Genomic DNA, 72089 nt, shown 5'->3' on the forward strand with positions numbered 1-72089 from the left:
CCATTGCATCAATTGATTCTATTAGATAGTGTAAAAACAGTTGGGTGTGAGTTATAATCTAGCTGACACTAATGATGAAACAAGACACTGGCTGAGAGCAGCCATTAGCTATAAGCCAGAAATTAATGCTTCTAATATTTTTGAACAAATTAACCTTAATGAACTGGCCATGTATATACTGTAGTATATACTGATAAGTCAATTAGTAGAGAATAGAGGTTATGTATATATAGATATATAGAAAAAAACTATGGTTATAAAGAGTTCCATGCACATAATGCTATAACAGCAATTCTACAGTAAAATCAGCTCTTTTTTACATTTAGATACATTCTAACTCTAATGTGCAAAGGTCCAGTCTTGTGCATTTCAGTGAAATTTTGTATGCAGGAACATCAGTAAGTAAATATAAAATTCAGTGCATCACCATGCTGATAGATCAGACACAGCATTGATGTGTTCATATAAATGTCTTAATTTCACCAATATTTAACTGTAACTAAGCTGGCACCCAGTGGTCCAGATTTCTAGCTGAATTCATCATGTACTGACCAAAATTTACAGTACATTTCCTTTCTGTTCATTACTATTTGTGAACATTCTCTGACTCAGATTCTTAAATGCTCTAAATCCAGTCACTGTCTGAAAGGATGCATTAGCATTTTAAAATAATATAGCTAAACGTGGGACCCTAAATTCTAGGAATTCCATTTACAAGCAACCTAGAAAACACAAGTGGGTAATTTATAAGGAAGCACAGAACAAAGGTAAGGCACTTGCCAACAATAGTTTGTTGGTTTAACTTTGACTTGCTTTCCTGGGAAAGAAGAAAACAGAATTTTCAATGTGAACTGTCAGCCCCAGTTATGACAGGGCTTCACTAGTTAGAAATTCAGAGTTCCTCCTCCATTGGCAGAATGATGTAAAGAAAACCACCAAACAGAATTCTTTCAAGTTTCAACTACAACTCTACTTAAATAATTTACTTTTTAGTTTTACTCAGACTATTCTTTTTAAACTTGGTTGACATTTTCGTTGACAAGCACATTTTATTGCACAAGATCAGTAGTGAAATTGGCAGCAAAAAAGAGAGAGAGGAGAAAAAAGCTGGCTCTACTCAATGAGAGAACTACTATCTTGCCTTTGGGAAAAACAATGCTGGCAGTGACCCTTTCTGAAGCCAACAATAACTGGTAAGTTATATATATATATATATATATATGAGTAAAATATTTGGTCACTTTGAATGTTTCCTTTCCCTACAAGAAGTAAACCAGGGGCTGTTTAACTAACGCATTTAAATCAAGCCAGCAATAAAAATGTTGGATGTGAACATCAAGCCTTTAAATTAATCCATTAAAAACTAATAAATAAAATTATGAAATCATTGAAAACATAAACATTAAAACATTCCCTTATGAACTACTGATAGCTGCAGTTAAAACTAGTGGAAACAAACAAAAATCCAAAACGCAGGAAAAAAAAAAGTGGAAATAACATCTTAGGTGTAGCCAAGATCTCATATGCCAAATGTATGATGATATCTAGTGATCAAAAAGGAAGGCAGAATAAACAAATATACCATAGGCATCTTCAAGAAATTCATATCTGTTTGGATTACATACTGAATGAGTGACCCATGCTTCTTAAGTACCTTTTGGAGGACACAAACTAGAAAGTGCTACAGTAACATCCCAACCATCCCTTCAAAGGGATCCATTCCAATAAAGCCACACATCAAGGTCGCTCTTGGAGCCCTAGGCTGTTATCAATGTTACACTCATTTGGGGACAGTGTCTTAAAGAACTTTGTGTAATACGAAAGTGGGAACATAGATGAACATGTTTTGTGCCTCGTGTCCAGCAATTTAAATGAAGGCAAATTTATCAGTTTTCCAAGCCAGTTTAATCAGAAGTTGTTTTGGTTTCATTTCCAAAATTTACAAGAGACATTTCAGGAGCCAATGCCAAATACCGATGCCAGTGATCTGCACGCAAAAGTCACTTTGGTTTGATTTTTGGCCAAGCTGAGGTCTTAGGTCTTAAGCCAGACAATTCTCCCTGTTCTGCTATGTTTTTCCTGTTAACCCTCTTTTCTCATTTCTATAATGTGGGTAAACACCACCATCACCACCACTGCTTTACTAAAGGTGTTGGGAAGCGATGAACTCCTCAGATGAGACAGCCATCTCTAAGGAATGTGTTTGGGGGCCTGGTAGACATGAAATTGGATATGGCATGAAGGCTCCCAGGTGGACCACTCAAAACCATCTCACCCCATATGGCTGAAATCCTGGCATTGTTTAAATCAGTGGGAGTTTCACAATGGCGCTCTAGAATAAACACAGCAAACAATAATGAAGGACAATATGTTTTGCCTGGGAAGCTAATTTCTGAAAATTATGTGAGTAATTAGATGTAACAAATGTACAGTTCTCACTACAGATGTTCTTAGATGCTTCTTCCAGTATATCTTTCACCATGATACAGATGTTGCTACATCTATACTAGGAAAAAGGCACAGGGCACAGGTTCAAGCACTGTCCCGTCATTAGACCGCCCACTTAACTGTTAGCACTCTCCCTGGCGTTGTTTTGCCATATGCTGATTAGCACTGTACCAAGTAAGGCCTGGGTATTGCTCAAGAGACAGAAAGCACTACAGACCCTTCCCAAAAGAAGGCTTGAAGATGGCCTCCCTGTTTTGTTGGAGAGAAAGTTTAAATAGGTAGATACAAGTCTTGCCATGCTGCTTGGCCTCAGAGAGGGAACAGTTCCTGACCTGCGTTATTTAGCAGTGTAGGTGCTAAATTTATTTAGCCTCTGTAGCCATTTCTGATAAATTCTGCTCATGACCGTTGCAGTGCACATAGCTGTAGGAGTTATACAGAGGTTAGGAGCACAAAAGCATGACCAATATGAACTTGAGATCCTAGTCTAGCATAAAAGAATACAAATGTTGAATTGTAGACACCTCGTTTCTTTTCAGTCTTTTAGGAGGGATTTAAAGGTGTCTCAAAATTCCGTGCCATGTATTTTCCTGTTTCTGAAATTTCCCCCTTTTCATAGAATCATAGAATCATAGAATGGTTTGGGTTGGAAGGGACCTCAAAGATCATCTAGTTCCAACCCCCCTGCCATGGGCAGGGACACCCTCCACTAGACCACATTGCCCAAAGCCTCATCCAACCTGGTCTTAAACACTTCCAGGGATGGGGCACCCACAACCTCTCTGGGCAACCTGTTCCAGTGCCTCACCACTCTAATGGTAAAGTTTTTCCTTTCTAAAATTTCCATAGAACTTAGAGTACATACACTTCACAGGATAGAAGGAAAGTTTTGTCTATAAAAGATCTCCACTTAATTTTCCTAGTGCCAACCTAGCCTATGAGCGTGCTGTAAAACTTCCCAAAGCTCGTTAGCCTAATTGGATCAAGAAGGTTGTGTGGTGCAGGTGGTTTAACTTTCCATTTTCTGTGCTCTAAGCCCTGTACCTAGTTCCTGATAATCATTTCAAAGTCCTTACTGAGGAAAATAACCTGGTGAGGTAAAAGCAAGGCTTTTCTAAGGAAAACGCCCAGCTTTCTGAGCATCATGGTTTGGTACCTACTATCAGTAATTTCTTTCCTCTGTGCACCTTTCTTATAAAAGAACCACAGAGAAAAATGTAGCTTTAAAGATCCTTGCATGAGAATGGCACGCAATAGACAGTCTTCTTTCAGTATTCCTGCTTGTTGCTTTTTCTTCTCTCTCAGCATGGCATTGATAGAAATTACATGGAAGTTAAACTCCTCCATGAAGTGGTTTGAACCATGGATCACAATTCTCCTCTCAGCCTGCCATTCAGACCATCACATGTCTTTACTTCAAAAGTCAACTAGGGCCAAAGAGTACTGCAGTCAAGCTCTGGACCCCTCAGCAGCAAAGATCCACAGGCCACAGGAGATGAACAAATTCCTACCACGTTGAACCTGACCCAGCTTCTTCCAGTGGTCTGGAAAAAGAAGTGAGGACTCTCACCATTCATACCCATCTTCCACAGAAGATAAGAGTAGTTCTGGGCTGGAGTCTCAGCACATTGTGCAGACAGATAAGGGATGCTGCTGGGCAGGCAGAGAGGAGCACTTATGGAATTGCCTCCTCTCAGTTTTGTTCATTAGGATTTTACCATGAAAGCAGTCAGAAAAAAAGATTTTGTGATATTTTAGGTAAGGTTTGATCCTATAGGCTTTGCTAACTTCATTAAGACCTACATAAAAAGCCATAGCTCTAATGGTCAGTCTTCAGTGCTTCAGAAGGCAGCGAACACTCTGTCTGTCCCTAAGACAAATTATGGAGCAAAGAAGAAAAAATCTTTCTGGCCCACTGTCAACCAGTGAAGAACTGTCATTACTGCAGTCTGAATAGAGTATTAATGTAGATAACCTTCCTTTTACGAACCCCCAAATGCCCCCAAACTTATCTTGGAAGCTGTGAAGTTCAGCAGCAGAATTCTGATTGCCAGATGACGTCAGGTCATAGCCTGACAGCAGTTGTTCCTGTGTGGTAGGCAACATCCCTACTAATTCTAAGGAATATGTCTACACAGATCATTCAAGGTAACATCTGTCAGCCTTAGGAGATACTTGATGCTCCAAACTCTCCCTGGTGTCAGCGGGTGCTGAAGCCACTCAGCTACAGGCTTGATTCTTCTGGGAGGACATTTGGCTGAAATTCCTTGTTAATGCCACTTTAAAAAAAGAGATATGTGTTTTTTCCACTCTTAAATCTTTGCCCAGTAGCTTCCCATCTTCAGTTCATGTCCTTATCCCTTGTTTGCTATTTCTTAAATAAATACAAAACCCAATTTTACTAAAAGAATGCATTTTCATATAACTGAGTAATGGCATATGCTGTATAAATGTAATTTAATCTCTCCTTGGGAATGATTCTGGAATTTTACCACAGATTGGGTTGGATTTGTCCAACACCCTCAGTTAGGCAGATGCATGGAGTCTTGGCAATCAATTACATGAGGCTTTATTGGTAAAATAATATCTCTATATGAGCCAGGGCTAAACCCTGTATTTGGGGTGTAGTCCCTTGTGTCCATTTGTCACTCTTGTCCATTTCTGATCTGGTAACAGCATAAAGAGTTTACAAAGAGCCTGTGCTTTGGTGAGAGTCAGTCTATCTCCCACTTCATTAATGCGTGGGAAGAGAATACACACTACATTAAGACCTGTTTATGTGCATCCCAGACCTACTGAACCTATTTAATTTTGCTCTCCCAGGAATGTGCTCTGGGTCAACAAGCACTTTCACCTGCTAGATACAAATTAGACCACTAAGAACATGTATCCAGAGAGAAGATTGGGGGATGGGAGGAAAAGGTGTCCCCAGGCTCCAAACTTAGAAAAAGGCAGAGGGAGCAGCTGGGATTTTGCAGAAATACACACAAGCTTAAAGTGAGAGAAGCAAGTGTAAGAGTAGGAAAGGGAGGAAAACTGCTTAAATATCTTCAGATCTCTATCCTCCAAAAGCTGGGGTCATTAACTAGGCTGGGGATCATCTCATTACTAGGCTCTACCCCCACAAATTAATGCTGTAGGTGTCTTACTTATCATATCACCTAGTGGAACAAGAAGTAATTATAACCATAACACTAACCCTTTCTCGAACACTTCTTTGTGGTGTGCAGTTCTTTCCACCAAACCGTGCTATATGCAGTATGCCACTGCTATTTGTATTTTTAAGCATTTCAGAATCTATGCTGAGGTAACATCTCCTGGAGGCAATGTGTGGACCACAGCGGTGGAAAAAGAGGGACTGTCTTTTCTTCTATAGTTTGCGATATAACTACGGCAAGGACCAGAAACTCGGGCTTCAGGTTTCACTCAGGACGCAATAGGAATTTAAATAAATAAGGACCTCAGGAGTTCTATGTGTGTGGTTAGGTATGTCTAAAAGTGATCCTACTGCTTTGTTGTTTGCTTAGGCAAAACTTTCATCCACTTTAATTGGAGTTTTGTCTGCACAAAGTACAAGACTTAAACAATAGATATGGCATATGCTATGATTTAAAGAACCTACTTCTGACTGAGAGTTGCATATCTCACTCCTGCATCATACATTAAGGTTGTAAAAGTCCAGGTCAGGAATCAAAAGTTCTTGCCATAACCAAAGCACAAACAGCTGTGGTCCTAAACATAGCAAACTTCCAAACATCAGCTGAAATTTTGCCTAAGATCTGAATACAAACTAAGAAAACTACAGGCTTTAGCTCCATGTGGACAAGGGGGGGAAGACTGTTGTTTTCATGTAGGCGTGACTGAATCGTGCTTCAGAAGCATATTTCATCATACTCATGCAGAAACACTGCCTTTTCAGACCTATGAAGCTTGCATTCTAGTAAACATTCCATTCACCAAGGAGAAAAATGCAAGCCAAGTAAATCATTTGGGGGAAAAAAACCCCACAACAACAAAAAGAAGGAAAGAAAAAAAAAAAACCAAAGAATGTTGCATTTTTTCATATAATCACTAGAAGAATCATTTTATAGTGTTTCCCATGTAATTACTGCCAGACCTGTTTAGCAAATGTGAAATACTCATTAGCAATTACTTAACTATACATATATTAAAGCTTAATTAGTAAATAAATTAAGCATATAATTAATTGCTTTAATCAAGAAGCTTTTAATATTGTAATTATCACTTGATACATTAAGGGCATGTTAAGAATACTTTTCTCCAAAAAATACATTGTTAATTAATCATTAAAACTTATCTTACTACATGCTCGTTAATGATTTATTACAGATGCTGGACCAAATTCTTCTCTCAATTACAGCAGAGCTAACCCTGTTGAAGCCAACAGAGCTTCACTCACATAAATTAAAGGAGAGTTTGGTCCTGTTAATTAAACGTAAAGTGTTTGTCAGAACATATCACCATAGATGGAAACCTGCAGTGCCTTGCTCGCTTTAACCTAATAGGAGCAATATGCCTCTCTCTTATACTCCTTTGCTATAGCTGAACATTGTCCTTCTGTAGCCTGAGTTCAGTGAGTTGTAATAGCTGGGCAATGAGATGGGATTGGAGAGATCCAGTTCCATTTCTAGCCCTGCCACTATCGGGTCAGTTGCCTGGATGCTCTTTAAAGAGACAAATGATTGCTTCTGGGGACCAGCTCTCTTACTTTCTCAATATTAACATCTAAAAGGAGTCTAAAGAGTCAGGGTCTAAGGGTGTGTGTTGGTTTTGCGTGGCAAGGTTTTGGTAGCGGGGGGGCTACAGGGGTGACTTCTGTGAGAAGCTGCTAGAAGCTTCCCCTGTGTCTGACAGAGCCAATGCCAGCCGGCTCCAAGACGGACCCGCCGCTGGCCAAGGCCGAGCCAATCAGCGCCTCTGTGATAACATATTTAAGAAAGAAAAAAAAACAGTTAGAGAGAGCTTTTGCAGCCAGAGAGAGGAGTGAGAAGATGTAAGAAACTCTGCAGACACCAAGGTCAGTGAAGAAGGAGGGGCAGGAGGTGCTCCAGGCGCCGGAGCAGAGATCCCCCTGCAGCCCGTGGTGAAGACCATGGTGAAGCAGGCTGTCCCCATGCAGCCCATGGAGGGAGGATGAGGGGGTGTAGAGATTCCACCTGCAGCCCGTGGAGGACCCCACACCAGAGCAGGTAGAGGCACCTGAAGGAGGCTGTGACCCCGTGGGAAGCCCAGGCTGGAGCAAGCTCCTGGCAGGACCTGTGGACCCGTGGAGAGAGGAGCCCACGCCAGAGCAGGTTTGCTGACAGGACTTGTGACCCCGTGGGGGACCCACGCTGGAGCAGTTTGCTCCTGAAGGTCTGCACCCCGTGGAGGAGACCCACGCTGGAGAAGGTCGTGAAGGACTGTCTCCCGTGAGATGGACCCCACGCTGGAGCGGGGGAACGATGAGAGGAGTCCTCCCCCTGAGGATGAAGAAGCGGCAGAAACACCGCGTGATGAACTGACCGTAACCCCCACTCCCCGTCCCCCTGTGCCGCTGAGGGGGGGCGGAGGTTGAAGCCGGGAGTGAAGTTGAGCCCGGGAAGATGGGAGGGGTGGGGGGAGGTGTTTTTAAGATTTGGTTTTATTTCTTATTCCTCTACTCTGTTTTGCTTAGTAATAAATAAGATGAATTCCCTCTCTAAGTTCGGTCTGTTTTGCTCGTGATGATAATTAGAGAATGATCTCTCCCTGTCCTTATCTCGACCCGTAAGTTTTTTTTTCATTGTACCTTTTCTCCCCTGTCTAATGAAAGAGGGGAGTGATAGAGCGGCTCTGGTGGGCACCTGGCCCTCAGCCAGGGTCAACCCACCACAGGGTGTTAATTTGAAAGATGACTATCAGACCCAGAAGTCAAAGGACAGGTAAGATGAAACCCAAACACAAACTTTCTGTGGCTATTTTTTTCTTATCCTGGATATGGCTTGTCTATCTGGACCGTATAATCTCCTCGGGAAAGGAATTTTTTCTTGGGATTTTGTACAAATAAGGTATTTGCCATAATGGTCCAAACAGGTCTTAGTTAAGCTTTCTTGAGGGAGCCAGAGTAATAATATTGTTTGCAGAAGGTCTTCATACATAATCAGTCATATTATGAATTGTTGCAGAGAAGGCAGGATGGGGAGTGGAAAGAGCAACTAATTTTTGAGCAAGGGATATCTATTCATAGATATCGAGCACAGTTTTGGTGCAGAAGCCTTTGAAATGTCAATGTGAAGCCTTCTATGGGTTTCCCTTCACAATCCAAATGGGACTTTCCCATGTACAAACTATTTGCACAGATCCAAAGTTTTGGTTGCATAAATGTAAATGAGGAAACCAAGGTTTAATGTCAGCGAGCTTTGGAATCTGAATGGGGCAGTATATTATTTGCACATATCTCACATATCTCCTGGTTTCAAACCTTGACAAAAGCAGGCCACCTTCTGCTTTGGGGAAAGGAACACCTGGTTTTAGTAGGTAGAAGTTAAACAGCACTTAGTACTTGCTAGGAGGTATTGCACAGGACCTGCCCAAGATTTGTATTCAAAACCTGATATTCTCAATTCTCTCATATTATTTCTATGTTTTGGGAGGATTCCCAAAAGAACTTTCATAAGAAAGTAAAAGACAGCAAAGACTTTCATAAGACAGCAAAGAACTTAATGAACTAATGCATACATGCACATATTCAATCTTGGTCTTTAAGTGACTGTTCCAGATAGAAGAACAGAAAGAAAATATATAAATTAAAATGTGTTGGGATGAAGCAGATATTTCTTAATATTAATTTACCACAGAGTGTTTCAGTGCTTTAACAACAGTGTGAACTGATACTTAGCATTGCAAATAAAAGAAAATTGCTACCCTAGAATCATCCATGAGTTCTGAAATTGTGGTCAGTCCTAAGAAAATTGTCTCTCCTTTAGTCACTTTTCAACTGAAAGACAAGTAACGTAGAAAAAGAACAGGTTATTGGTCCAGCATAATGTAGCTTCAATCTGTGACACTAACAGGTACTGTAGTCTTGTAGACTCGCTATATACCTCTAAACATTTGTGTTGTGGTGAACATTTGCCAAGCAGAAAAGTCAATGAGCATGGTGAATCTTGCTTAGATACTCTTCCCCAAGTTTAGTGGCCAAATCTAAACAAGGTCACTATGTAATCTTGACATCCACTAAGGGAATTCTCGGGCAGCTGGAGCTCATAGGGCTTTTGACAATGAAAAGTGTGTTACCCAAGGGGTGAAGTGGAGGCTTCTCACTTAGGTAATGCTCTCCATAGGTTTTTGAGAATTCAACTCCAATGGCAAAATGGCTAAAACTTTCTAGTTCTCCTACCATAATGGGGAATTATCAAAGTCAGAAGGAAAACCCTCTTCAATTTCCCTGGATTAAATCCTTTAAACAAAAACTAAAGATAGGTGCCTGATGAAAATAAGTTTATGAAAAGTTCTGGTGTACACTTAAGATAAAAAAAAATCTGAGATTCTTGCTGGTAAAGAATTCCATTCTTAGTGCTTCTGTGACAACTTCTGCTGTAACATTTTGTCCTATCCTGAAGGCACCACTGTTTACTATTTGACATAGTAAACAAGACAATGTAGGTACAAATGCTTTGGTAATATGAGCCTCATGTGCCTCACCATTGTTTTTCAAGGGGATTCTAATGATGTAGAGAAAACGTTCCTGTAAGAAATTGAATTTGACTGTTCTGATAGTATTTCTTCACACTGATTATGAGTCTGAAGGTAGACATCATTCACCATAGAAATCATGTATTCTTAAAAACAAAATAAATTTCATAAGAAAGTGCTGGCAATTTCCTTAAAACAAATAAGCAAGATCGGTTTGTGTCCTGCCAGAGAAAGGTGGCAATTATTTTCATGTTATAACCTAAAATTTTTTAATAAATTCATGTCCATGCCCTGAGGAAAGGTTACACTGGTTTAAATGAATTTAGCTAATCTGATTCAGATTCTTAATATAGACTTGTTTAAGCTGGATTCATACATATTCAAATATGTGTGAATGTATTTATTATTTAACGTAAAGCAGTAAATTACCAGGAAACAAAATCAAAGTAGGCAAGAGTTAAATCAGTGTTAAATGGTCCAGATTAGGGATCTACTTCAGTTAAATTTTATAGTGGAAGTAATTTAAATTAAACAAATGCAGCTTTTTTTTTTCCAATGCTCAAAACGTCTATAGTGCTACTAAAGTAAATCAATATTTTCTGAGTTATTGTATAAATTATAATTTACATTAAAAAGCAGCTACGCTGGCTGTCATGCACAATTAGGACAGTTTAACAGTATCATCTGCTTTGTGTGGAAAAAAACAATACACTGGAACAGTGGGCTTGGTTTCTCCTTTTCCTGATTATTTCAGCAAAGCTAATTTAAGGACCACTAGCTGCTGCAGTTATGAAATTCCCCATGTGTGTTGTACAAATACAGTTCAGTAAAGTCCCAGCGTGCAGACTTCAGCCATTTTGTTGTCAGAAGCTACAATCTGGTCTACCTCACTTGGGCACCTAAACTTGCATCTGCATTTAGCTGCCTATTGAAGCAGGCTTCCCAAAGGAAGCGCCGAAACTTTCCGGCGCCGCCACTGGAGACGTGTGCCTTTGAGGGGCTCCGGAGGGACAGCCCTCCCAGCCTAACTTCTATACCTAAACTCATCCAGGTGGGACTTCTCAGTAGGCTTTCAAAGGCACGTCGCTCTCTCCTTTGGTTACGCAGGGGATTTGAGCGTTCACTCCAGAGCGCCGCTGCTCTGCCTGCCTAGGACACAGGTACAAGTCACGTACCCGGGGCAGGGGAGGGTGGCAAAGGGCAACCCCCAGCAACGCCCGCTGCAGCTTCCTTGTTTTGTCTTCAGGCTGCCTCTTGAAGAGTTTACTTTTCTTCTTCACCTTGGCATTTCTTAATCAAAAAGACTTGTCCTAGAGTAAGGGTGCGTGTTTCTTTCTGGCTCAGATGGAAATACTGCCGTGTGTGCTGTTAAAACAAGGATCCCAGCTGGACCTCAGTTTATCCCAGAAGATGTGCTACCAGCGCGGTGGAGTTTCCAAAGTGCGCTGGGGGAAATTTCAGAGTCTGATTCAGGTCGCGGTTTGAAGTGCAATAATTTTTTATTCATAATCACCGCATCTGTATATTTGTGGATGTCACCAGTGGAGGCAATAAGAAAAACAACTATAAACTTATAAAAAGAAGCATTTTATTCCTGCCCTTGTCGCCACATGCACTGGAAAGGAACCATATTGGCTCTTTTTTAGCTAGTAATGTCTAATGCAGGAAGACAGGAATAAGCAGAGTAGAAAGCACCTGTCAGCTCTATTTCCCACTCTCCTTGATTAGCATGAAACATTAATAGGGCTCTCAGAAATTCTGGTCTGAAATGGGCTTTGCTTGAAAACGTGTCTGCCTTTACTGCACAAAAGCCGCTGTCATTAAAAAAAGGGCAGATAACTAAAGAAGACTCTTTCTTGAAATTTATACCATTTTTTCATACAATGACAAATTATTTTAATAATGGGAATCGCACACTCTGCCATTTGTATAATGTTTCCCATAAAATTCTCCCATTAAATTTGCTCCTCTACTTGACTCATATCTTTTTAAAAAAATGACACACACAAAATGATACATCACGCATTCTTACAAAGAATTGGAAGTGAACATACTGTAATGGGTTAACATACGTTTTAATAAAATTTTCATTGTTGCACATTTCACTTTTCGGTACTGAGAGCCAGGGCTGTACCAGTAACCCCAGGCGATGCCTAAGGATAAAACAAATCATATGGTAGTGAACTATTTTCACCTATTTATCCTTCTACTGAAAATATATTCATAAATACAAAATGAAGCTAAGATACGTAGCCAGTAACATTGTACATAACAAAGATATTCCCTAGTATTTGTATTCTATTATTTTTTAATAATATACCTTCTGCATTTCTAAGATGCTTGGGCTTCTGTTTTTATTCCTTACATATCTTGTAAGCCACCCAAACATTTTAATTTTGTCTCCCTTAAGTGGGCAGTAACAAATATTTGAATCCATATAGTTAAATGAAATCCTATTGCACAACCTATTATGGAACATGCATTGCAAGCCAAAAATGTATGCAGGGCAATTTGTCTAGAAGCTGGAGTTTTCTGAAGTAGAAACTTTTGATTTGTGGCATATGTAGGTTTATTTACGTGTAGACAATCTGTTTTAAAAGATCTGTGTCATCAAAAATGTTCCTGTACACATCAGCAATTAACTGCTTGTTAGATGGGATTATCTCAGAGAACAAATATTGAAAAAAAATACTCATTTTACTATGGAGATACCATACAATTTGAAAACAATAGGTCTTTGTTACTGTATAGGAATTCTGGAATAAGAATTACATTTTGTTACTGCAAAGTAAAATAGTGTGGTAACAATAAATTAAGCTTGTTCAAGTTGCACCTAAGTTCTAATTTTCTTGATTGCTTATTTTGTTGCCTACCTGTAGCAAATTTTAAGAGTTTAAATTTTAAAATATCCAGATCTCTTTTTTCTCCCTTCTCGTCCCCCTTCTCTTCCCAAATCTGATTCCATTAAAGAAAAGACGCTTCAGTTTGTTTCCTTATGTGTTACTCAAAACAATGTTTCTTCTATAAGGATGATGTTGTACAGAATGAAATGCAAGTATATTTATTCAACAAACCAGCATAAGAAAGCAAAACAAAGTGACTTTACAGCCAGTTTGTAAGTCTTTAAAAATTTGCTTCTAATAACAAGAAATCTTTCTGAGTATACAAATCACAGGGGCATATATTATGAATAAAACTTAGAATTCTCATAATTTTGCACTGATCAGTTTTTTCTTTCTTTATGGATTAAAAACTATACATAAAAGATTTTCTACTTATTTTTGCCTCATGTTATTTTATAAATACATAACTTCTCATGGAAAGCAGAGCTGAGGATAAAATTACTTAAGAGTTTTATCACTCTGCTTACATACAAACAATGCTGATGAGGAACTTGCTGCTCTTCATAGGCTCTGCTAACATTACTAGAATTTACATTTCCACATTTTTTGATGCATCCCAGTAGTCTAACCCAGAAACAGAGAAGATGAGTTGAAGAGAATCCTAAAAAAATTTACATGAAACCGTCAGTAATACCACATGAAAAATGGCTAAGGAGAATTCTGATGTGTGTCCGTGCTTTGCTTGCTTGCTTTTTCTCTCTCTTTCTCTCTCTCTCTCTCTCTCTTTCTTTTTTCTTTCTACTTCATGCAAATTCACCTTGGTCAAATACCAACCAATAAGTCTATAAGAAACAAAAAATTCTACTCCAAAACTGTTAATATATAGCAATAGAATAAAAGGTATAATGCAAATTTGCTAACCACGGTGCATTTTCTAGTGAAAATGCTTTGCAGTCTGCCGGCTTGTCAATCTTTAATAGAAACTCATCAATTATTTGTGGGCAGGAGATTGAAGCGGCTAATAGCTCAAATATATTCCTCCATTTCATTGCATCAGTAGCTCTAAATTAATGCCTGCATTTCCCCCCACTAAAATAAGTTAAAATAAATAAATAAATGAAGATGTAAAAATGTATATGCATCATTTGAATAAAGAGTTAAGCATCACAGCACTGGGTATTACCTCTGAAATAGAAATACTAGCCACAGAGCTTTTATTGTTGGATACAAATTCATTAGAATGCAGAACAAAATGTAATTTCATAGCAATCTGACTAACCTATTTTCAAATAATTTTCCAAGAGCAAAATTACCAATAGATTTGCCAAAAATATCAAAGCACTCAAATGTTTTCTCTTAAAAAACCACCCTCCCTACTTTGACTTTTCACTTGAGTGACATCATTCCTTGAACCTGAACTATGTATATATATCTGTATCTATATCTATCTCTCTCTCCCTCTCTCTCTCTCTCAAAGAAGCTTGTAGGTGGGACGTATAGCATTCCTCATAAAACAAAGTCTACTCATTTCATCTAATTAAAAATGAAACTTCTCTGACATTAATAGGCAGTAAAGCAAATTTATAGGCAGACACAGAACATTTCAGTCAAAAAAGTTAGCCTACAACTTGATAGAAGGTAGGTTTTGCCAATCACATGCCATGAATCTACCCCCCCTGACCCCAGCCTTCTCTCAGATAGCGGATACTGGCATTCTTTGCACATCAGAAATGCGCCAGCAGAGACCATTCATGAGGGAAATAGGAAAGCAAGTCACATTTGAGCAGACAACAAATGCTCCGAAACCTTGACCCACTGCATGCAACAGTGAGTGAGCCGCAAACCCAGCACCCAGCAACATTAGGATGAACAGCAGCTGCAGCTTTCCTGACCTAGGACCCGGTCCTGCTAACAAATGCTCTGTTCCCTGCACACAGCTGCTATTTAAAAAATAAAAGGAGCTTTGCATTATAATTTTTAAGCTAGTAACCGTAGAACAGCACAGAATAGATGACACACTTACTGTAATGTCCCATGAAGCAAAGTTCCCATCTAGAGAGAGAGGCACTCTTATTCCACTCCCTGCAAAAGGGTTAACCATTATGAAGAAACATTATGCCAGACATTAGCAGACAGCCTACTTAGATATTACATTTTTCCATACATGATAAATCCTGGGTAAACCTGTTTTTCTTTTTAAACACCTTGCAGAGTGAAGCCTAGCACTGCATCTAGTTGCCAAAGCACAATCAATATGGAAGGAGCGGTATTTTATGATTGGAGAAGTTGTTGTGTTTTTGGTGGTGAAATTCATTATTTAGTATCTGAACCCTCAGCATTTCAGTATCATTTATTCATAAAGTCCCTTTTTGCCAGGAGGAAATGGATACAGCTGTAGAGAGAGAGAGTGCGAGAGAGGGAGAGGGAGAGGGAGTGAGACGGATTGATGATATTGATCAGGTACCATCTTGAAACAAAGGCTAGGTGCTCTATTTTAGTTGACAACTGTGACACATAAAAAACAAGCAAGAGAGGGGGAAGGCTAGGGCCTTGAACATCACAGGCTTTAAAAAGCGTTTGAAGAAACCATTATGACAAGCAGGTCTAGGCAAGCTGCTGCAAAAATGTATTCAGAAGAGTCATTAAAAAATGATGCTTTGTTTGCCTTGTGAATATGAGGTTTGTAGCTAGCTGCAGAGCACTCTCCTACAGAGGAAATGATGAGGTTTTTCATGCTGCACAGTCGCCTCTCTCCTCTTTTTTTTTTTTTCCCTTTTAAAAACAGAAACTTTTTTTGATGTATTTATATTCCAGACTTAAAACACAGTATTTTTGGATTCAGAGTCAATCAATCACATTCACTGTCAGCTGTCCTCAAACTCCTCAGGTTTGCTATTAAAAATGTTGGGATCAAAATAAATGGAGTGATTTCCTAAGCTTCCCAAGAGTTCAAATTGCTACTTTCTGTCCTGCTTGCATTTCTGGAAAGGTAACTAGTGCTTCTGATCGGCTGCTCTGTGATAGCCATGCATTCTAGTGCAGAGAGGTGTTACTGACATCGTTAGATCATAAACTTTATTTTTTTTCCTTCCTGTCCTCACAAGCATAGATCCCTGTGTGCCACCAGTTTCTTTGTGTGCTCAGTCCCATTTGAAAGGGAGGGAGGGAAGCCCTTAAGGTGAACCCTTCAGTGTTACCAGTAGTAGCTCAGTTCCTCATCACAGATGACTCAAGTGCCTTAAGGAGATACATAACTCAGAAACGGCAATGGTGAGTTTTTTAATCTTTTTATAATTCAGAGTCTTTGAAAACCCTTGTCCAAACAGAAAAACAAGCCATACAAGAAGAGGAAAGTTTTTAACATAAATTAAGGTACTCCCTTCCCTCAGAAAATATTCCCCATGGTATGCTTCTGTTTTCTGAGCATTGCCATTTCTTTTTATATCCAGTTGTGAGGGAAGGCAAAATAAAAAGGAAGGGGGCATAGAGCTAGTTTTGAAAAGTGAGGAGGTACTGCACTAACACTAGGTGAAGTTTCTAGCTGGAGACTCCAAGCTTGGTTAAATGTTCAAAAAGGAAGGATACAATATATTTGAATGAAAAAAATTAAAAAAAAGTATCCATAGATTGCTGAAATAAATGGAAGGACTTCAATAGTCTTTAAAGTATTTCTCAGGTGCCAGATTGTACTTGAACCCTTATGCAGCTGATCTGTTAAAAAGCATGAGTGATCTAAATATCTCCATGTCCAAAATTCTCCAGTGGTCAGTTGGAGAAATTCCCACATGGAAACTACTCCTGAGAGATGTAACAAAAGCTTCCAGTTTCTGCTAGGATTGCCCATCACTAGGGTGATATATCTGTAGGCTCATAGAATTTCCTGTTAACAGCAGGGCATGGCTCTGTGTCTGTGCCTTTGTGTGTGAATTAAAGGGAAGCTGGGAGCTGTACAAAAGCTCCTTTCCCCCTCATCCTCACCACCATTTTTGCACAATTATAAGGGAAACCCCTGAATGTTCAACATTTACACTTGCCCCGATAATTCTACCATCTTGAGGATGAAGCTCACACAGGACAATGGGCTTTACACTTGTTTCAGGTTATTCTTAATGCTACTTGACTCCACCTGAAAGAAAAGGAAGAAAGAAAAAAAATCAATCATCTCCCTGCTGCTGACTTCCTAGAATATACTGAGGAAAACACCTTTGTGCCAGGATTGTACAGGTCTATGTATCTCACAAACAATGCACATATCCTTTACTTTGCCTAGCTGGGAAGAGGATCAATATCACACATATACAAGCTATACTATTGTGAGGCTTTTTCTTCTGAAGTGCTTTGTGCTCTGAATCAAGAGTAAAAATAACAGGAGAGCCCATACCTGTCAGCCAGTTTAGCTGTGGACAACATACTTTATCCAAAGGTACCAGAAATGGCAGCATCTAAAAGATGTGAATGGAGTCATAATAGAAAGAGAGGTCAGGGCTGGAGGAAGAATACCAGGGAGCACTACAGAAGGCGTTTAGGGAGGAAGATGTTTAATTGAGATGTTGTTTAGGTTGACTGGAGTGAATTTAGTATGAGGATCAAGTAAGTGTTTAACTAAGCTCAGCTCAGAGGTTGAATCAATGTTTGTGAAATTCTTGTTTCATCTGAAAAGGTTCAGATAGCCCAACATTCCTGAAATTTAGTTATTTTTATTTTGTTGAGCACCTGTGATGCTCAATTAGAGGAAGCTAGTGTGGAAGCAAAATGTATAGAAACAGAAGTACAGTCTTCTACCATATTCCCTTTTCAAAGGAAAAGTTGGAACATTTTATAGCAAATCTATAGTGAGAAAAAACAGTATATAGCCCTTAGCATTTCTAATTCTCCTTAATCTGCTTCTCATCCTATCATACTCACTTTTTTCCCTGTTCTTATGGCATTGAAGCCAAAATTTGTCACCATCTAGCTACACCAATTCATAAAGTTCCTGTTGAACCACTCTCATTCATTCAGTTATATTTTCATGTTTATTCAGAATTTCCCTGGATCATATATCTCTTCCTATGATATCACTGTGGTTTTATCTCACCTCTATCTAGCCACATCTCTCACTGGCTATTCTTAAAACTCCCAGGCTTTACAAACACTTTTTCCATTCCCTGTCCTCAAACATATCTAACCCTCAGGCTCAAAAATCTACCCAAAAGCCACTGTTCCCACACTCACTATTGTAAGAAGTTTCTTCCTAACATATCTCGTGGATGAAAAGGTGCAGCCACATAAAACTAAGGACTTCAACGTGAAAGCTGAAGACTTTACCTCTTAGCATATTTGCCTGTATCAGTATCTCCCCAAAACAGTATTCCTTTTTATTATTAATACTCAGAAAGAAGGAATATTTTGTTTATCAGTTATCTCAACCAAATTTTAATTGGAAGCTCTTAGCAGAATTTGGGATGACTTAATATGGGAAACTGTGGAACTCTATGAACAATTACTACTCTAAATCACTGGGGAGTTATGAGCTTGAATTTATTAAATATTATGAGATCCTAAGACATTGCAATAATAGTCTCATATATAATGTGTCTAAAAAGATGGACCTTAGGTCAGTTCTGAAATATTACATTCTTCTCCAACAATCATGAGGAGGAAAGAAGGGAAGACTAAGTGTCTTATGCCAACAGCTAGTACTAAAAGCACTATGGGGCAAGTATTAACAAGCAGGTTACAAACTTTTATTTGATCTTTTCCATTTAAGTTGTCTGGATGTAAAAAAAAAAAAAATATATCTAAATGCTTCAGTGGAACTGGATTTATCTGAAATGCTAGTTAAATATGGCATCCATCTCAAGCATAAAAACTTTCTAATTAATAACTGGAAGTAAGTTTAAGTTTAAGGAAAATAAAGAGAAAAATAGAAAGGCAAAACAAAAGAAGAGGAAAAAAGAAAATAATGAAAAAAGAATATAAATAAAACTATTTTTGTCTGCCCTTCTCTGTTTTATTTCAAATGAGAAATATTCAACTGAAATTTCAATACAATTGTTCATCAAAGTAGCCTGTCTGATTTGAACATTCCAGGATTTGTTTTCCCCTTGTTAATGCAACAGCCCTCAATCTTGGTGCAGCCTCTGGGTGCAACAGTAAAAAAAGAATAAAAAATAGGAAAAACACTTTTTTAGAAAGAGATAGGATTGGGGAACAGCAAGACAAGCGACCCTTGCTTGAGGGATTAGCTTTATATAATTCTGTCAAGCCAATTGCGTAAAACTTTTCAGTTGGTAATTTTTATATCCAAGCCACATATTTCTTTCCTCTGAGCAGTCAGTCACCAGGTCATACTGAACAGAAGGTTCTTTTCAGTGGTAGCTATTTAATTAATCAAGTGCATATTAGCCACCCTCAGAAACCATATTACATGCCAAATGGATGATGTGAAATATATATGTTGGGGATAACTACTCCACTGGCATTGTAAAGAAAAATAGTCAAATAAATAGCTAATAGGGTGCAGTCAGTTTAAGGAATAGTCATGTTTTCTTCGTGGGCCAGCTGCCCCTGTCAAGCCCACTTTGTTGTACACTCTCCTCTTCCACTCAGGGTGTCAGCGAATCCTTTTATACATACAGAATGATGCTTCCTTTATTAGAGGTGCCCAAGGATATTTTCTATTGACCTTCAGTGTTTGTCAGTAGCAGCAGTTTAGATTTCACAAGAATTTATATATTGGATCACTCCTTCCTTCCTCTGCTGAATGAGAAGCTTCGTTATATTAAAAATGCATTTCAAGAGAAGAAAGGAACTGACCAGGCTACCTGATTACACTTGAACTGATATTAACCACTGCTGCTTTTGAGCTGAGGGATTGGCACTACAAGGCTAGACGTTGCAACACATTATTTCTCAAAGTCTGGCCTCAAAGTCTGACCCAGATTTCTGTATGAGGTACTCAGGTGTCTTATGCAGGGCACAGGGAGAATTAGGTATGCTATAGGATCTCATCCTCTTCTGACAGGATCCAGAAATACAGCTGCTCTGAGCTGGTGCTGCCTACGTCACTGTGCTGGGAGGGAGTGGCACCACGTTAGATAAAAGGGGAAATACTGCAAATAGGATTATATCTTTGGACAAGGGTTTTTGGGAGTCACCTGTCCCCACCTGGGATTTGCAACCCAAAAGCCTTGCCTGGTATTAGGCCCAGATCTACAGTAACCTCGATGTGATTCAGTAGAACCGAAGTCCGGGTTGCTCAAATGTTACTTAGAAAATGAGTTTGAGATTTCATGGTACTGGATAGAGATGTGTGAAACCCACCTATGTCTCATTTTCTGTTCCCTTAGACAGTTTCTGTGCCACATAAGTCAGTAATCTACAGCCCAAACAACTCCAGAAACCTCAATAAACTTTCACAGGTTATAAAGTTCATTGCAGAATCTGGCCCTTGGTCATACCTGTGGAAAAAATTAATTTCTGCCATTTTTAATGAATTACAGATGAGTAATAACTCCAGAAGCCTCTCATTAAATAACAGGAAAATATAATTTCCAATAAAAAAGATAGAAATTAACTGCAAGACTATTGGGATGGAACATACCAAACAGGAAATTTTGATTATAGAGTCAGTAAATTCTGGTGGCCTTTGCCAAATACTCAAACAGCCTCTGCAGATATGTCACCACTGCTCACATCGCTTAAGATCAAAGGGTTTTGGTGGCTTATGCTGCAGCTTCTGCCACCACATCTGCATTGTTAACCATCCAGGTTTTCATTTGCTGAAAGGCAGTTGTCAGTGGCACTGTCTAGAAAATGCAGAGAGATGGAGAAAAAGGGCTTCCAGGAATGGAACAAAACCAAACTGAGGACAACATATCCTTCAGTGGTGTCCAGTATGTTCTCCCTTGGAACATTAATTGAGTGCAACCCAAAAGAACCTGGCCACAATACATTCTGTCCTCTAATGTGACCCTTCTGTTGTGGAGTGATTTAGGACGTGTTCAGCACTGTAGTTAAGGGTAAATGTCAGTAAACAAAGATTAATTTGGACAAGAGACAGCGTGACTACTTTTCAGAGTGTGGCCTCAAGCATGTAACTGGTGAGTTTGCCAATTGTTGGCCAATCGATACTGTTCGATTTCCTGATCTTCCTCCCTGTCTGGGGAATGCAAACCTGGAAACCATGGGCAGCCTGGCAGAAGACTGGTTATAAGAATAATATTTTCCATTACGCCATGTTATTGTGGGTTAACCCCAGTAAGCAGTTAAGCACCACACAGCTGCTCACTCACTTCCCCAATCTCCCACCACCAACGGAACAGAGGAAGAGAAAAGGAAGGTTAAAACTCATAGGCTGAGACAAAAATAGTCTAATAAACAAAGGAGAAGTGGAAGAAGAAAGAGAGAAAACTAAACAAAACAAGTGATGCAAAGGCAATCACTTGCCATCTCCCACAGGCAGATTGATCCCCAGCCAGTTCCTGAGCAAAAGATAGCTAATCTTCCTAGATTCCCCTCCTTTTCCTTTTTTATTGCTGAGCATGAAATTGTATAGCATGGAATATCTCTGGTTACTTTGGGTCATCAGCCCAGCTGTGTCCCCTCCCAACCTCTTGCAAACATCCAATCTATTCACTGGGGAGGGGGACAGAGTGAGAAACGAAGAAGTCTTTGACACTTGTGAACATGGTTTAGCAATAGTTAAAAGATTAGTTATCAGCATTGTTTGGTCAGAAATCCAAAACATGGCACCATACAAGCTGCTGTGAGGAAAATTAACTCTGGCCCAGCCAAAATCAGTACACATGTGAAAGCTGCTTCAACACTGGGTGTGACAGAGCTCTCCCAAGCACACTCTGAATCCCATATCATACCTGAGAAACAGCATCAGACATCAGACATCCACTGAGGAAAAGCCTACCTACAAATCCCAGCTGGTCCTGTGGCAGGTGATATCAGGTCCCTTACAGGAAAGACGTCTGCACCTGTGAAAAGAAGGACATGAAGTCATCCTTTCTGCTGGGTGTCATCACCACAGGTTTCATTCAGTGGTCATTCTTCTGAAAAATCTAATGCCTTTTCAGATACCCTAAGGTATCCAAGATATCCATGCAGATACACTAAATATGGCATGGTGTATAGGAGACCTGAGCCCATCTGCAGCTTTAGCTGGCACTTAGGCAGCTCATGCAATCTCACATGGCCCAAATATCTGTGTTGGAATCATGGCCTGTGAAAGCAAACAGATTGATTGACAGAGGTTCAAATCCTATCCAAGTAAGCGCATCCTGTGCTACACCCCAAGCAATGGATATACTCATATTTTCTTCCTGTGAATAGCTGCCATGTTCATCAGAGTCAACCCTGAAGATCCTTCTACAGAGATTCAATGCGAAGGGGAACAACTTTTTAGACTGAGGACCTTTTTGGAGGCTTCTTTGTTCAGCACTGCAGCTGTTACCCATATATCTGCTACCAGGGATGGTACTGTGCCTATCTACATTAAGTCAGATTTTAAGTAAGATTTACCTTTCAGGCAAATGTTTTGTTCCAGTTGAAGATGTTTCATTCCTCCCAGGTGAATTTTCATGCTCAGAAACTCAGATTTTTGCAGGCATGGCTTTCTCTACAGCATAAACCTTAACACAAGGACACTTCAATAAATATGTAACAGTCACTAAGGTAGGATATCTCTGTTTTATCTGAAGACTCCAACCAGGGAGTGGATAAGTGAATTTTGTCTAAATGTCACATTATAAACTGCTTGTGGTTAGGAGAAGAAAGCACTTTAGCACAGGACTACTTAGGAAATTACTTTTATTGATATATTTAGCATCATTACCATGTTCCAAGAGATCTTTAGTATCTTTTATCCCTTTTAAAAGCAACTACTGGCCTTCAGCAAATATATTTTTGATTCAGTATTTAGGCATGAAATATGCCAATATATATTCTAAGGCCTATTAACAGATGGTAATAAAAGTGAAAATGTCTAACAACCAGTTGCTGACTTCTATCAGCAAATCTCTTTATGTGTTGGATAATCTTGTCTATTGGTCATTGAACAACATGGCAGATTTGCCCCCACAATGGCCCAAGAAGGTTTAACTTGGGATTCCCAGTGTGAGCAGTACCTCAAGGGGGGCACATTCTGATAATGACTTTCCTGGGAATTATACGTAAAGATAGAAACTTTCTATCAAGGACTCTACAGGGGGCTGTTCAGCCAAAGGGACCATAGAATCATAGAATGACAGAATGGTTTGGGTTGGAAAAAACCTTTAAAGATCATCTAGCCCAATCCCCCTACCATGGGCAGGGACATCTTCCACTACATCAGGTTGCTCAAAGCCCCATCCAACCTGGCCTTGAACACTTCCAAGGATGCGGCATCCACAGCTTCTCTGGGCAACCTGTTCCAGTTTCTCACCACCCTCATCATAAAAAATTTCTTCCTTATGTCCAACCTAAACCCATCCTCTCTTAGTTTAAACCATTGCCTCTTGTCCTGTCACTAAAGGCCTTGGTAAAATGTCTCTCTCCGTCTTTCTTGTAGGCCCTCTTTAGGTACTGGAAGACTGCTATAAGGTCTCCCCAGAGCCGTCTCTCCTCCAGGCTGAAAAACTCCCTCTCTCTTTCTTCACAGGAGAAGTGCTCCAGCCCTCTGATCCTGTTTGTGGCCCTCCTCTGGACTCGCTCCAACAGCTCATTCTCTCTCTTGTACTGGGGATCGTGAGGCTGGATGCAGTACTCCAGGTGGGGTCTCACAAGAGTGGAGTAGAGAGGGAGAATCACCTTCCTTAACCTGTTGGCTGTGTTTCTTTTTGTGCAGCCCAGAGTACAGTTGGCTTTCTGGGTTGCAAGAGCACATTGCCAGGTCATGTCCAATTTTTCATCCACTAGTATCCCCAAGTTCTTCTCCACAGGGCTGCTCTCAATCCCTTCATCCCCCAGCTTGTATCGATACCAGGGTTGTCCCAATCCAGGTGCAGGACCTTGGCTTTGTTGAACTCCATGAGGTTCACACGCGCCCATTTTTCAAGCCTGTCAAAGTCCCTCTGGATGGCATCCCTTCCTTCTAGCGATCAACTACACCACTCAGCTTGGTGTCATCTGCAAACTTGCTGAGGGTGCACTCAAGCTCACTGTCTATGTCACTAATGAAAATATTAAATAGTATTGGTGCCAGTATGGACCCTTGAGAGACACCACTTATTGCTAGTTTTCACTGATTTCCCTGCTACTACAGGGCCAGTAGACCTTCTGGGCTGTTGTTAAATACATTGTTTCCAGAACATCTCTTTTCAGTTTTCGGTTGCCCTGGTTCACTGAACACTGCTACAAACTCTGTGATAGGAGGTTACTAAATCCTTGTAATGCCAACAAGCCTGCCTTTATTAGTTGTATTATTTTACATTTATATTGCATAATGCTAGGGCAGAGGTGATTTGACAGGGATGTTACGGACAAAGAACCCCTTTGACAAGTATGGACATATATTGTGTTAATGTAACTATTATATACATTTTTCTCTTATTTTGAAGGCTTTTGTTAAAAAAATAAGATTTTTTTTTTTCAGTGACTATTTCTGTCTCATCCACATAAAACCAAAATATGCTCTGCTGTCACTGGGATCAAATCAGTGCCTGAGTTACATCAAGATAGTTAACAATTTTCTGACTCTGCTTTCCATCAAATATAATGGTGAGGTATAAATTATTCAGCTCCATAATAAACCTTTCCAGCAAGTTACAATCATTTTTCCAAATCAGGAAAATATCACTGATGTGCTATAACCATTATAAAAATTGTTTAAATTTCTTTAGGGTGTATAACAATTCTTCTTCAAATACCCCCATTTCAATCATAAGTCTTCTCATATCATTGAGAGAAACCTTTTATTACTTTTTTGCACTAATCAGGACCATCAAATGTCATTTGTCTTATTTTGGGTAATCCTTATGTGATATATAGCTACAATGGATATTCCTTTATCAGTTAGGTCACTAATGTTTTTCGTCATGATAGGATATTTGAATAATATTATGCTTTATGCTCTGATGCAGCTACACAAGATGGAGTTAAGTAGATGGGCCAAATTCCACTGAAGTCAACAGAAGCTGCTTTCACCCTGAACTGGACAGAGGTCCTGTGGTCTGTTTTTGTATATTGACTGGATGTGTAGCTATAAGAAGTAATCTTCACACAGTAATAAACAGCGTTCATATCGGGCTTGCAGAGGAATCATTACAAACCCTAATTCATAGGCCAATGTAAGTATGATGCCATGATTCTCGTTCTTTTCCATCCATAGTTTTGTGGGGTTTTGTGGGGGTTTTTTGTTGTTGGTTTTGGTTTTGGTTTTGGTTTTCATTTAAACTGGATTTCTGGCTGAGAGAAAGAGTGCAGGAGTGATCAGTTAGCTAAGCTTGAAATTGTGAAAGGTTGTCACACAGCCATGCAATACTAGATCTATGACATAGCTACTCAGCATCTGGTCTTCATGTTTACGCTATTGGTCTTTGAAATAGTTCAGGTGTCAAGAGTCAGACCTTCAAAAATCTCTCAAGACATTTACATTAAATGATGATATGAAAAAAAATTTTTTCTGGACTTCTTTATTTTCTTGACTTCCTTATCTTCCCTTAGTACTGCAAAGCTATGCATTGCCAATTCAAAAGTTCTTGAAACTAAGAAGTTTCCATTATTATTATAGTTTATTGCAGCTTCAAGGGGAAACATGAAGCTCCATAGTGGTCCAGATAAATTTGCAGAAGCATCTAATAATTTTTATTATTAAGCCTTAAGAATTGGTTGTAGCAGTTAAGCTAAAAAAATTAAAAAAAAAAAAAAAAAGCTTCAAACTTCAGTTGTTACTATAGGATTTTGTCAGCTCTTCTCCCTAAAATAAATGGAGCTGATCACATTAATTTTTACTCTCCTATGGCAGTAATGGGATTTGGGTATGGAATACATTCTATCAAAATATACTCAGACCAAATTCATTTGCAATTGGCTTATGCTCCCTAGATATGCAGGAAGCAAGACATTTTTCTGACTCTCACTAAGATGACCCATACATTAAGTCACCTGAATTAAATTGGCACTTCTCTCATCCAAATTCACAATGGAGTCCTTGTTAGATTTGAAAAAAAAGGCTTGAATAAACCCAAGATGTGTCTTCATAAATATTAGAAATATTGTAAAGGGAAATTCTTTATCTTTTATCAGCATTATAGAATAACTGCAGAGCCAGTATATTTTGTATCACAGGGACAATGATCACAACAGTATGAATGACTTGAATTACCTTGGGTATTTTCCCAGCTATAAAGCGATTTATTCCTTATTGCTGGAAGGTAATACTTGTGCTGAAAAATGGGACACAATGCTTAATTGAAATTTTTTTTATGTACATAAAGGCTGTTTACATTTCTTAGAACTGGATGGCATGAGAGTGCTGCAATACTGAAGTACACAGAGTGCTGTCACTTACTGTTACTATGGGGGAAAGTATTGAAATAATTTTGCACATAATGAATGATCATGGGGATGTTCAAAAAGGCCGAGGGAAGCAGAGATTTCAGTCAACATAATAGATGCATAGCTGTTGTCCCATATAGGGCCAATTACATCCTAATATTACAATTTTGAAAGTAATTCTAGGACTTCTGATTATGAATCCATAGACCTTAGGTACAAAATATGTGTATCTATCTCACTGTTCTTTCTCCCTACAAACAGTCCTGTTTCTGGAGACAGCAAGTTAAGCTACTTCTGTGAAGGGGATTCACAGAGATTTTGGTAAGAAACCCATATGGGTAAGGAGATACAAGAGCATACTTTTCTAATTTTGTAAATACTAGATGGGACGCACTCAACATCACATTTGTCAACACTTTGACTTCAGATTTGCTTGATTTATATTCTTAGTCTTTGTTGGACAGCTCTTTCCTCTGGAGGCTTCAGAAGCTCCTATCTAGAAAGTCTAGAAAGACTAAAATTTAGAAGTTTAGTGCAGATAGATAGGTTTGATCTCATCCTTGTTATTGAAGTCAGTATGGATACTCTGTGTATCAAGCAGAATTAACAGATCCCCTATTTTCAGAAACAGGAATACTTTGTATGCCTATTTAACAAGAAGACTGTCCATTTAATTACCAGGACCACAAAAGAGAAAAAAAAAAAGATCTAGTACATTATTAGGTGCATATTAGGTGCATAATTCTGACAAAAGGAGGGCAGCAGAGTTACGCATAGATCTTTGCTGTTTTCATAATGAAAATGGCAAATTATACATATATCAACATCCTTGCATATAAGATTGTCATTCTGAAGAGAGCAAGAGAAGAATTTTGAATTTTACATCCTTAAAACCTGCTTGCTTTTTCTAAGGCAGGACTGAATAACAATAATTAATAAGACTAAACACAAGAATATGTGATTCTGTAGCTACATTTTCTACTCCCAAACAGGTCGTACATTAGAATTAAAAAAAAGTATTTTATATATATTTGTGTATGAAAAGAGATGGAGACTTATACACAGAGGTAAACTCCATTTAGCACTGCATTGTTAGCAAAGTATTTCTAAGCGTTATTTGATTTCCTGCTGGAGGAAAAGAAGAATATTTCACCATCTGTATTCTAGCTTTATTAATTTTTTTACTCTTGTAAAAATTAAAATGCACTGAAGTGCAGAACCACAAATTTTGAAGACGTTTTTTAGTTTTAATGCTGGAAAGTACTGGAAGAGACATAGATAGCAATAGCAATAAAATAGTAATAACAATGATGCCTAAGGAGTAATTTCATTCAAGATATACAATGAGATACTCAGCATATTGCATTGAAATGTCTAATCAGTAACATCACTGGTTTCATGTATTTCCATTGATGGCTGCATACAGACTGCTGAAGATAAGCATGTATATATTATAAAGTAGTACACAGACAGAGAAAATAGGCAAGAAAAGTTCTGTGGAATACAGTCCAGATAAGTGCAACATTTGCAGAATGAATGGTCTTCAAATGTCATGGTATTCTTGGTAAAGGGGAAAGAATCAAATTCACCCATCAGACCATTTTTTAAATTCTGATCAGTCAGATGTTAGGCTGAATGTGTTGTGAGTGAAAAGGATTTTTCTCATATACCCATTTAATGTTTGAATTGTAGAACCCAGAAACAATATACCTTTTCAGCAACTTTTTACAAAATCGGTAAAATAATCTAGTGTTTTCACCTAGAGAAAAGATTTAGATTTACAGGTTTACTTTATTTAACTGTCCTCCTATTAAGGATTGCAAAAGTAATTGGAATATTTAGGAGGTGAGCTTGTATATATTAATTTCAAAATGCCTGTGACTATTGCTCACACGTGAAACTTAGGAGTGATGTAACTGAAGCTAGAATTTGACCGATTTAAATTTTATTAGTACCAGTATTTCTACTGGGACTACACTTTCACTTTGAACGTCAAACATGTTTCAGGAATATTGGAGCAGTTTAGTAATGTGTTCAGTCACAGATAATTTAATCAGATCAAAGATTTAATTAAATGGTATTCACCACTTTTAATGTTAACACTATCATCATTAATTATGTCAAATAGTGGATTGAAGTAACCTTTTGACTGTTGCCAGAGACAAAATAAAAAAGATGAATTCTATAACTTCATCCTCAGCAAGGCCAGATTTCAGCATCGGTGTGAGCAAAGGAAAGGGCAGCTTTCAGGGCACAGTAAGAGCAAGACTATGGCCTGAAGAAAGTAGAGGCGCAAAAATTATTGCTACTGCCATTGTGGCATGACTAATTTCTAAAGACAAAGGATAGGATTTATTTGTTTAAAGGTAGGCACCCAGTACATAGAGCTGTCCCGCAGATGCCTGCACAGGGCTAGCAGACACTGGAGACCTGTACCTTCAGAAGCCATTGCAGGCTGCAGCACCTAAAATGACATTACACATCTGTGTTTATCGAAACATCACCAGAGTAAAGGGATCTGGCTAGCTTTTATGTTTGATTTCTACAGCGTAGGTAGATATCTAACATGTCTGTCATATATGTGAGATACTTTAGGTATTCAGATGACCAGATTTAGATTGAAGTGTCTTAGGTTAGGATGAATAGCTCCCTAACTCCCTTTGACTTGGTTGAAGAGATGCAGGATTAGCCATCTATTGCAATGTTAAGTGGTCTGTGGTATCCAAGACTTCTCTACATGGGGCTGGCATTCATGAGACTTAAAAAAGGATGTACGAAAAGCCCACATAATTCTGGAGCAGCAGCTGGTGTCTAGATGCAGTATTTTACAGCACATATAATAACACTACGTACCTATGCTGATAAAGCTGAAATCTGTGTAGATCTCTGACTACAAGTAAGCTTAGACACCTATATCATGTATCAGCACCTACATTGTAATCATTTAAATTTAGGTGAGTTCCAAGATTAGGTAATTCCACCCTGAGAAGTTAATTTGGTTGCCCATACATATCTTTGGAGATGCACTAGGACAACATGATTAAACTCCAAGGTGTCAGTGGATTTCCATTGTCATGTCTGTCAACCCTTGAGTAGTGTCGGGAATCTCCTATGACAATAGCTGCCTTTGGGTAAGCAAGTGAAGAAACTGATGTTTCTCTTATTTTTCCGCTCAGAGAAAAAAAGTCTGGCTTTACTTATACCACTTGCACCATTTCCATTAGTTTCAAAGGTGCTTAAATATACTTTAAATTAGTTTAATGGAAAAAGGCTGTCTTTTAAAAGTATATTAAATGCTGAAAAATGTAGAAAGGATTTTCAAGTGAATACTCAACTTCCACTAACATCAATGGATGTTACTACTGAATTTGAAAATTTCAGTGGTCTTCATCTGCATCCTTAGTAATCTATAAAAGTTCCCAAAATCTATTACAGAAAGTCCAGATCTAGAAATAAGTCAATAGATCAAATTTCTTCTCAGTTAAAAGTAAATATATTGTGTTAGAAAATGTCAATAGCTCAGCATAGAACCTGATTCAAAATGTTGTAAACACTGCACATTTTCCATCTTTTTTTTTGATCTAGGATACAGGAAAAAATGTCTACAATAAATTAGATGAATTAATAGATCATCTGAATCCTTAAGAAACAGGCACCCTTCAGAAAAACCTTCCCCTACTTTCCACCCGATTCATTCTTATGAAGCTGTGTTCAGTGCTTAACATTGTGCAATTGTTAAACACACTCCTGCCTGGCTGAAGCCCTGTATGCCAAGTTAAAGCTCCAGAGACATTTCTTATCTCTGAATTGTATATGGGTCCATAATGGAAGCCCTAGACTGCACGCAGCCCTAAATGTTAGCATCATGAACGTGATGTCCTTACAAGTCAGCAGTATTTCTAAACTTTTACAAAGGGCAAACATCGCACTCAAATTACTGGAACCGTTTGTATTTTCTTGCTTCACTATAATGTTAGGTGTATACATTATTTATTAATGGAGGATGGATTTTGCTTTTGATTAAATGCTACTGTTACTTTAACAAACAGATATGAGATCCCCAAGCGCTCGGTGTGCAGGGAATATTGTCCACACATGCCATGCCAATGGATTGTCAGTAATGGAAAGTGACGGAGTGTGGAGGGGAAAGGGCTTTGCTGAAATACCCTTACTTTAATGGTAATCTACCAGCTACAAATGCTTATCTCAAAGGACTGCACCTTGCTATAATTGCTACATTTTGTCTGAAACTATAAAACATTGTTCTCCTTGCTGAAGCCGTTGAGAATAAGGTCCAATGTTTTAATGTTAGAAAAAACCCCAACAATATATTTAAATTTAGAATTCAGTAATAGAGAAATTCAGCTTTGAATAAATAATCTAATAGTGTTGTAGTGTATTGTCAGATGTTTGATATTCTCCCCATGGATGAGCTAACTGTGGGATATCTACTGTTGCAGCCAGATTGCGGTAAGATAACAGGTATAGGAAAACAAATAAACAAAAGAAATCCCAAGAGAACTCTGTCCATTCTATTTTATTGTATTCCATAATGATATTACAGTAACTTTTTTTTTTACTTCTGAGCTATGCACCTGAGTGATCTCAGTTTTGATGACTTTTTCCCAGCTGCAATTTCACTGGGACATGTTGCAATACCTGAAAATTGTTACGATAGCCCAGTAGTGGCACTAGGGGAGTGATTCATCTCACTTGATTTCAATCATCTAAACATCAAGTTTTCTACAGTCACTGAAGATAGATAACTCCAGAAAGTGAATAATCTGCTAAATGCTTACCTCTGTATTAATTAGCTTCTGGAACTGCCTCTTTCTGCTCTGTACCAGTTAGAGCTTATATGACTAGATGTCTAATTTTTAAATGGCAAAATTTTAGAGAGATGAATTTCAATCTCAAAGTCTAATGATTGTACATGAAAGTATCAAGCTCATTTAATTTAAAAAAATGTACTTCAAAGACTAATTCCAAAATCATCCTTTTTTCTTTTCATAAATCTACTACTTACTAATGTTTATTGTTTAATGCTTAACTTATATTTAATAATTTAATAGCACAAAACTTCATTCAGTTGCAATATTGAGTCATGACCTTTCACAAAAGTATGAAATGCTTTGCAGCCAGGTGACTGGCTAACCAACAAATGAGTTGGTTAAACGAGTTAGCTGGTACCAAAAAACTACTGTCTTTCTTATATGAGGCTGAAGTGCAGCTCTCCTGAAGAATGAAAGCATTCCTATTAGTTGACCTGAACTAAAAAGTTCTGTCTATGTCTAATACATAATATGCAGATTCAGAAGTGTGAAAGGCCACAACAAAAAAGATGGATGGCAGCATCCTCATCGCTAGAGCAGGAAGGCTCATTATCATCGTCAAGTTGTCATCAAGAGGATACAAATAACAAAGTACCAGACAATTACATTCATGATTGAAATTTGAATATTCTGAAGTAGAATAAATGACATCTTTGGTTATGTAAGGGTGATAGCAGTCACTGCCCTCACAGCAAGACTATTTGCATATAAAAAGTTACGTGGAAACCAGCAGATAAAAGATTCAACAAAGGAGCACATTTGTTATAAGCTGAAAGTCAAAGTTGGAGTATAGTAAAAATACCAGTGATAACAAAAGAAAGTTACTGTGTAAGCAGTCAAATTCTTGATGAGTGGATTTGCTATGGTAATCTGGGTCTGACAGTAGAGTTAAAAGCAGCCAAAGCCAAGCAAGAGTGTTCCAAGTATCACATGTCAAAATTAGATGTTTTTCTTATCCCTTTGAACTGCATCAGAATTCAGTAAGTAAACCTGTTCCAGCCATTTTATCTCTTTTTACAGTGTTAAGAAGAGAGAAAAAGACTTAAATTGATTAGTGAGGTATAAAACGTGTTAAAAGTCTTTACAATAAAATTTAATTAATGAACGCACACAAGAAAAAATAATGTCCATGGAAGCACAATAAAAAGTTCTGCACACATATACATGTGGAATTCATACCTGATCCTCTGTATTGTTTACCTGTTGAGCTGATTTTCTGACCTGTTTTGGGTGTCTCCAATTTTGTGTCTTCCAAGGAAGGAATGCACAGGCATGGTTTTGGGAATAGCTCACTCCCACCCAGCCAGCTTCAAAACAGACCCACCACAGGACACAGCTGAGCCTGTCAGCCAAACTGGTGGTGTTGCTGGGAAAATGTATTTAAGAAAGGGCAAAATGCTGTGCAGCAGTTGTGAGAGCCAGGAGTGAAAAAAAAAAGCCACCATGCAAACACCACCATCAGAGAAGGAGGCGGGGGAGGAGGTGTTCCAAGGGCCAGAGCAGAGATTCCCCTGCAGTCCGTGAAGAAGACCATGGAGAAATAGGTTGTCCCTCTGCAGACTATGGAGGACCACACCAGAGCAGATATCCAAGCTGCAGACCATGGAGGACCCCATCTGGGGGTGGCCTGTGGAGATGAGCCCATGCTGAAGTCGTTCTTGAAGGATTGCAGCCTGTGTGAAACACCCACACTGGAGTAAGGGAAAAGTGTGAGGAGGAAGGAGCAGCAGAAAGAAACTGCTATAGACTGACCACAACTCCCATTCCTCACCCCCCTGCACTGCTTGGGGATGGGGAAGTGGGTAGAGGAGGTGGGAATGAAAGAATGAAGTTGAGCTGCAGGGGTATTGTTTTAATTTTGTTTTAGTTTCTCACTATCCAAATTTATTTTAATTGGCAATAAGTTAAATTAATTTTCCCCAAGTCAAGTCTGCTTTGCCCATGATGGTAATTGGTAAATGATTTCCCTGTCTATCTTGACCCATGAACTTTTTCATCTTGTTCAGGAGGGGGAGAGAGAGGGTTGGGGGGCTGGCAGCCAGCTAAGGTCAACCCACCACAAGAACCTCAAGAAAATAATTACCATTTTAGGACACTAGGGTCAAATGTATAAACACACGTCTTCTAAAAAATTCATTATCATTTTCTGTTTCATATGATGCCAACATCTGATATTTCTGATCCTGGTCTGTTGACTACGCAGACCAGAACCTATAAGTAACCACTTTCCAGCAATGAAGGGAAATGAAGAATTTATGTAACAAGGAAATAAGTATAAATATGATGCATGTTTTTATATCAAAATGAGGTTTATATTAAAATGAGTCGCAGAAATTTAGAGGGACAATTCCTTCTCCCTAACTTTAGATGTCTACACTGTAGATGTCTACATTTGACATAGTGTAGGCTACATGGTGAGTGAAGAGAAATTTAGGAATACTACTCTGAATGTAGATATACACGTGCCAGGTTTATGAGTTGTCTCTGAAATGTCCTCTCTATCCTGCCTGTGGGACCTGGCTACACACCTTTCCCTGAGTACAACCAGTAGATTACACTTCATACAGGAAAGACTCCATAATAACCACATTGCCTCTGGTGGTACATATCCCAGCTTTACAGTGTTGAGGTCATTATCCTACTGTATATAATTGTGTGGTCTTTTTCTCTCCACTCATCTCAGTTTTTCATTTTAAAGGACTGAACTGCTTTAAACTGCTTTAAACCTCCAGATCTAAAAGGAACTTTAACCATGAATACTGAATGGGTGGAGGATTCTGCCCTCAGGCCTGATAACGAGACACTTCCTTACTCATTTTACTGCTTTCTGTGTTTCACTGATTTCCCAGTGTTGTATAGAGAACATGGGCAAGCAGCTCTCGCTTTTGAATTCAGGAGGTGCCCAGAGGTATAGTTAGGTTGGGGGGATGTTACTCTTGCAGCCAGTTCTTTCCCATATCTCACTATCTCTTGTAACTGTTTGTGCAGCCATGTGGTAAACCAGATTAAGTGTTCAGCACAATTCTTCCTCCACTCAAAGCAATTTCTAATTTATTTGTAAGTCTATGAAGAGCAAGGGAAATGCTGCTCAAGCCAGTGTGGACATCCATGAACAAGGAAGCACTTTTCTAGTCAAGACCAAGATATTGAGAAAAGTTTTGTGATTTAATGATTTAATATAAAGTCACACCTCTTTGCTAAGTATCAGCTTTTAGGAAGTGATTAAGAACCCACCTGAGTCATTATCTGAAAGAAGGAACCTTGAAAAATCAGCAGCAGCAGTCCATATAGTTGAAAACTCTAACAAGGTAGTTCCACAGGGTATTTTCTCTGGTGACATTGCTGAATTAGGAGATTTCCAAAACCAGCAAATGCTGTTGCTGTCCTGGGGTGCAGGTCCACTGTATAGCTGAGCCTACTGAACAGGTAACCTCACCCCTGCTTTTCAGCTAGCTCTTCTTTCCTCCTTTGCTTCCAGTTGAGAATTCTGGCACTCAGACGTGTGCTAGCTCCAGTGCTCATTGAAGTTATCTAGAAGAATTCCTGTCTTTTGGGGGTTTTTTTGGATGCCATGTGGGGGTAGGGAAGACTAGGCAGATGGGCTATCTTCTGACTTAAAGAGACAGATCAGTTCAACAAGGGGTTCCAATAAAATGCCAGAACAGACACAAGGAAAAAATACTTGGCCATGAGTAGTGAAGGAAGGAGTGTGAAAGAGGCATTAAGTGGGCTCAGATGTATTTTCAAACTGTACTTCAGCTTCTATTTCACCTTGTAACTGCAGGTATAAAGGTAGTGAGCTTTATGATTCCCCTAAGGACAACTAATGGCCTGAGAATGACAGAGTTTGGCTCTGCTTACTTGCGATAAATCTTTAGGAGTTACGGGACTGTGTGTTTTTTACGCCAACGGCATTTGAAGCCAGCCTTCTTAGTCATTAAATCAGTTGTTTTGTTTGAGGAAATAAATGGTTGAAGCCACCTTGAGGCTAGTTTGGGGGCATTCACATCCCTGGTAATCTGTGAAGAGTCCCTTTCCTCTGTCATACTATTTTGTGCTACATATGCCTAAATTATGCCTAGTTTTTCATCCTGTATAACAGCTGTCTCACCTAACTTTAGATGTATGTGTCTACAGCTGACCTAATCATCCTACTTTTTACTTTCAGACAGAGAAAACGTAATTTTTAAGGCAATTTCAGGCAATTAATCTAAACTATATCAGGGAGGGCCTCTTTCTCTTCATCGCTCACAGTGGAAACACAGTGACTAGTTTAGATGTAGCTTTTATAGAGAGCTATCTGCCTTTGTTCTGCAAAGAGATGATAAGCTCTAATGCAAGAGGTGTGGTGCAATCACACACAAGCAAGTAGCATGGTGCAATCTGTGAAGATCTGTAGAGAGAAACCTTTGTTACACTACACAAGTTTTGTGGGATTTACACCATGTTAGTTCCAGTCCAACCCCCTGCACTGTGTAAGGGCCTGCTCCCTGGTTGAGGGTGGTGGGGTTGGACCTGGTTGTGAGGCCGTGTCCTGCCACCCCCTGGGGACGCCCAGAGCTCCCAGCCCCAGGGAGCCACATCTGAGCAATGATTGTCCAGCAGTGATTGGTCTGCATTGATTGAACCACATCTTCTAGTTTAGTTTCATCAGAGCTGAATCCAGTTTGAGCACTGAGACCACTTGGTGATAAGAACCAGAGCATGGTAAACTGAGCTGACCTGGAAATCCATTTCAAAAGCAGCCTCTTGCTCCAAAGCAAAAGGCCGATGTAGACACAGCATGTGCTTTCAAATTTCTTTAGATAACTGAAGCAATTCATTAATTTAAAAATATGCAACATTAAATGTGACTTGGAGACTCTACCCTGGTTTACTTTGCTAACATATACTTGTTGTTTTAGCCCATGATGTGAGGGACCACAAATGTGAGAAGGCAGAAAATGATACATGGATCCAGCTGTCAATAAACAAGATAATTTCACTACAGTGTGCACTAGTAATTGATCACTTCTTTTTTGTAGGATATGATTTCTTCTTGGGTACTGCCATTGTTACCACAGGTCCTCTCTATTTGGTCCTGATATTCCTCTCAGATGCATATATGTGTACGAGAACTGGAAGTGTAAGTCATTCCAGGGCCATCTCAACTATTACTAAAACATACTGGACTGCAGCAAGGCCCAGGGAAGATGTTAAAATGTACATAGTGACTCCATACAACTAGATCACTTTTTAAACAGACTCTGATTTCTACAACTGTCCCAAAGTATTTGGAAACACATTGACAGCACAATTCTTCTTCAGTGTTATTAATAACCTATTTCCTTTAAGCAATTGATTTTTGTTGGTCTTCTGAGTGACTGCTTATGATAGGTTTCATTGTATACAGTAAGTTTCTAACTATAGGCATTCTCTGTGTGAAGAAATTTATGTCAGTGACATGTGGCACCAAGAAACTCACAAACAACAGGAAGCAAAATCAAGCTCAAAATACAAATTGGACAGTAGTCCAAAGAAATAAATAATGGGCCAAGGTGCCATAAATTCAATGGCAAGGCTCATGCCATTCCATATGAAAGTTGAAGGTATTTGAACAGCAGTAGAAGAGAGGATTTTAATATGATGCTAAGGCAATTCCTGACCTGTTGTTTTCTGTTGCTCTTAAGAGAATATTTTCCTTGTCTGTGAATTCTTATTAAAGCCTTCATTATTTACTCAGGCACTTACTTCTGGGTATCAGATCTTGTTCACTCTCTTTAAAAGATGTAGGATACTGGTGAGTTTTTTTATCAAACTGAACCTGACTCTGGTTTTCTTTGGAAGGATGAACTATTGAGTTTCCCTGCATTCCTGGTGAGCCTTTAAGTATACATTTATGCACCACACAGAACTGATAAATCAATCTGGATTGCAGCACCGGGTTTTCCAGATCAGATAGGAGAGGATTCAGTTGTCTAACAAAAGTAATCTTGTGCCTTCTCAAAAGCCTCATGATATGGTACCTACCTTCCAGCAGCCAGTCCAAGAGACATCTGTCTCCTTCAAGCCCTCTGTCCTTCTGTCAGCCTGCAGAACCAGAGAAGCTGGATCTCATGAACAAGTTGTTTTCAAACACTATATCCAGTGGGGTGAATTGGTTCCAGATTGAGAAAATATTTCAGACAGCAGTCTTCTGTCACTTACTACAGTGCTTTCAAGGAAAGCTCGTAAGAAAACCAGCAGCACAGAAGTACTTACAAGAACAAAACCTGGTTTCACACCAGTAGAAGGGATCACAACATTCTATGGACACTGTTAGGTTGTCACCCCCACAGGTGACTGTGGTGGGTTGACCTTGGCCAGCTGCCAGATGGCCACCCAGCCACTCTCACACTTCCCCTCCTCAACAGTACAAGGGGGAGAAAATAAGATGGAAAACCTCGTGGATCAAGATAGAGACAGGGAGATCCCTTCCCAATTATCATCACGGGCAAAACAAACTTGAGAAAATTAATTTATTGCAATTAGAAATAGAGTTGGGTGGTGAGAAACAAAAAAAAAAAATGAAAACATCTTCCACCCATCCCCAATGGTGCAGGGAGATGGGGCATGGGGGTTATGGTCAGTCCATAATAGGTCCTCTCTGCTGCTCCTTCCTCCTCACACTTTTATCTTGCTCCATCATGGGATCTCCATCGGCTGCAGATTCCTACAGAAATATTCACCTGCTCTGGCGTGGGGTCCTCCACGGGCTGCAGCATGGATATCTGCTCCACCATGGTCTCTGCCACAGGCTGCAGGGAAATACCTGCTCCACTACGGTCTCCTCCAGGGGCTGCAGGGGAACCTCTGCTCTGGCGCCTGGAGCACCTCCTCCCCCTCCTCTGACCTTGGTGTTCCCTGTGTTGTTTCTCACTCTTTTTGTTCCTTTCTCTACTCCCTGTCCTGTGGGTTTTTTTCCCTTTCTTAAATACGTTTTCCCTGAGCCGTACCCTGCGGTGGGTGGGTTGGATCCGGCTGGAACCGGCTGTGTCCAGCACGGGGCAGCCCCGGCCTCTCCTCACAGAGGCCCCTGCAGCCCCCGCTGCTGCCAGCGCTGGGGCACCTGCACCTGGTATGGTGATGATAACCTTACTGTCAATTGCTTTGTCAATTAATGAGTTTATATTCTAAGGTGAGTTATAACTGTGCAATCAGCAATCTTTCTGACACTGAATATTCATTTTTAAATGAGGTTTGCATTGGAGGAACTGAAGCTACGCTCAGAGATTTTTAGGGAGTATCTACCTAAGAGAGTGGTCTTGTATCACATTGTGTGTTAATTACAGAGGAGAGTGCGTAAATAGATGAGGCATAAATTATACAGGCTTCTTCAGGTTTTCATCATGCAGTTTATGCTCATAACAGGTCTAAATTATATATGATAAACTGTAAAATGCAGTCTGAATAGGCTCTTGCCTGTATATGATCTGAAAGGGCAGGCTAGCACACGAACACATACCCCCTCCAGCTGAGCACATGCAAAGCTGGTAATGCAGGAGCAGGCTGCCAGTAACCCAGCCCATAACCAAACCTCATCCCATCACGCGCCGTTTGTCCTACGCCTAATGAGCGTATTCAGACCATCGTTACAATCTAAGCTGCTACCACAAATACAGTTTCTCGCTATTGCAGTAACAGGAAAAAAGTGATCAGCTTTTAACACAGAATGTGGGTTTGAGAAGTGCGAAAATGACCGGATGTTTCTAAGGAGTACTTAAAGTTTTACAAGTGTTCAGCTGCTTGAAAATGGAGTTGGAGAGTTTGACTGCAAAACAGATTGAAAATAATGGAGGTTAGGCTGCCCATGGGAAGATCATTTTCAAAGGAACATATTGTAAGGCTGTGGAACAGAAAGTACCTGTTAACATGCATAAAATATATTTGTTCGCTCTGCAGCTACTAGTTTCAATATCTGAACTATAACTGATATCTCAGTTGAGAGCAGGTAACATTTGCTTGTGTAAGTTACAAAAAAATACCTATTCTTCTATGAGAAATAGCAGCTGGAAGACATCCATTGTTAAAAATCTTCAGATCCTGAGAGGAGTTGATTTGCTAGAAGCTATTTTTTTTGAAAGCTGGGGAATTTGGAATCAAAATAAAGAGGTTACATAGCATTGTTTTTTTGCATGGCGTGTTGCATAATGTAATGCTTACGAGATCTTGAAGCATGAAACAGAGTACCAAATAACAAAGAAATATCAATATGGAGCTGGAAGATTGAGAGTATGGAAAGCATTGATGACACAGAGTGCTGCATAGCCCCCATTACTTCCAGCACCTTTCTGGAAGGCTGAATTAATTTGGATTATTTACTAACGTGGTTTCTAGAGCAGCCTTAAGGCCAGTTGTGTTGGCACAAGAGAAATGAGCCGAAATGTGCTGGCACAGGATCTGGAATGCGCTGCCAGGGTCACGGGGCAGGTTCACTTCCTTCATTACGCACAAAGGCAGAGTGTTGTGAAACTATGGCCCAAGTCAGACCTTCGGCTCTGAAATAAAGTGACGGCCTTGCAGAGGGTGAACCTCTGCCTGATGTAAGTTATGTGGCAGGTCTGTTGCTAACGAAGATCTGAGAAAGCACTCCACTGGAGTCATTAACACTGTGATGACTTGCCTGAAAACTTGTCCCAAGGATTCATGATCACCTCAGCTTTTTCTTGCTTCACCATTTTGTCTTCTTCTGATTCTTTTTTTTCTTATTTTCATATACATTTGTGTATTATGGAGCTAATAAGCAATCTGGGTGATAGCGCTGAAGTTAAAGCAGAAGACAACAAGGGAAAAGAATTCCATATGATCCTGTGGAAGGAGAAAACCAAGAGTTTTAAGGCAGGCTAAAAACTGGCAAACAGAAAAAATAACATTTGTTTCCACTGTGTTCTGTGTCAGGAATAAATACATTCTGATATACTCAAAGATGATTTAGATATTCAACATTAACTGGCTGGGGTTCGTGCAACCCAGAGTGTATTCCTTCTTGCTGAAAAAATCCTTGGAAGTGATTTTTAAATGTATGTGTCACATCAGATTGCGTGGAGCTGTTTGGAGGTGAGCCTGTCTTCCTGTGACCTCACATCACTCCCCGTGCAGTGCAGTTCACAAAAGTCTAATAGCAAAAAATACACTTCTGTTCACAGCGCAAAGGGAAGCAGGGCAAAAAAGGTGGGGGGGAAAGGGTGTAAGTAACTCAAATTGCTCAATGGATTTAGAGGCTGATTGTCCGAAGCTGTAACCTGGCTGCTTGGTGATTGCTTTTCAGTGATTTTATACCAGTGTGTAAACTCCTTGGGGAGAACACTTGATATGACAGTGTCAGATTCGCTGCCTTTTATCAAGATCCTCTCCAATTTCAAAAAGTGGGTTGGGGAGCATAGACAAGATAAACCACTAAACGTAGCACAGCCTGAATTTCTCACTGTGCCTCGGTGTACTGGGGGTAGGGAGTTCCCTGTTGCCAAACACGCAGTTGAGTGCTGTAGAAAGCAGCTAATATTCCTGTCTTTTGAAAACACTGTTCTATTTAATTAAGACAACACTTGTAAGTGCTTTGTGGCTCAGACGAAATTGCACTTACCTTGTAGCTTTAGGCCGTTGGTTTAAGTCCAAGCTGACATTTTCAGCTCATTGAGTCCCTGGTGGACAGGCATCCACCACACAAAACCACTGTACATAATCTTGTAAACTTGGCAGTCAGTAAATTAGAGGGGCCTAAAACTGATGCTGACACAGAATAAATTACCCAGAATGGTAGGGAAGGGTCTGAGAATGTGATGGGTCAGAGGAAAAAGAGGGACAGAAAGTAAAAAATTTTTATTTGGTCACCAACTATTTATTTTGCCTTAAATCAATTTTCTTCTTCGATCTTCTTAGTCATATTTTCAAAATGGAAGCAAATGAAGAGAAAAACAGCTGCCATTTCATAATTTTTAATGAAAGTCCATTTGTAAGGCTTTGGACCAAAAAAAGGGAACTGTGTTTAGAGAATATAATAGGATTGTCAATAAGAAATTCTTGATACATTTGTTAAATTAGAAGCAGCCTTTTGCTATAGAAATTCACATGATTTTTGGTTTATATAATGAAGTAAAAGAGAGCAGCACAGGGCTCTAATCCTTTACTATTAAAAATAAATCATGACCACATTTATTCCCCCTTACAAAGTGAAAACACACAGAATGAGAGGTAGGACTGCTATACAGTCATCCATTTACAGATACGAACTCACCTAGATATGGTATCATTTTGCTTCTGAAAATTAGAGCACATTCAAATATGGAAGATACACCCCCAACACCACAGAATAAGCTTAGGTCTTACATGTAAACCTTGAGCTGTTGCCAATCATCTGTCCGTGTTAACAAGCAGAACAAATATAAGTGCAGTGAGAGCTAAGGATTTAAAATGCAGTGAAGTAGTTTTCCAGCACAGCTCAAATTCAAATGCTTTTATTCTGAATTTTCATGTAGCAGCTTTTCAGATGAGAGTTCTTACACTGAAGTCTGTAATCTTATTATCATCCCTTACTTTGGTGGAGCTACTTGTGTGAGTAAGAATATTCAGTCTTCAGAGAGGTTTGTGGAAATGAGTCCTTAGGGTGTTTCGGAACTTGCATCTGTTTATCTGAAAAAAGGACAAGACTCAGGAAGAACTAGTAGAGTCCTCCATAGGGAGACTAGTTATGCATGGGACTAGTTGTAGACTATATCCTTCGCAGACAGTGGAGTAGGAAATATAGAGGAAAGATCTATAGGAAGAGGAGATATTGTTTATTAAGAGATAATGTAACTGTCAGCAGTTAAAAAAAACCCCAGACAATCTATTCTGTACTTGCTCAGGCACAAAAATGTACAGCTGACACACACAGAGAGAATGGTTAGGTGGAAGAAGTTACATTAGCCAGAAAACCTCAGAATTTTGAAACCAGGAGTAAGGCAATTACTAGGCAAGGAAATATTTAAGGTAGTGGCCAAGAAAACCTTCACAGTAAGCAAGAGAGGGAAAATTTCTAGCTTTAAATTTCTATCAGAGACAAACTGGGACGTCTAATCTATAACAATCTGAAATTGAGACAATCTTGATTTATGGGATAGAAAGGGAGTAGTAGGTAGGAGGGGTAACAAATGCAGTTATTTATAATTTTGAAATCCATTTTTTTCATGATTTATCTTCTTCACAGTATGTTCAAATAGTGTTAGACCTTCCTTGATCTCAAGAATGCCTTTCAGTATCCCAATAACAAGGGAATCAATTAAGAAGAATGGAAAAAGGAAGAGTCCCTAATGGTTTTTTTTCATTCCCTTCTTAGGTCATGCTCAGATTTATGCAAGAGAAGTGATCTGAAAGAAGGAGGAGCAAATTCTCTCTCCTTCCCCCCCCCCCCCCCCATGAAATCCTTTAGATGATAGTGAAATTATAACCAATAAACTCAAATGACGTAGGACAAGTTTCTACTGACATCCTGAAAATCTCACACTTTGAATAAAATGAACAGTTGCTTGCACTCACTGAAGGATTATCTCATTTACATTTTCAAAAGGGATTACAGTGCCTTTAAAGGACAAGCATCTTTTGGGCTAATTAATTTTCTCAGACTAACTTGCAATGTATGGTGAGCACTTGATTAAATATTAATACGGGGTACAGGGTCACACTTTTTGCAATATTCTAAATCTGTTAGTGTATTGTCAGTGGGTTCAAAATGTAAGTATATGCGCGAATTTTTTTTTGTGCACGTGTATATTTATGTGTTGTGGGAGAAGAGAGAAAGAGAAGAGGACTAATAGACATTTGCAATATCTGGCTCCTGCTGGGGAATAAAGAGAAGTTTGCGATAAGTGAACAGAACGCCACACATTTAATCTCCATTGGTAGCGTGATATGGTTTTAGAATCCAGGAATTTCTGAACATTATGCATAGATATATGCACAGATATAGGATATTTAGTATAAGCTTTTCACGTAAACATTCAAAAAACATCAGGCTGAAGAGTGTGATACCTTAGATCAAGGAAAAGCCCCACACTACCCCCTAGTGATCAAAGTTTGGTGACCTCCAAATAACAGAAAACACAATAAGTGGACTTTAGATCACAAGAACAAAAAAATGCCCAGGAGCGATGCAAGTCACTGCTGGTGTTCTTTACTTAGGATCCTTTTTATGACAGAAGAATAAAGCAATGGCTGTCGAAAGGCTGCAACTTCCAATTCCTTGGTCTGAAGCCTCAGTCTTAGTAACCAAACAAATATAAAAATGTATATATTCAGAAGGAGAAAAAAACAAAACCTCAGGGGAGATATCTCAAGTGTTAGGATTTGTAAAAATAAAATAAAACAGAAGGCTTTATTGCAACCTTTTATTTGCCAAAAGATTTTTTTTTTCAGTTTTGTAAGCTATTTGCATTGTTCAGATGTACTGATTTATCAGATATCATACATACATGTATTAACTTTACATAATCTTGAAATTATACAAACTAAAAGCCAGTCTTACATCTGTATACATAGTAAAACTGAAAGTAAGTAAGCAAGCACTGATTTAAGCATCTGAGGCCAGAATCTGAATGTTAAAAGTGAAAGGAATCACCACCAACAGCTTCTGTACAACTTTGTAGAGGTTTTGGCTGTGTTTCACTAAAGTAATTAAGAATGTATATAAGTATAAGCAGCAGAAGAGCATATTCTAAATTAAATCAATGGAGCAATTCACATGTTTAAAGTTGAAAGGTAGCTAAATCAAGATTTTCTTAATGTAATAAAGATGTACCAAGATAAAAATGAAAAAGGTTCTGTTTTCATTTTGTCTTGCCTTTTTTCCTTTGAGTGATTAAGCAGTCAGTCCTTTTGGATTCTCTAACCAGTGAGAAATCACAAACTTATTTGCAGAGGTTCTCTGAGACTGATTCTGCTTTTGCTGACATAGATTTTATGCCCTATCCACAGGTACATAATCTGCATAGGGTGCTCTCTCTTACACATACCCTACAAAATGAAGATGCTTCAGTATCTTTTGCAGAGGAGATACTACGTGTCCTAACCAGATTTCAGTGGGGTTAATTACAGCCGATCCACCATATTTAAAATTTCTCATTGAACTTATTAGATCAGTATCTCAGAACCTCTCAAGTCAACACATGAAGTCCCATCTATAAGCTATATTCCTCTGTCCTTCCCAGAGACATCCCTTAAGGTCATCTTTTTTATTCTTTGTTTTCCTTTAGCAAGTTCTGCTGAGCGAGGATCCTCTTTCCTTTTGTTGCATTTGTGGGAAAGCTTTGTCCTTGCAGCTGATGACTTCATAATATGTAGGAAAGGGAAATATCGAAAGAGCTGGCAGCTCTTAGATTAGAATCATCAGGGCCATGGGACATCCTAAATCTGATTTTCCACTTCATGATAGGCCACCAGCGTAAGACAGGTCATGCAGGAACCAGTCAACATTAGGATGGAAAACATCCAGAGGAAAATAATACTAATAACAGGAGAAAAACATGAAACAAAATCATGCATTCAGGATTTGTTAGAACAGATGCACTTCTCATTGAGACAGAGCAATATTATGTTAACAGGAGAGCAATAGCTGAGGCAAGCAGTAAAATCAAGTTAATAAGAAAGACTAGAGGGATGAGAAGGAAAATCCACAGCATCCAAAAGGAGAAGACACTAAAGAAAAATAAAAAATAAAATGCAGGGTTGTGCCACACACTGAAGTCACCTTGGTGCAGTCTCAGACCCACGAAAATCCAAAATCATGGTAGGTGTAAATACAATTTAAAAAAAAAAAAAAAAAAGCCAACTATAAATCCAAGAAAAAAATCAAAGCTGTTTGAAGAAAAGAAACATCTATTATAGCCTTCACAGTCTAAAGGCCTTTTCAGAAGTGCATACTAACAAATATTATACACTACCTTTAAAATTTGATTATTTATTATGAATCCATCTGAAATGAAAATGAGAAAATTCATGCTGGTCCTGTACCTGTATTGCAGGTCCTATTTCTCCATACATGTCATGCTCACAGGTACGACTCTAAGAATAAACAAGTAGTATATACATTTTAATTATTAATCCCTTTCCTCCTCACCTCCCTTGAGATTGATTTGTATCTGTTCCCATCTCCTTATATCTATATTTATTTTGTTTCTTACACACATATTTAAATTTAATCTGATTGTGTCCTTAGGCCTGTTGTTGATAATTAAACCCACGTATTTTATTCCCTACAGCATGCATTGCAGACTGTGTCTCTAAAAATGAGTCTGAAGCTTCCCCTTGATCTCAGTAAAATTATAGTTCAGTCTCCCTTCTCATTCATTTTGTATTGGGCATGGCTTTAGATTTTTCAGCTGGGGTAAATATGCATTCCTGTCTTTAAGTCTAAAGCAGTTTTTCTGATTGATGTCAAGTGAGTATCTGACCTGTAGTTCAAACCTGTTAGCAAAGATGGAAACAGTAATCAAATGCCAGTTGTGTGTAGAGCCGCAATTTTTATTTTATTTTATTTTATTTTATTTTATTTTATTTTATTTTATTTTATTTTATTTTATTTTATTTTGTTTTGTTTTGTTTTGGTTTATTTTATTTTATTTTATTTTATTTATTTTAATTTAATTTGGTTTGGTTTGGTTTGGTTTTATTCTTATTCTTATTCTTATTTTGTGCTAAACTTTTATTAGTCACATACCTGGAATGCATCTCACTGGAGCAACCAGAGGTTTAAGTTTTTTAGAAAAAGGGTGGGGTGGAAGGAGGGAAGTGATCAGCAAATTCAGGTGTCTAGTCAAATACATTACACCAGAGAAAATTTTTTGCTACTGTTATGATTTCATACACTATCCTAAGTTTTACAAATGCCAGGCTCAGAGGTCTTCTTGATGACAATATATACATACATCAATAGCAGATTATAAACCTCATTTACTCATTTAAATTGGTACATTGAAGACACAAGAGCTGTTCAAATGAACAATGCTTGTAAAACACCTAGGAACTGATGGTATTGTGCTTTTATGTTTAAAATCAATTACCATTTCAGTCTTCTCCAGGTAATGCCATGTTCATCCATCATAAAAGAAGAGACTTTCTGTTTAAACCACAATCTTTGCAGCTGAATGTATTTCTATGAAATATGAATGCCCAGGGAAGGATCTTTCTGGATAAACACAGAATTTATTTGAAATAAGTATACCACTGAACATGTCAGCTTGGCAGAGGCTTCAGAAAATACATATGTACCCAGAAACATATATATTTCCAGCAGTTGGATTAAATGAAAGATAAAACCTCTTTCTATATACCTTTCTTTGCTTGTATCATTAGATCTTCACAGCTAAACTACAAAGGTAGTGTGTATAAAAGCATATGGGTCAGTGGACAATATTCTAGGTTTACAATACAGAAAGTTAAACAACTTCACTCAGTCTCATCACTAAAGGGAAACATTTTCATTCATGCATTCATTCACTCCATTCATTCATTCATTCATTCTTCTTTTACCACCCCATGTCATGTGTCTCTTCTTTTTGATTTGCTATGCAAACGCGTGTATCACACCTTTTGAGTCTGAGCCCTTACCTTACCTCTATTTGATCCTGCAAATAAGATCTGACAGATTCTTTAGGTTGCTCTCTTTTGCCTTTTCCTTCATCTCCTTATTCAATAGAATCTGAAAAATGTCCATGAGAAACTCTGAGAAAAGTATTTGTAATGGGCCACTGCAGAAGACACTGTAATGAGGGAACAGTGACTTCAAGCAGAATCTCACCAGAGTCGAACTATATACATGTATGTTTTAACATGAATGACTGCTATATAACTGGAGCACATACCGTGACATTCATATACGCTGCGTTTAACAATACCACCTGTATGTACTACTTGTAAGAGCTCATTCCTCGGGAGATGTGTAAGAGCGTTGACACTCTCAGCAAACCTTGGGGTACCATCTAGAAAGTTCAGTATTGGGCAGGTAGCAGATTGATAGCTTTGCATCCTAAAAAAATCCTATAAACAACAGTGATGCTGTTGAACATCACCGGGGAGGTGATTTACACAGCGTACCATCACCAATGTGAAGGGACTCATGTGATGCTGCATCCCCTGGGATTCCCACCATCGGAAAAGCCATAAGATTGTTATTGCCTTTTCTGCTACTTTTATTAAATCAGTTAACCAGCTTTAAGTATCCGTGCCTTTCTTACAGCACAGATCCCAGAAGATCCCAAAATAACCAGCCACCTCCTTGGTGCAAATCGGTATTGAAGCAGTAAAGGCAAGTGAGCTCAATACTGCAGAAAGCTCTATTCAGAAACATGTAGGCCGTTTTACTTAGCAATCTTCCTTGAATATGAGCACCCCTGAAGCTTCCACATTATTGTCATTATTTGCTTCCTTTTGTGATTTTTTTTTTTCATTAACTGTTCAGAATACTGTTGTACACTGGACACCCCTGGGCTGATGATATTATTGGCCAAGTTGTCCCTAGTGAGAGACAACGCTCCCACAGAGTCATGGCCCTAGTACTGAATACCAGAAATTCTGGACTTTCTTTGTGTTCAGTCTATGGCTGTTATAATTCAGCAAAATACCACTGGAGTAAAAGATGTTACGCTGATTTTCACAGAGGTGCAAAATACGTAGGCTCTCTTTTTTTTTAAATGAAAAAGGACCAAAATTGCAAAAGCTTAAAATGTAGCTAAACCCAAGTGACTAAGGCCTTACTGCTTTTTAATCACTCTATGAGCAGCAAATTCTACAGTCCCTTCCGCATATATTAAGTTTGGATTTCTATAGCTGTAGTGGAATTCTGACAATAAAATTCCTGCAAACATTTTAGAGGTTGGGATACATGAAAAGCCAGAAGTTCAAATTCAGGAGTGACTGGTGACTAAACAGCCATTAGCCTTTTTATCTAGAAAATTTATGCAGCTACTTAGCACATTTCCCTGTCCACAGTTTTGAAGTGCCTGTGCCACAGAATTCTATTGAAAATATCTCAGCCATTACAATTCCACGCTTGATTTTATGATCATCTTGAATATCATGGATGCCCAAGTTTATGCCACCTCAGCAACAAACACCAAGGCTCGTCTCGAGGGCAAAACGTGAACGTAAACATAGAGCTCCCATGTGTGCCCCAGCTGGAGAGAAACAACAGAGCTTTCATTAAAGATGTATTAATAGAAGGGTTTTGGAAGGTAAGCTAGGGGTTAATTTTCTTCCCAGCACTAAGCTGCAACACGCAAATAGTAACTTACTGAATAAGAACAATGTTAGGTATTGCAACAGTATAGATGATGCGTTAAGGTTACTAATATTGCATATCCTGATTTTAAAGGAATTGGAGATGGAAAGACTATCATTCTGAAATAAGTTTCTGCCTGCCGCCTTCCCTCTGCTCCCTGTGATTGCTGTACTGCGGGGTAGGCGGTGCGTGTCAGAGGAACGGTGGTGAGTGTAGCCGACGGCGGCTGGGGAAGGCTGCAGTCCTCACGCTCAGGGGAGTGCTAGCACGATGATTAGGATTTAGGGCAGAGCTGGTCCTGGAAAGAAACCCTAGGGACAGCCAAGTTTTGAGGAGAAGTTTTAATACCGTTGTTGCTGCTGTTGTTTCCAAGTTTCCAATGAAGACAAATCCCAGGAAAGTAGAAATTAGAGAACGGTTCAGGTCCTGACGTGGAGAGGTTGTGGACTCAACTGTTGTGTTACCACCTGCACAGGGACATATCATCAATATGTGGTTATCTCAAGAGATGCACTTCTGAATTTTAGTTGCTATGTATATGTCAGAGCTGGGGAGAGAGCAAAAGCTAGGTTTAGGTAGCAATAGGGTTTTAGGTCATGTCTTTGCCTGTGTTGCTTCAACTAATTTCAGTGAACAAAACCTTAGGTTGCACTTACGCCTTATTTACTCAAACACTGCTGAAAGGGTTTTGGTGAGTATGAGCTGTGTAGGCGCAAAACTTCACAGAGGTGCTCAGAAGGTTGACCTGCTTGTCAAAAATGTTCTGAATGTTCTCTGCAGTTCTCTTTTGTTTTCCTTCTTCCAAAGTGCTCAGAATTAAGATTTCATTTGAGATATGCTGTGAGTTTAAACATTATACTAAAAAGCATTTATTTAAATATTTAAAGACAGATTTTGCTCTGATTTCTGCCACATGAAGCTACACTGTCTTCATAGCAATAGCGTGAATTAAAAAATCTCAGCATCAGCTCTTAGCTACCTTCAAAAAAGAAAAACACTTAGCATAAATTGCACGTGAACAATTTATGAACACAGTGTATCCAAAGGTATCCCTTTAGTCTAGTGTTTCAGTATTTGCAAATCGTTTGCAACAACTATTGTACTAGTGTTCTATTTGAGAGAATAAGATAATAGATATCTCTATGGTTCGTTGCTTTTACTCTCAAAATTCACAGAAAGACACAGTATGCTCCTATGTCTTGATATTTTGATTTTTGTAAGGTAACGAGAAATACTGAGTGTGTGGTGCTAACTGCAACTGTGTGATCTGTTCTAAGCTTTATTAACTAAAAATGGAACTGTTTCTTGTTTCTGGCCACAGCTCTGTATACCAGACACTGACAAAATATGCAGGAAGTACAGGCAAGCTAACACCGGGCAAGCTAATCACCAACTTTGATTCTAAGAATATTTTGCTCTGGAATGTAGGTGATGGTTGTGATTCAGCATAAAAGGCAGCTGTAAGCCATTCAATACTCTCTTTCATTGGAAAGGAAAAGAAATTATCATCCAGCCTTCTAAATTACACACCTTCTTTCTAACTTCGGTGAGATTCATTTCTGCTTTCAGTCTTTGTTAAAAAAAGAAAAAAAAAAAAAAAGAAATTTAATGATACTATTCTCATTATACAGCTATCAGTTACATAAAATATCTTTGTTTAGAGGCCTAATAAAATTGGTCATATAAAGAGGAAATGAGATTTTTAATGTAAAATGAAGCTGACAGTGCTCTTCTATTACTATGGTCTTATTAGGGAAAAATTCTCTGACATCTGTTTATCCCCTGCAGCCAACCTTGTATTCAGAATACAGTAATTGATTCACAGCATCCACTGGGGATCTAACTGGCTCACTTTTCCACACCGCACTACACAGGTATCTCTGCAGCTAATTCTGAATGTACATCTACATCGTTATCTCCTGGTGAACTGTGACCCGAAACACTTTGGAGGCCCAGATGAAAGTGCTTCCTCACCCCTCCAGTGCTGGGGGTGCAGGCGTTTCTGCAGCGCAGCAATTCACCCAGGACACCCAATCACAACCAGCCCCTTTGAAGCCCTGCTCAGCTGGGAGACCATGAATGATTCATGGCTTCTCTACACACACTAAAGGGGGAAGAGCAAAGCTAGTGTGTATTATTCAGGACTGCATCCTCAATAAGCCTCCGTGTTCAGCAAATTGCTACAACATTTTCTGCTTAGTCCTCACCTGTACACAACATCTCTTTTTGTGCACAACCTTCTCATTTTAACAAAGGTAGGCTGATTATTTAGGAGGCCTTGTTAATTAACATTAATACAAATAAAGATGACTGGTGTCAGTGCATAAAGCCAGCGATCAAATGATTCTAAGGAAATTAAGGAAGACCAGAAGATCATAATTTTACAATGGTTGAACTATAATTTTTTTGTTTATCCAATTCCACTTCCACTACAGTAACTGTCGTCACACAGACCAGTTTGGAAACCGGTTTAGTTTTGGGTTTCAGACTCCATACATATCTTGTCTGTTTGATGAAAGACTATTAACTCCAGTTCAATGCTGTAGTAACCAAATGTAACAGGAGCTTATATTTACAACTAATATCTGCAAAAAGAACCTCTAAATTTGCATGCATCCAGGTAGCAGAGCTGGACACCAGTCCTGGAAGGGTGTCTCCTGAAAACGTCTTACAGGAAAGATGTCACTTCAGTTGTATTATAGTCCCACTCACAAAAAGATTTCCAGTACAAAACATAATAATGGCTCAAATAATAACAAACTCTCTCTTTCCTTTCAAAGACCTCAATATACACTTGGGCTGGTGGGATCACAAGGCTGCAAACTTCTACACCTTTCTACAGCCTTTTCAAGCCATTCACATAGACTGCCTGGACACTTCTGAGGTCAGAAGTTGCAATCCCTTTTATTTCTAGGTAAAATACAGAAAGTGGCAAAAGCAAAAGGTAAGTCAGTTCTCATTGTCCTCTTTTCTTCATTGCTGGCATACAGAGGAGTTTGCACAACTAAGTCACTCATAAGAGAATGATATAAAGTGCTAAGAAGGCAGAGGATTAAAACACCTGTTTTTATAACCGGAATTGTAACTTTCCAAGTTCTCAAGGTGCTTGTCTTCAGAAATTACATACAACTGCTCATCATCAGTTTCTCTTATTTTCAAGAACAATAATTAATAGATTAATGAACTAGGTGAATACAAATCTACCAAAAAAAAAACCCCAAACAACCAAACAAAACCCACCCAACAAACCATGGGTAATGCTTATCACTGCTGCAATGGAATCTCTTGACTTCAGGAAGCATTACTGTAAGGCTTATGATGGACCTACTTATTCGTAATCTCATGTCATATACTTTGGTATTTTCTGATATTTGGTCCCTTGCACAGGTAACATTTTTTTGGACAAAGACGTGACTATATTGTCATGGGCTATGTGCAACCTGTTAACTTTCAGGGCACTAACTCTTGCAGTAAAGTGAGAACATTGTCAAACAGCACCACTATTTCACATCCAAGGTTTTCTGTGGTTATATCTATTCAAATGGTGGGCTTCTGACATTTGAGTGTTAGCTTACCAGGTATATAAATAACCAGCCCTGCAGTCACATTGATGTGAAATAAGATAACACCCACAGGGAGGACAGCTAAGAGGAGAGATTACTTGTAATTCTTGGATTGACATTGTGGAAATACTTTATTAATATATTAGTACAATTATCAATGCCAATAAACCATGCTTACAATAAGATCAGAGGAAAATACTGTCGTATACAGCAACAAAGAAACAATATGATGTTGCTGCCCCTGCTACTCCACACTTCTAGTCTAGTGTACAGAAATGTGATTTCAAAAAGTGGACTGTGCCTTTCTGCATATTCAGTATAGTCACTTTGTCACCTCTTCCTATTAAAAGTATCTGCTTTACTACAGTTAAGACCAGATTTAAGGCAGTGCTTAAAACAGGATCCACCACACATAACACACACTGATAGGATTGGACTTCCTACAGAAAAGGTATCACAGTTACTTTTCTTTTACAGCATGAGACAAAGAGGAAGAGGAACCATTTATAGCTCCTCAGGGACAGCAAGTTTCAGGGAAACACTGTCTCCCTCATGAGATCCAGTCTCACTAGGTTATGGAGACTGGCTCCTTGCTTGTGCTCCTCCTGGCCTTGTGAACCTTGTACCTTATTTTACTGCAGTCCAGCTTCAGTAGGAGCCAAGAGCTCTTGGAAGACAGGAGGTGTGGATGTAAAGCAAACTTAACTTGTGTCTTTTACAGCCTGAAGAACTAGCCACAGAAATGAAGCACACCATCTCTGCACTCTGAAATGAGGGGATCTTAATCCTCTCCAAGATGCGCAGGAACCGCATTTGAGCAAAGATTTTGCAGAGACACAAGAAGCACTTGCTTTGCTGTCCTGATGCAGTTTATGAATTCAGAAAATGGGCAGGCTGCCAGGGAGACCCTATTCCTTAGCACTTTTTATTGGATAAAATAAATTTTGATTCAACATGTGGGATTTTAGCATTACTTTGCAGAGGTGCTTAACTCTGCTTGTCTAGAAAACAGAGAGGTTAGGCTTTTAATTATGGGGCATGTGTATTCCACACACAGGCCAGACATTCACAATTTGCAATTGTGCAGGTCAAGGAAAATTTTTTTCAGTATTTTTGTACAAAAAGATATAGCCTCCTTGCTCACATTTAAGTAGCTTCAACATCATTAAGTTCATCTATTCAAAAACCATTGAACTGAGATGAGAATCACGTTTGAGGGATAAACAGTAAAATAAAAGAAAGACTTTTCTACACTAATCCTTTGGAGGTTTAAAAACAATGAGTAAAACAGTAAGAGTGGCTAAAGGACAATAACTAAACAGAGGAATCTGCTAAACCAAAACAAGCAATAGTCAAGGCTATAATTCAGTAGGGTTTTATATGTATGTATACATATGTATATATGTTTATTAACATATATTCACACTTGCAAACACATATATGGAGAGATTGTATGTGTAATAGGATCTCTATATCCACAGCTAAAAGTGCCAGTGAAAAGGTAGTGGCAAGCATCTAGGATTCATTGGCTGGATGTCCTAAGCGTTGGGAGATGCAGCTTTGCTCCTGGCTTTCTGTTTGCTCCCTGTGAATGTCTTCCTGGCTGCGCAATGCCTCTGATCTAACAGGGAAAGGTAAATCTTTGGCCACTGCTGGGCTATTCTATATTTGGTGATTAGGGTACCCCAATCCCAAAATGTGCATGGAAAAATATTTCTCTGAACCCTTTTATATTAAGGGCTGTCTAGGAGAGATCTGTAATTAGATTGGGTTTCCAATCCCAACATTGTTATATAAAAGTTACCCCCGTGTTCAAACTTGACTCTTCTATTACACATACATGGTGTTATATTCAAGACAAGTTCTCACAGTCTACCAAATGGTCTTAAAGACCATTGTGAGGTATTGTTCCTATGCATTGATTAGAGAAATTTTGCCTAATTTTGGTATTTGAATTGTATCTAAGGGCTAGACAACTGAAGATTAGGCAATGCACGACTCAGCTCTGAAGTGTCACATCCCATTTTTAGATATAGTTTTAAGACTTAAAGGCTTGTATCTCTGCTGAACACAGCAAGTCTGACATCCAAGCAGTAGCTAGGGACCAAATCTGAGCTGTGATTTAAATGCATTAAGATTGATCAAATGTTAGCCACTGAAATAGATATTCTTATGTAAATTACAACTCATTAGTTGAGTATTTTATTGTAAAAACTGTTTCTAAGCTTTCTCCATTTAATATACAGTTAATTTCAGTGTATCTAGTTAGCTAAATATTCATTTAAAGAATATCTTCAATTTAGATTTCTATCATCTCTAGGCCCCAAATTAGTAATGAATTTTAGTCTATAATTTTACTTTATGCTGGGTCTGTAACTTTAGTGGCACAAACTGCTAAACTTGGAGTTTCAAGAACTGAATTTGATACAGCTTTATCAATCAGTTTAATAATACCCCTAAGAAAAGATTTTACTTAAAATCACAATTAAACTGATTTCTGAACAATATAATTACTTCATCAATCAAGCATTTCAAAAGTTCATACAGACTAGAATTTTGACTGAGAAGAAACTGGTTTTACTTGGTTTGTAAAATCATACCTTTCCCAAGCAATGCTATATTTTCATTGTACTTTGTGACTAGCTGGATGTCCTCTCCAGTTGCCTTTTACCTTATATAAAACTGTAACATTTTTCTACAAACTTTTTTTTTCCTGGTTGTGCAGTAAGATGGACGACATACAAAAGAATGCTGCTCCATGATACGTTCTCAAACATTAAAACAGTAGAAACAGTAATAAGAGTAATACAGAGGACAATAAAGATTATTGAAAATATTCAATTATTTGTCAGATTATACCACTAAAAAAATTAGTTTCAGGATCAAATTAAGGATGTGGACATAATCCACCTCTTATTTACATCAAGCTTCCTCAGATCCAGCTTTCTTCAGCTCTGTCTTTCAACTGAGAGAGTAAAAGAAGTATCAGGTCCCTCTAACATAGCACAGACAGATGAGAGAGAAACTTTCCCCTTTTTGTATTTTAATTTTCATTGGTTTACATTTAAGTGTTTAACAAAAAAGTGTCAATATTCCTTTCTATCGAAGATCTGAAATTTAGCGAGTATCATTGTACATATATTCACAGTTATTTAAATAAGCAGTACAGTACTTATTTAAAATGTTAATAAGTAAGTATGATGAGATTATTCTTCTGTGAATTTTGCACAGTATAGACAGCTATAATGAGCTAGTGACCCTAGGTTCTCTTTTATACCATTGCAAAAAAACCCCCAGGGATTGCTAGTGTGCGATACATCTGAATTATTTTAGATGTCTCCTTCTGGTGAGATGTTCCTGCCCCGAGTCACAGTGTCAGGAAGGTGATGATTTAGCTCAGATAGATACCTCTGTACAGTCCCAAATCTGTGATACTGTACATACCTTTTCTGTTGTCATACTGAAAAATGTTTTGAGAATGGCTCTAAAAGAAGGGCAGGTGCAAAGAAAGACAGGAAGGGTTGCAAGTAAACGGAGGAACTACGAAAGAAAGTGCATACGCAAGAAAAGGATTCTAAACAAGTGAAAAGTTGGAGGGAAGGTGGGAAGTTACTGCGTCAAAGTGAGGAGTGGGAACCATATCAGGAAGAAGTGACATGAGATAGGCAATTGGATCTAAGGAGTTCAGAGCCATCAAGATGAAATCAAAAAGCTTCAATTTGATGGGAAAGCTAAAGATGATCTAGTGGAAGAACTAGAAGAGCAAAAGCTCACCACAGCACAAGCAAACAAGGATTGTAGAGTCCTGCATTTGAGTGTCACAAATGTGGAAGCTCCACAGAGCAGGAACTTGCAAGCGTAGGAGGAAACAATGCAAACCAGGGAGTCCTATGGTATATCATCCCTTCGGAAGGTACTGTGGCTTGAGATTCAAATCTTCCCTTAACTACAATCGATTTTAGGAGATGAAAGGGAGAGATCTTCACTAGAAGCATGAGAAAAAGTTGTTCAAATATTTTTTGCTGCCTTTCTCTTTCGACCTTACTGTACACTTTTTTCTTTAAAAATTTTCAGGCCATTTGGCATGCATGGTAGTCTCCTGCCTCTAAGTAATTGAACAACTTAACCAAACCACTGATCACTGAAATATGCTTGTCTAAGCAAGCACAGTAGGGGATTCTGAATAAATAAACCAGGCTTCGTGACAGTAACTTGTCCTTTCAGGATGAAAAATGAGGAAAGGACTAATGAAAAGAAACTTAGAACAATGCAGGAAAGGATAACCCTTGTCTGACACAGAAAGAGAAATTCCTTGTGTATAAAGAGAACAGAGAAAAGTGAAAGATACTTTAAAAGAAGCAGCTTGTTATACATTCTTCTTGTTTCCCAAAATTTCTGAAAACAGCTGCATAATTTTTAGAGTACTTAGCACATCAATCACCAAACTCTTGCAAAAAGACTCTTATGAGTGCCGACAATTGCATGGGCCATCATGATATTTCTGTGGGTCTTTCACTCATACGTTTACTCCTTCTCATGTCATCCAATGTGCACAAATAATGAGTGTAGACTTCAGCTTTACACAATTCTGGTGTGGCTTCCTAAAACCGTAATGCTGTCTCAGCATTGCAAACAGAACCATTTTAAATTCACCATTCCTGTTGCATCTTTGAGGACATCTGCTTATAGCCAGCAGCACCAAAAATCATTAGGTGTATAATTTTCCAATGAATACCACTTTTCTTTTAATTGTGTTAGTATTTAGGTGATGGAATATTTTGCAAGCTATATAATTACAGTTCTCAAGTCATTAACATACATGAAAAATAATTGACAAATATACAAGTAAAAGGAATAGTCATAAGATGCTAAATGCTGGTAGTGCAAAGGAGGAAAAGAAGCAAACTTGTTAATTTCATGGCACATTTTATTTCATAAAATTTTATTAATGTTTATAATTTCCTAACAAGAACATCTATCATCTAAACAATTAAACTGATAAATTTGTAAAAGTGCATGTTTGTCTCATTCTGACAGAACAAAATTCTGTTAAAATGAGAGCAATAAAATTTAAATGATTAAAAATTGGGATAGGAAAGGCATAAAACCCTTCAGTAAATATCTAATGGACCAAATAGCAATACGGAATAGCTATCAGTGCTCACAATTAAATAAAATGCAAAGTCAGCAGTCTGGTCAAGATGTCAAAGGAAGTTTAGTTTGGGTATGTAAGTTACAGTCATTCAGGGAAATAAATAAATAAATAAATAAATAAATAAATAAATAAATCTAGAGCTTGCTCTTTAAGGCCAGAAAGCTATTCCAGCCACAGAACTGACATGAAAATTACAATTTGTGATTTTCTTCATTTTTCTTTCTATAAAAGCAATACCAAAATTTCAAGCTGCACCAAAGACATATCTTGGACAATGTACCGAACAATTCATTGGACACATAGTGTGTTGGACAATGCACACACGTGAATTATAGTTTAGATGTTGCAATGCTGTACAAATACAGAAAGGCCACACTAGTTGTAAAAAAGTCAAGCCAGGTGTTGGCAAAACTCAACCCCCTCCTTCTCTTTAAAGAAGCCTTACTTTTTCACTTCCTTTTTTCTGTAAACCTTTCCTGTGTGCACTTTCACATTTCAGTGGAATAAGGAATGATTTCACACAGCACTAGGTAAAAGTTCATCTTTGGGAAAGTATGTGAAGAAAACTTCAGAACATTTTGAAGTGTGTGAATTAGTGCTCCTAACTCTGAACCAAGGCACTAAAGCCAAAGGAGGAGGAAAAAAAATAAATTGATTTTTCTTTGGAGGAAAAAAAGAGTAGCTGCATTTCTACTGATCCCTATCTGCTGAGCTCTCCCATTCTGGGGCTACACCTGTGCCTGCAAAATCTAGACTATGAGCTATGTCAGGTCAAGCTATTAGGAACAGTTAGTTCATTAGGACCTATTCGTTCAGGGACCTGTTTTATGTATCCTCGTTAACGGCCCATCCTCTCATAGAGGACTTCCCTTGTTATTAATTAATCTCGGCACCTAGCTTTGCAAAGACATCGCAGTGAAGATGATCTTACTGGATCTCTCTCAGTCCGTGCACATTATTTTTTTCTTCAGCTCTGCCTATAACCTGCAGTAAAAAGATCCCTACCCAGCTGCAAGTGAGTTGATCCCAGAGCTAAGCGCAGGAAAGCAGTGTTAGTGCATTGCTGCCTGGTGGAGAGAGAGGAGGTTTGGCCCTGGGGTTGCACTGACGTGAGTGTCCTGCATTTGTGGCTCAACTTAGCCCCTCGCACTGGTGCTTTGCTCTAAATGTACCAGCCCGTTGAGAATTAGCTGGAGTTTTCGGCAGAGACACATCACTGGAAAACACTCTTAGGAGCACAAGCTGATTATTCAGGTTCCCCTTATGGATTAGTGTTAGTGACAGGGAGAGGAGTCAGATCATGCGTATGGCTGTGGTAGAAGGTCAGTGAGGCCACAGCCTGGAGGAGGGACCTCCTTCTGGAGCAGAAATTGAAAAATTGCAGCATTTATAAATATTAAATCTAAGTTTAATATATCTGTCCCCTATCAATTAAAACCAAACAGACAACGAGGTGTAATGTTGTATTTGCAATATCAATCACTCTAGGAATGTTTTGATAACCCAAATTCAAAATCAAGGGTTCACTTCATGACCAATGAAGTAAGAGTAAATTGTTCAAAAGGAAGTAACTTTGTCCTGAATGCTAAGAGCTTCAGAAATTGCATCACTGAAAATCTCTTAAATATATGAAAATAATTTAGTGAAAGACCTTAGTTAACTTTCCTCCATCTGAAAGTATCTCTTTAAGAGATCCACACTTAATTTTATTAATTTGGAGACGAAAGAAAACAGGCGGATGCATAACACTGACATCTTTATAAAATATTTAACAAAGGTATCTGTCGAGGTTTTCTTTATTTTTTTTTCACACCATAAGCTTCCATCTACTACTTGACATAAAAAAAAAAAAAGCAGAATCTGAGCCAAATGGAAAGAGCATATCAGATCTCCAGAAATCACATCAGTAGAGAGCAAAATCGTTTTCTGACTTTCAGACTTGTGAGGTAAGAAAAGAGTATTGTTAACTTCTCACCAGATAAACGGGATGGTTTTTAAGCATTCCTGTGTCCTTTTTTTTTTCACTAGACTTAAATCTTATCTGTGAAATCAAACAGGGCTCAGCTGAAAAATCATTAGCATTAAGAATGGGCTAGATTTCACTCACAGAAAGCAATTAAGAACAAGTAGGAATAATTTTAGGTAGTCTTGATGGAGAAAAAGTGAGTGGGCTGATTTGAATTTCCTCTTCCAACATGCATGGACATTTTAAAACCTGGCTATGTACATACCTGGAATGAGTAAAGACCTGCGAGTCTGAATAATTAAGGGGCAAAGGAAGATGGCAAAGGGGGTGAACCAGGTCAATCTATTAATCTTCTCTACCAACATGTTCATTTGAAAGGAAAGAATGCATCATTTCAGGAGAAAAGCATTAGAAATCAGTAATTTGAACTTATTAGACTTTTCATGTGTATATATTTAGAAGAATATATCATATTCAAGAATTACCCTGATACATCAAGCCAAGGTTTTAAAAAGATTTTACAAGTGCACACACCTGTGCACATACATATATGTATGTGCAAATATAAATTTTATTAATGCACATATAGGTTGATGGAGGATCAACAATCCATTTTCCTCACAAGTTCTTCTCACTGTACATTAAATTTTTGTGATTCAGAGCCACATAACAAAATGCAATCTATGACAAAATAACTGCAAAACGCTGTAGCTCAGATATGCATTCAAGTCACTGTGTCTTTACTTTTTACCTATATTAGCCTTAAAGGTTGCCAAGCAAAATTTCACATGCTGTAGAGACGTGTAAGTGTTTTACATCTCTTGACTTGATACATCGCTGTCCCACCATCATGTCCCACCATCAAAAGTTGTGCTCCAATTAAACAAACATCCTCATGGCCTGAAAAGCCAAAGACAATCCTGCAGTAACGGTTCTTCAGTAAAAAAGCTGTAATTCCTCCTAATCAATGGACCAGCGCCTAGGCAAAGGCAAAACTGGAGTATTCGTTGTAACAGAATGGAAGATATTTTTCCCTAACATCAGCAATGAATTGTCACAGTGCCAGCCACTTTCCTAGGAGTCATGCTTCTACCACATATAGATTAAATTATGAGCCTTGATAGATGACATTTCACTAGCAGCAATAAGCGCAGGCATCTTAGAGCAGAAGCTGCTCTTTTCTCCTCTTCACATAACATCTAATATTATTGTGTGTTACATCACCATAAACATCTGCCTTTGGAGTCTGTTGCATGTGTTATTTAATTATTTTGTCATTTACTAGAATTATACTGTGCACAGAGAGTTTTCATCCCAACTACCTTATATTAATTTGAAGTCACTGGTCTTAAGTATCATTGCAGGAAGGATTTCAGATAATAGACCATATTGAAGCAAGCAGTTCTAATAGGCTATCAAAATTTCCAGAGGAAATATGGGTTCATTATGAATGTGTTATCTTTCTGTACATACCTGTAAGAAACTTCTCCAAAAAGTTACTAGTGCTGATGCAAGAATATTTCTGAATACACATGCTGTAATAAGATTAAATACGCCTATTGCTTTGGCACTGTATATCGTGCAAAACCGTTACGCAATTCTTTGATCAAATGGTAACAAATGAAAGTCCTCACTGCTTCAAATAAAATGTGCACCATGTTTATTTGATTTGTGCAAGAAAACAGGGAAGGCCTGGTTGCCTTTTACAGAACTTGCAGGAAGAAATTACAGTAAAAACACACATTATCTGCTTCAATGATCAAGTCACAATGTTCCTTCCCACTCCCCTTGCAGAATTAACGCAGCCCCTCATGGCCTTAGTTCCCATCAAACTCACCACTACCCTGAGATGAAAAAAAAAAATCTTACTCCCAATCAGCTTGTACTGTTGATAACTACCAAGAAGTCCGCACTGGAAAATAATATGACTGGGTCAGTGTGTGTCAGAGTCTCATTAAAACTAAGGAGTCATTTTTATGTATAGCGAACAATTAACTTTATGCAAAATTCCTGCCTTGGGGCATTGTTTGTTATGAAAGACAAAATAAAAATTGGGGTCTTGATCTGTCAAAGTGTTGAGAAACTCAACTACTGTTGAATTCAATGCATGCTCAGTACCTTCCATTCTTGTTTAATTCAATGTCAATTGAAGGTACTCAGCCTCTCCACAAGGTTCTCAGAGACCTGGGGTTTGGGCTCTGCTGTTCTCCTACTCCGCAATGTCACTTCTTATACATCTCACACAGATAAAGCCAAAGCTCTCCTTTAAAAAAGCAAAGCCTGCCAATGCCAGCCATGGTGGATCAGGCACTTTTAGAGGTTTTTCTTTTCCCACCGTTAGCCTGAATTTTGATATACTAAGAGCATTAGACTGTCTTAATTTGTTCACAGTCTTTATGCCAAGCGGTAGGAACGCGCTGCCTTACAGTGAGTCCTACCACGTTTTGTAGTGCCTTATAACAAGATTACCGAAACATATGAATCTTTTTCTTAAACATTGTTAATAAAATATTAAATTGTGTATTAAAATTTTCAGAATGACATTCTCGTGTCTTGAATTTATTTATAGGAGAAATAAAAGAAAACTTTCTGAATATGCAGTGATTTAACCCTGTTATATATTAATATAGAATATGTTGAATGGAAGACAAACACATTTATGTTTATACAGTTCATATTTCCATTATCTATATATCTTTACATAATTTAGAAACATGAATCACAGTAATTTTACAGGCAATAAAAATAACAGCTCTGAACCTCTTTTATGTTTATTGTATCTGCTTGCAATGTTACCTTGATTTTTCATACTGAAGTACCTTCTGATGAGTTTTTTGTTGTGGGTTGGTTTTGGGGTTTTTTTCCCCATGTTTTACTCTACCTCTGCTTGCCTTTATGTAAACGTACAGCCTGAAAGAATAATTTTAAAATCTCACTCTTTCAGCTTTGATCAAGTTAACACGCTGCCATTAAATCTGACCTGTTACAAAGAATTTCTTATTTTCTCTTTTCTAAAATATTGAATAACTATATATCAACACAATGCATCTCCATGTGTCCACAATGTAATAGCCATTAGAAAAATGTATTTAACCCTGCTGCTGGGGAAAGGGATCATCAAATGTGGGGAAAAATAAATTAAAAATTGCAAGGGAACATAGTTTTTAAAACAACAGAGTTAAACAGCAACATGATGTGCAAGTGTTTGAATTCTAATTCTAGTCTGTAAGTAGCATCTTTACAATAATATGGCTAGATTGCCATATCAGTCACTCACTTTCAAACTAACGCTGTTTTACTGACTGACAGAATCCTAGCTTAATTTTATTGGTTTTGTTTTTCACCATTAAGAAGTGTCTCTTCCTTTAGTACTTTTTAATAAAAGAAAATTGGGCTTTGAGTTACAGTGAATTTGTATGGATCACTCTTTTTATACATTCTTTTGCCATTATTTGTCAGACAAATACAAATGAAAAATATATATCTACTGTCTGGTTTTCCTCTGTGCACTGGAATAAAATAAACTATGGTTTATTTTCAATATCATTCTAACAGACTAATTCCAAGATTCTTTTTTAATACACTTATATTGCAGGGAGCTGGATGGAAATAAAATTACTATCAAAAAAGCAAAGATACTCATACAAATGGCATTTTGATCCAAATGAGGGAAGCAGAATCAAGCCAGATGATTTGCTTTCGGGTAACATTTGTAGGTGTTATCGAAGAACTTCTGAAATAACTGTGGTTCTTCTAATCTGCTTCTTTGTTTTCATTTTATATTTTACCTCTTTTTTCCTCTCTTTTTAAGAAAGAATATGTTTTGATATTGCCATCTCTGGGATATTTTTTTTCTTTCTTTCTCTCTTTCTTTTTAAATGTGAGATAACATGTTGTATGTCCATTTCTTGTGGTTTATTTTTCCTTAGAGAATTCCCAAGACTATGCACTGACAGATCTTGGTATCCAAGGGGGAGTCTACTCACAGGATTAAAGGCGAGAACCTCAATTAGACTATCTCTGATTTCTTCAGATGTTTTTTCTAATCTTTTAATATGGGATTAAAGTCAGCTAGAACCAAGCTTGCTTTTTTCTTAGCTGAGATCTTCTTTGTTGCAATGCAAGCTAGATATATTTTTGCTTCTGTATTAAAAAAAAGGGGGGGGGGGGGGTTGGAGAAAATTAAAAAAAAAAAAAAGAAAAAGAAAAAATGCTTATCTCTTTTTCCTTAATTTGGAGTCATTCTAGTCCAGATGAGGATAATGAACTTTTGTCAGCTCTTATGTGATACTGCGTACAAAAATAGCTTGATAAGCAATGTGAAGCATACACACGCTTCTCAATGATCTGCAGGAAAACTCCCTCAGAGACTGATTAGCCCATGCTTGTCACAAGTAGGGGAGATAATTATGGGGGCTTAACAGTCTATATGGTGGATCTTTTGAGAGAAGAAGGGTAGATCTAAGACTGTCTCATGGATCAACCATAGTTTTTAATATTACAGATAACGTGTGTGGTTTTTTTAGTATATCCCTGGAGCCTGGGTAGTGACTCTTCCCATAGAGTGACATCATATTACTTCTTGAGAAGATAAAAATTGTTCAAATTAGATTATCCCTAATTAGTATAATCTTCTCAACCATTCTGAAAAGTTTATTGCACCCATGCTGGCAGTCTCTGATTCCATATTGAGAGCTTCTTATTACAATGTGTGTGCTAATCCTTAACCATGGAAATGAATACATGGTACATAAAAGTAATGTTGTTGTATTTCTTCACTTAATAAACTCCACACTGTACTCTCATTCCAAAGCTAATAGCTATTTTTATGGATCTCTGTATATCAGATAACAAAATATTTCAACCTTTTTTTTAAGTAAAGGATGTGTCATTCTAGTAATTTACATTCATTAGACTAATGTGTTTGTTAAGCAGTGCTGGCAATTTTTGGGAGCTTTAACAAACGCCAAAGAAAAAAAATGTTCTTTACCCTTACTTATGAACACAGACATCCTGTGAACACTTAGTCCTGTGTATATATATATAAAGTTACTAAGCAGAACAGTGCGTAACATAGCCACGCTAATGCTGACTTGTCTGTTGTCAGTGACTACAGTGGTGTTTATGGATGCTCCATCCTCCAAAAATAAAGATACAATTTTCCCTTCAGGTGTGCATATCCTGCAGAAGTGATTTTTCTTGTCAAAAGAGCATAGAGGTTTGAGAGTTTTGAACCACCCCCTCACAAAACCTTTTTTGCCATTTGACACTAGCTGCACAACCCAGTAATTCTGCATGCTTTCCAGTACAGCTTTCATCAAGGTGATATCCCACACCGTTCCACGACCCAGTATTTCCTTTTCATCTCCTTCCTTGTGTTTTCCTCACCTTTTACCCACCACATTTTTGTGTGTGAGTTGGTAGGCTTGCCAGCCCCCTCGCTTGGGCTGCGTTGCTGCGCTATTACGTGGCCAGAGTAAAGCAGCCGCTTGTGCCTTCGCAGTGTGCAAAATCAGAAGGACTCATAGGACGTGCATCTTTCACCGGAGGCACTGTCCTCTCGGAGCAGGTTAGCCTGCACGGCACAGCCGGCATTGAGCTTTGCTCTGCACCCCTCCAATCGAGGGAAGTGCTCAACGGTGTGCAGCCCCGCTGTAAAAATTACACAGCAAATTAGATGAATAATAGTAATTTTCTTCCTCCACTTTGCTTTCTGAAGGGTATTCAGGGCCTGTGGTTATCGACAACAAAGCTGAAGCGTCACAAGGCATGCGGGCTTCTAAAAACAGCCCCTCGGCAACATTATGGGGAGATTCCAAGCAGCAGTAAATTTAAGTAAATGTGTTAAATTTAGTGAAGTTTTGCTGACTTACACTACCCAGAGGTTTGTCCCTCTATCTTGCATGTGCTTTTCTGTTTCTAGTCAAGATGACACCACTCCTAAATTTGCGAATTTTCTTTGACCTCTTCTTTGCAGGCAGGGCTAAAACGATACTTTGTCTTCCTCCCTCAGCAGAGGACTTAAAGGTTAAAGCCTCATTTATTTGCATGGTGGTATTGCTCTTGCTGTGTCTGCCTCTGAAGTTTCTTTACCGCAGAAGGGCAACAGCAGTCTGAAGAGCGTTTTAAAAGAGCAGAAAGATTCTCACTTATGATTATTTCTGGGTCTAATCTTGTAAGGCCAGGATAATGCACTCGGTAGTAACCCGTGGATCAGTCAGATTTGCTGGGACGCATTTCATCGATTTCTGACTATGAGTTGCAATTGATCCTGCTACTCTTAGCTGTCCTCGCAAAGCTGGCCAGTGCCACTAATCCTCTTAAGCAGCAGTCAAGAGATGCAGATAAAAGCTGGTGATTCACCTTGGCTTGAATAACAGTGCTCTTTAAAAGAAAATAGAGGGTTCATGCCTTGGATATAAAAATGTATAATCTGTATGCTGACTGCATGTTGTGTCACAGTAGAGCGTATTTCAAGGCTATTAATTAAGACAATAAAAGATTGAGAGCTCAGAAAGAAATTGCTGCTAACAAAAGCAATAATTCTTCTATCTTTACATATGAAAATGGCTATAAAACCAAATATAAATGATTTTGTATAGAATTATTGTACTTAGATGAACCTGGGAACATGGTAGGCAGCTGTTCTTGCAGATCTAACATTTTTATTTCAAGACAAAGGAAAGCGGTTTGCAGAGAACCACAGAATATCTAAGAAGTGCAACATTTTGGCATCAGTCACAGTATATTAAGCAGAATACTGTGTTAGGAGGAAATACTACAATCAGACAAGAAAGTATCAGGATGAAAACGCTGCATGATAGCATGAAGACAACCTAGACAAATGTGTGAAAAAACAGATTAAACCTACAAATTTTCTCTAATGGTATTCACAGCTTTTTCATTGTGTTTCCTGTGAGGAAATGTAAGCGATGTTGTGCTTTACTAAGAAGTTGAAAGAAAGTGAAAGCCAGATGAAGTTCTCCTGTGAGCATGTTCACATGAGGCCTGTATTGGAAGTGTTCACCAGACTATCAGCAATTCTCTTTCACCTCCTGAAAAAAGTTTTCGGTGTCTCATAAAAAAATAAAAACAATATCATGAAAATTTGATGCTCAAAACACACACCACGAAAGGCAAATAGTGATGAGTTACAAGCACAGTTAAAGCAGGGTTATTTGTCCAATCCGTAGGATGAAATATATTTGTGTTGTCAAACAACATCAAATAGCAACCAAACTCCATGTGTGGGATTATTGATTATTAAACGGGACTTAACTCATCAAATAAATTATTTGCTAGGAATAGTTCACCCCGTTCTAGTCAAGAAGTCATGCTGTGATTATTTTATGTCTCTTCATAGCTCTAATCCCTTTTTTCTGCAGTCCTAGAAGGGAATGCAGATCTCTTTTCCTCCTTGTCTCTCTTCTGCTCCCTCTGCAATGGCAGAGGGCAGCCCTGCCACCTTCCCACCATGCAGGGCCCTTTGCCCAGGCTTGACTCTGAAGCTTTGTGTGTTTCAGGAAGAAAAAGCCATGTTCTGTGCATCACACGCAGTCTGCTCTCCAGTATCGTGTGTCAGGATGGGCCCGTGGGCCTACATTTCTCCAAATGAACTTCAGGAACTTAGAGAGGTAGTGGATTTTATCATCAGCCCTGATGGTCACTGTGGACAAACAGGCACCTCCAAATGGCAGTTCACATCTTCACATTGGACTCAGTATGCAGATGGCAGTTTCCAACTCCAGGTCCTCACAAATATTCCTCAAGTCAGGTGGTGTGATTTTTCCCAGAGGTTGTCTGTGTTAGTGGCAAAAATATCTCCTTATCCCATTAAGAGACAAAGATGCACCATTTTCTGCCTGTGCAGTGTTAGTTTTTGCTATAAAAAGCTGTTTTCAACACACCAGAGCAAACAGAACTAAAAGGAAAGAGTAAAAGTCTTTTGTTTAGAACTTCTGAAAAAACAACATCTTACTATTTAGACCTGCCCAGAAATAGCATATTCTTTAGTTCTTGTATTTACAATTCCATACTCAAATTTTCATCAGCCCTGAGCATTCATGGATCCAAATGAACCTCTAAGGAACTGCCAGCGCTCACTATCTCCAAGAACTGTAAACTCTCTCAAGTTGAATGTAAATTTTTAAATAATAATAACAATAAAAAAGTTCTGAACATTTGGACCTTTCTGTTTCTTCCAGGGTTCTGGTCTCATTATGATCAGTGTCTGCAAGGCAACATGAAGAAGGAAGGAATTAACTGAAATATTGTTAGAAAAATAGTCCAATCTTTGTGTTGCCACACACTGAAATCTGGTTTTGTAATTTCACCGTGAACATGACAACTCCACTGAGCTCCCTGAATTAACATTTGTGTAAGACAATGGCTTCTGATGGCTATTCCTTGGAAGATATTTCCATAAGTCCTTATTGGCTCATAAATCAGTATTTTCATTTGCAACTGCTTTTCTTTCAGAATTTTTGTCATAGCCACCACAAATGGTGTGCTATGTCTGTGCTCTTAAGGAACAGAAATGTGTAGCTGTGCACCAAGGCCAAATGACATGAACTAATTTGCATCTCCTCTGCTTAGGCACAGTCCCCTGTTGAGCAGATTTGGTTTAGAGATAGGCCTAAAGGGAGGAAGCTAACGAGGAAGATTTGTGAACGATCAGGGATGTGGTCCTCGAATTTTCTCCTTGGACCTACCCTAGTACTATGTCCTACGTAACCTAAGTTTTAGTATCCCCACTCCCTGAGCACACGGTTTGAAGTCACTCTGGCCCCTATCCAGAAGAACTACTGGCTTTTCTGGCCATAGAAATGAAAGTACAGGAAAGGGCTACCGTGTGCCTGGGGTTTGACCCAGAAACTGGGAGACTTCTGGCATGTATATATGGTATTCAGAGGCATTCCTGGGTGTACCTGTGTAGAAATAGTACAATCAGTCTGATTTCCTCTGCTGACCTAGTCATATATGCTTATTTCCTTTTTTTAAAAAATAAGAATTTAGCACCTTAATAGGATATAATTGACATATTGCCTGAATTTAAAATAATCCTCTTTAGTCACCAATAAAATGCCTCTACAATAAGGTAGAAGTGGGATGCAACTGAAATCTACCCTTTGACAGACAGCTCCTGCAGCTAAAATGATCAAACTAAGCATGACTTAAAGGCGTGCCCACCCCAGATTTCGGAAGCACCAGCATGATCTTTTAACACACGGTGTTATATTGACTCCTGAAAGTTAAACCAAAGTTACGTTACAAAGAGTTTATTAACATCAGGCCAAAGAAACATCTTTTTCAGTACCTTTTTTTCCCTACAGGCAAGAAAGCAGAGCATGAGCTCAGAACGGATAATTAAGAGCTTTACCTGGAGAAAACCACCATGTTAATTCTCAGGTTCCTCTATGGATGGCACTGGAGGTGAACAGCAAATGGGCTCAATAGGCTGTTAGATAGGACTGGCTGTCAAACAAGAATTTGCTGTGCTTCACCATTTGTTTTCCCTTCTCATGAAATGAAAAATAGACCTTTAGAGTGTTCTGGGGAAAAGACTGAGTGAGAAGGATGCTCTCTACACAGCAGCCAGCATTGCAATTGTGAGAATTGAAGAAAAGGCATAGAAATAGCTTCAAAACTTTTTACCTTTTCTAGAGCACAGGTTTTCAAATTTTAAGCAAATCTTTTCGCCACTGACATACAAGATCAGGCTTGCTCATTAGGTAGAGAAGGATGCATAAGTCCAACCGAAAACCTTGAGATATTTCCTGTGAAACTGGATGATTTCAATGACTGACATTTTCTGATTGACAAAGTTATGAAAGTAACTCAAAGTGGTTCTGCTATTAAATTTAAATCAGTTTTGCATCATTAAAGATGCTCATCTGTTCCATCCTGAGCTCGTAGATCACTGCTGACTTTTTAGGATCTGATGACATCACTGGAAAACCTCTCTGAGCAGTTTGTTTCATCATTCAACTCCCTTTGAGCCAACAAAACATTAGAGGTGAAATTCATTTCAGTTATCATTGACATGTAACAATTAGATATTGAACTCTCAGCTAATCTGATTTTAGGTACCTGTTTGTTGCAGACCACAAAAGAAGCTTCTGATATTATTTTATTAATTTTTTAAGGTATTTTTAGCATGGCTTTTGGTAGCAGCTGCTGCTAATAAGCATCCCTACTTAGAACTGTCAGGTCTCTGCAGTAATATGATGCTGCAGTAATTTCTAGGCACAAAGAGGAAACTGCAGAGGCCTTTTCTTTTTAAGGTAATATTGCTTTGCTCTTTTCTTTTTAATAATGATATTACTTTTACTGTATAGGTAGGATTTAGTTCTCTTTTTTTTTTTTTTTAATTTTAAATATTAATTAGAAAAAATATTTTTAAGCATCACTTTTTAGAGAAAGACTGTGCAGTACTTACCACAGATTAGATGAAATTAAGCAGAATCCTATACAAAAAATACTTTGAAAATCTACAAAACTCTTTTCCATAGCATTCTGTTGAATTCCATAGCAGAGCTATTAAACTACATCTATCAAACAGCTAGCATCGGACCAAAGAGACAAACAAAGCATTTCAAAAAGCTCCTATTTTGTTAAATTTTATAGCATTGCTTCATAATGGACAAAGCAACAGTTCTTTCTTTATTGTCACGGAAATGGATAAACTTTTATTATTTCTGTTGATCTAATAAATGTCCATTTTAGCCCATGTTCTGGTGCTTAGAGATCAACTATTTAGAACAGCTGGTTACAGAGCTAGCACTTGTGGATGTATGGGCATGACATCTGCAAATTTTATTTTGAAAGCCATCTTTTGTATTGTCCCCCTTTTGACCAACAAAAATTCGGTATGATGTCCTTATTCCAGAAGGGAAGATAAACAGATGATGGAATCAGTTTTCTTCGATATATTTCTCTAAGCATATAAAAAGTCCTGCTTTGCAGAGCACAGAAGAGACTGTTTCATTGCTTGCCACTCTAAATCTCTTTCAGCCAACACTTTAACGTAGCCTCCCTCTTTATGATTGTCTCCCAGATTCATAACCAGGAGGTGAGTGGGCTTTCTTCAAGCTTCTCATTTGCCTTTGGGCTGCAACATGAACTCAGCTACCCCTCATAGCAAGCTACTTGAAATAAAACAGTCTATTTAAACAATTTTCATCTCACAGTGTTATTATTATCATCATCATCATCATAATTTGTAAAGGGAGTTTGTATTATGAGATTGCCTGTGAGCTATCACAGAATGCCATGTATAAATATAACTTGTGCAAAAGAGCTCGCATTCAAAGTGTAAAATGAACAACAACAGGTGGAAGAAGCCATCAGCTGGAAGGGAGCACAAGGGAACAATGAAGCAATTACGAACAGTTGATGAAGCAGCAGTCAGAGAACACCAGCTGCTTAACTATTGTGGGAGCTCTAATTACAATTCTTCTTGGGAGAGTGAATTACTCTTGGAGCGCTCTGCCCAGAACCCTCCCTCAGGAAGGAGTACGTGATTTTGGGAAGAAGGAAAACACAGCAGGGAGGAGCGCAAGGTCCTCCTTTCTTGACAAGGCAAAGCAACCCAAGTTCACATGTGTGCAATCTGCTCCTCTGTACATATTCAGAGCAATACAGCATGCATTGCAGTAGAGATTGTTGAACTGTTAACATACGGATCTCAAACATGATAAAATGTGTTATTTCATTATTTCAGTATAGATATTGAGCTATTAAGATAGAGCATGTCAAAAATCTTAGTGTTAATGGCTCCATGCTACACATTGACATGATCCATCTTAATGGCTTCTTTCCTTCACAGCTGCTATGATGTACTTTGTCACAGCATAATATCAAGCCTTTCATTTGAAGTGCTACATCATATCAAACCTTCTTTTGCAGTTATTCAAATGTATAATGTCAGTGCATAGTACGGAGTTCATAAGTGGATCTTTGACAAGATGTATCGTGTCAATACCTCTGAGGTGAAATTAATCCGTGCAATGCTAGGGATTTGAGTCTTAACTTGATTCTTTTACCTTTATACCTGACAGTGTATCCTACAGTATATGAAATGGCACTACGCACCTATTTGTGTGGCATGGGCAACTGAACCCAGTCCTAAGGGTCCAAATTGTGACCATAAGAAGCTTTAAATAATCTTTTTATTTGCTATTGATGTTGGATTCAATTACCTCAATGGTCATTGCCTGTAATCTCTGTATCAGGTCTCAGGGACTGGAAATAGGTACATCTACCAGCTATCTTCCTGTAAACTGACCAAACTCCTACGTAAACATCGCTCACACATAATGAATCAAGGAGAAGTCAGTATACATTCAAATTATACAATATATCGCACATGCTAATAATAGGTGGTAAATTTAGGTTCATACATTACTACACAGAGCCGAAACAACGAAAATAGTTAGCATTTCCTTTATGAAGGAAAGTTTATGAACACAAATGGTTAGTCATGACTAAGAATAAAAAATTAGCAATAAAAATTCATGTATATGTACCTGAGTGATTGTGTCTCTAAAACTGGAATAGTATCAGTCAAGGAGACAATATACTCAGTTAATCCATATCTTTAAGTTGAGAACCATTTGGTTAGAAGCTCATAATTTTGATTGACTAAATATGGTCTTAAACGGATTTATTTTTACAGCAAAATAACTGGAACACTTAAATCTTCATCCAAAATGCCCAAACATAGGTGAATCTTCTTTAGAGGACTTTTTTTTTTTCTTTGAGAGGGTATTTGTTTAGTTTTAAAAAGAGTCGGGTGTATATTTACAAAACACTCCTACACAGACACATGAAGCATTCATTCCCTTTTATGTATTTTGTATCGTTGCAATAAA

This window comes from Balearica regulorum, chromosome 1, assembly GCF_011004875.1.
Source record: "Balearica regulorum gibbericeps isolate bBalReg1 chromosome 1, bBalReg1.pri, whole genome shotgun sequence".
In the NCBI taxonomy this organism is placed as follows: Eukaryota; Metazoa; Chordata; class Aves; order Gruiformes; family Gruidae; genus Balearica; species Balearica regulorum.